This window comes from Bufo bufo, chromosome 5 (genome assembly GCF_905171765.1).
Source record: "Bufo bufo chromosome 5, aBufBuf1.1, whole genome shotgun sequence".
Lineage (NCBI taxonomy): Eukaryota > Metazoa > Chordata > Amphibia > Anura > Bufonidae > Bufo > Bufo bufo.
Genome location: NC_053393.1, coordinates 306,353,786 through 306,425,874, shown reverse-complemented (window position 1 = coordinate 306,425,874; position 72,089 = coordinate 306,353,786).

Sequence of the window (72,089 nt, the reverse complement as noted above, 5' to 3'; positions counted from 1 at the left end):
GCCAATATGTACCTCGCAAGGTTTGAGGATAGGTACATTTACTCCGTTATGAACCCGTATGTATCTAAATTGAAAGCGTATCTACGCTACGTAGATGACGTGTTCATAATTTGGGAGGGTACTAAGGGCGAGTGTGACGAGTTCGTGGATTTCCTTAACAGCAATGACATGGGCATGACCTTTACCCTCAATTTCGGTGGCTCTAGATTGGAGTTTCTGGATGTGGCTGTCCTGGTTGAGGGCGACGGGTTGGTCACGGAGGGCTTCCGTAAGCCCACGGCGACCAATTCCTTGCTCCGCCATGACAGCTTCCATCCATATAGCGTCAAGAGAGCCGTACCACACGGACAATTTGTTAGATTGAGACGTATAAATAGTAAGAATAGCAGTTTTTGCAGTCAGGCCCAAGACCTAAAAAAGCGTCTCAAAGAGAGGGGTTATCCAGAGGGACCACTGAATGAGGATATGAGAAAGGTTGAGAAGGATTGTTCCCAGGAGAGTCTACTTAAGAGGGGCACTGGGAAGAATAAACAGGGGAGTATAGATGCCACATTCACAAGGTTTGCATTCTCATTTAAATACAGTCCCATGGCAGAGCGCATTCGCTCTGTCATTTTTAAGAATTGGGACGTATTGAGGAGAGATGCAACCCTATATGAACTCACTGAGCGTAAACCATTGATTTCCTTCAGGAGGGCTCACACCGTAAAAGACCGAGTGGTCAGAAGCAGGTTCAAGCCCAGTAAGAGTGAGAATTGGCTGAAAAGCAATTTACCTAAAGGGAATTTCAGGTGTGGCAACTGTTCATTTTGTCACCATAACTCCCTCAAAAAATGGATTGAATTTGCGGGTGTCCAACACAAAGTGAGCACCTTTATTAACTGCAGGAGCACATACGTAGTTTATCTGCTGTTGTGCCCCTGCGGACGATTTTATATCGGCAAAACTATTAGGTGCCTTTTCGAGAGGTTCAGGGAGCATCTTAACTCGGTAAAAACAGGGAAGGGATGCCCCAGGTTCATCCAGCACGTTAGAGAAGTCCACAATGGGGATGTGAATTGCATTTCATTCTCCGGCCTAGAGATAGTACCCACCCCTCTGCAGGGAGGGGATAGACACCGCCTCCTCCTGCAGAGGGAAGCTAGGTGGATTCTCCGTACACAAGCACTAGGAGAACTTGGGCTAAATGATAGAAACGACCTCAGCCCGTTTCTCTAAATAAGTTTCTTTAAATTGTTTATTTTGGCTATTGTCTAGTCATAACACGTACTGTGTATCCATATTTGTCCCTGAGTATGTGCTTGTTCATTGTTTTGCATTTTGTTTGTATGTACCTCCCCCTATCCAGGTGCGGTCTGATTCGTCTCCTTCCATGACGGCAATCCGCATCAGGGGTTCAAAAGGAGCGCTGACACAAGCACGCATTTGACGCACAGCCTGATGAAGCGCAGATAGCGCGAAACGGCCGCCGCTGTTAGTTGCGTGCTTGGATTGTCTGCCCCCTGCCTTAGTTCGTCTATGAAATAAAAGCTGCTGACGCACACCGGTGAGTGCCGATGTTTCATTTCTTACTTACCATGGAGATTTTTCTTAGTCAGGTCAGTCAGGGGCTTAGCAATAGTGCTGTAGTCTGGGACAAAGCGTCTGTAATACCCTGCTGTCCCTAGGAAGGCTAACACCTGGGTCTTAGTGATAGGTGTGGGCCAGTTAGCTACTGCCTCTATCTTAGCCGGCTCCGGTCTCTGGCTCCCACACCCCACTCTGTGACCCAGGTATTGCACTTCAGCCATGCCTAGATGGCACTTCTCTGGCTTCAATGTCAGGCCAGCAGCCCGAATTTTGTCCAAAACTACCCCTACATGTACTAGGTGTTCCTCCCAGGACCCACTGTAGATCGCAATGTCATCCAGGTATGCACACGCAAATTCCTGGAATCCATCGAGAAGTCTATCCACCATACGCTGAAAGGTAGCCGGGGCATTCTTCATCCCAAATGGCATGACCTTAAATTGGTACAAGCCAAATGGGGTGACGAAGGCCGACTTGGGGATAGCATCCTCGGCCAGGGGAATCTGCCAATAGCCTTTACACAGGTCTATGGTGGTCAGATAGCGTCCCCTGGCAATACGATCTAATAATTTGTCTACCCGGGGCATCGGGTAGGCGTCAGTGGTGGTCCGCTCGTTGAGCCACCTGTAGTCTACACAGAACCGCGTGGTCCCATCTTTCTTAGGCACCAGGACTACAGACGAAGCCCAAGGACTATCGGAGTGTTCGATGACCCCAAGCTGGGTCATCTCCTGTATCTCCTTCCGCATTCCTTCTCGGACTGCTTCAGGGATACGGTAAGGGGGCTGTCGCAGGGGGTTCTGTCCAGGGGTCTCTACCTTATGTACAGTTAGGGTATTGTAGCCAGGCTCTTGGGAGAACGTCGCCTGCTTCTCCCACAGAAGCTGTCTTGCCTGTCCCTTCTCTGTGGGGCTTAATCTATCCCCTAGCTGTACAAGACTAGTAAGGTCAGTCTGGGAGTCCCTCTCTAACAAATCGGGTAAGGGTAAACTCTCTGTATCGTCTGCAGCAGGGGCACATACTGCAGCGACATCCTCCGGTCTCTCCTGATACTCCTTTAGCATGTTCACATGAAAGGATCGCTGGATCCTCTCATCTGAACAGCTGGCTATGAGGTAGGTAGTATCACACACCTGAGCTACCACCTTATACGGGCCCTGCCAAGATGCTTGCATCTTGTTCGCCTTCACAGGTTTGAGCACTAGCACTTTCTGCCCAACCTGGAAGACTCGCTGCCGGGCACCCCGATCGTACCATCTCTTCTGTCTCCCCTGGGCCACCTGGAGATTCTCTCTTACCATCAGGGACAGTTTCTCCATGCGGTCCCGGAGTTCCAGGACATACGGTACTATGGGGGTCCCTTCCTGCTCTGTCTCCCCCTCCCAGTGGCCTCTAATGAGATCTAGGGGTCCGCGGACCCTCCTCCCATAGAGCAACTCAAAGGGGGAGAACCCAGTAGATTCCTGGGGCACCTCTCTGTAAGAAAACAACAGATGAGGCAGGAATCGCTCCCAGTCTCTGCAAGTGTCAGAAAAGGTCCTCAACATCTGTTTGAGGGTGCCGTTAAATCGCTCGAAGAGGCCGTTAGTCTGTGGATGGTACGGGGAACTAAGTATCGGTTTAATGCCGCACACCCTCCACAGTTGCTGGGTGAGCACAGCGGTAAATTGGGTTCCCTGGTCAGAGAGAATCTCCTTAGGGAACCCGACCCTAGTAAAAATTCTAACCAGGGCATCAGCAACTGTCTCTGCCTCTATATTAGACAGCGCTACTGCCTCTGGATAGCGAGTGGCATAGTCCACCACGGTGAGAATATACTTCTTACCGGATGGACTAGCCCTGGCCAGTGGACCCACAATGTCAACGGCTATGCGGGCAAAGGGCTCCCCAATGATAAGCATGGACATAAGCCTAGCTCTTGGGTGGTCCCCCCGCTTTCCTACCCGTTGACAAGTGTCACACGTACTACAATATATCCGCACAGCCTGATTAAAATTTGGCCAAAAGAAGTTCTGCATGATCCTATAGGCTGTGCGGCGGGACCCTAGATGTCCGGCTAATGGAACATCATGCCCTATCCGCAGAATCTCCTGCCGATATTTTGCGGGCACCACCAGCTGTCGATTCGGCGGATGGGCAACACTTTTCTGGGACGGTTTAGGGATCCTATATAACCTGTCCCCCATCCATTCATACCGCTCCCCATCTACTCCTACCTCTCCAGTATCTGCTCTGTCTCTATACTTCTGGAGAGTCGGATCTGCCTGAGTTTCCCTCCCAAACTCCTCTGGAGAATCCCAGCTAGCAAAGGTCTGTCCTAGGGTATCAGTCGGGGAATCGGGTCTTACCTGGGTCTCAGCAGCAGGTGGGCTGGTTCCAGCAGCACGGGTCTGGGCCCGGGTAGTCACTGGGTTGACATCAGCAGGTCCCATTGGAGCATAAGCAGAAACCAAAGGGGCCAGGTCATTCCCGAGCAAGACATTAGCAGGCAAGTCTTTCATAACCCCCACATTCACATGTCCAGAGCCCACTCCCCAATCAAAATGAACCCGGGCAACAGGTAGACGGAACACGGCGCCTCCTGCTACCCTCACTGCCACAGTATTTCCAGTGTGTTGGTGTTCCGAAACAAGGTTCTTTTGGAGCAGGGTCATAGTGGCTCCGGTGTCTCTCAGACCAGTGACCACTTTGCCATTTAGTCTAACGGTCTGCCTGTGTTGCTGCCGGTTATCCTGCTGGGCTGCTTGTACTGGATCTGCCTCATGTAGTATACACCAAAATTCCTCCTGCTCAAGACAGTGAGCGGAAGACTGGGGTGGCTGCTGATGCCCGCCGGCTGGTTTTCTCCACGACTGCGCTTGGTTGTTATTGTTCAATGGGCACTCCGGTCTCTTGTGCCCCAACTGTTTGTACCCATAGCACCGGATAGGCTGAGAGTAATCCCGGGCGTTGAACCGAGCTGGCTGAACATAATTGTTCGCTGGTGGTATTGTGGGGGTGCGTTGCGCTGGGGGGTGATACACAGTAGTGGTTGGAGGTGCTGCCGGTTTGTACTCCACTCGGGTAGGGACCTTGGCTGCTGTCTGGTCTAGCCTTCGTGCATCTGTGTATTCATCGGCCAGACGAGCAGCTTCAGGTAAGGTAGCGGGTTTGCGGTCCCTAACCCACTCTCTGACTCCTGCAGGTAACCGATCAAAGCAGTGCTCCAACAAAAATACTTGCAGCACCTCTTCCCCAGTTACCGCTTGACACCCTGCCATCCAGTGGGCTGCAGTGCGGTGTACCCTGCATGCCCACTCTACATAAGAATCGCCAGCCTGCTTGTTAGTGTCCCGGAATCGCCGACGGTACGCCTCAGGGGTGACAGCGTATCTGGCCAAAAGGGCATCTTTTACTGCCCGGTAACTTGTAGGTTCCTCCTCTGGGATAGCCCGAAAAGCCTCACTGGCCCGGCCGGATAATTTCCCAGTTGCGGGCCTGCAGGTGAGCTGACCCTGTAAAATATTTTAGGTGCGGGCCTGCTGGTGAGCTGACCCTGTAAAACATTATATTTGCGAGTGCCTGCGGGTGAGCTGACCCTGTAAAACATTATATGCGAGGGCCTGCAGCTGAGCTGACCCTCTAAAAAATTCTATGCGAGGGCATGCATGAGCTGACCCTGTAAAATATTTGAGTTGCAGGCCTGCATGTGAGCTGACCCAGTAAAAGATTTGAGTTGCGGGCCTGCATGTTAGCTGACCAGGTAAAAGATTTGAGTTGCGGGCCGGCAGGTGAACTGACCTTGTAAAAGATTTTAGGTGCGGGCCTGCTGGTGAGCGGACCCTGTAAAAATTATATTTGAGGGCCTACTAGTGAGTGGACCCTCTAAAGAATTATATGTGAGGGCCTGCTGGTGAGCGGACCCTGTAAAAAAAAAGATGTGAGGGCCTGCTGGTGAGCGGACCCTCTAAAAAATTATATTCGAAGGCCATATATGCGAGGGCATTATATGTGACAAATAATCAATGCATGGTGATATGATGGAAGAGGAGGAGGAGGATTAGAAAAGGAAGATTCAACCATATACCCTTAACTACATTAAAAACAACACATGTAAAGTGCCTTTATGTTCATCAGCATTCCTCTGGAGGAGTTGAGAAGTCATGGTTAATCCAGGCCTTGTTCATTTTTATCTGAGTCACCCTGTCCGAATTTTCAGTTGACAGGCAGATACGCTTATCTGTTATAATGCCACCAGCATCACTAAATACAAGCTCAGACAAAACGCTGGCGGCAGGGCAGGCCAGCACCTCCAAAGCGTAGAGCACCAGTTCGTGCCACGTGTCCAGCTTGGACACCCAGTAGTTGTAAGGCACTGAGGGATCATTGAGGATGCTGACACGGTTTGCTATGTACTCCTTCGCCATTTTCCAAAATGTTTTTCTCATTGAAGCAGTAGACCTCACATCAGGGTGAGGGTGCTGGCAGGGTGTCATGAAACTGTCCCAGGCTTTGGAGAGTGTTGCCCGGCCTCTGTTGGAACTGATGTGCATTCCCCTTGTCTCCCCTCCTCATTTGGCAAAGGAAGTATGGACTCTGCCGCCAGCGTTGTCAGATGGAAAATTTTGGAGCAATTTTTCAACAAGGATCTTCTGGTATTGCACCATTTTGCTCGTCCTCTTCACCAGACGAATGAGAGATGGGAAGTTCTATTTATAGCAGGGGTCGAGAAGGGTGAACAACTAGTAATCCGTGTTGTTTAAAATGCGCATAACATGCGGGTCGCGGGAAAGGCACCCTAACATGAAGTCATCCATGTGTGCCAGACGAGACTTCGCTGTCGTCATCAGGAGGATCACTCCCAAACTTCTCATCCTCTTCCTCCTCTTCTGCCCACCCATGCTGAACAGATGGAATTAAACTTCCATGGGTACTACCCTCTGTAGTGAGGGGCAACCATCTCCTGTTCCTCCACCTCTTGTTCAGCCTCCAATTCGCACTGAGAAGAATAACTGAGGGTGGTCTGGCTATCATCAACCTGTGTAATGTCTTCCTAAATTGTGAGCAGCGAGCGTTTGAGAAGACACAGAAGTGGGATGGTAACGCTGATAATAGCGTTATCGCCGCTCACCATCTGTGTTGATTCCTCAAAGTTGCGTAAAACCACACAGAGGTCAGACGTTCATGCGCACTTCTCGCTTGTGAATAGCGGAAGCTGACTGTAAAGGCGACGACCATGTTGCAGCTGGTATTCCACAACTGCCCTCTGCTGCTCACAAAGCCTGGCCAACATGTGGAACGTGGAGTTCCAGTGCGTGCTCACATCGCACAAAAGCCGGTGAGCTGACAATTTCAAGCGCTGCTGCAGCGTTGACAGACCGGTTGGTGACTTGCGGAAATGTGCACACATGCGGCGCACCTTCACCAGTAGCTCAGGCAAATTGGGGTATGTTTTTAGAAACCGCCGAACAACAAGGTTGAATACGAGAACAAGGCATGGGATGTGTCTAAGGCTGCCCAGCTCCAAAGCCGCCACCAAGTTACGGCCATTATCAGACACAACCATTCCTGGTTCTAGGTTGAGTGGCGAGAGCCACAGCTCAGTCTGGTCTCTTATCCCCTGCCACAGCTCTGCGGCGGTGTGCTGTTTGACACCTAGGCAGATCAGCTTCATCACGGCCTGTTGCCGCTTCCCCACGGCAGTGCTACACTGCTTCCAGCTACCGACTGATGACTGACTGGTGCTGTAAGAGGATAATTCTGAGGTGGAAGTGGAGGAGGAGGCGGAGGAGGAGAAGTGAGGGTTGGAGCCACTAACGTAGGAAATGGCGAAAACCCTGATGGAATTGGGGCCTGCAATCAATGGCGTTGGTAGCACCTGTGCTATCTTAGGGTACGAGTCGCTTCAGGCCTCCACAACATTCACCCAGTGTGCCGTCAGGGAAATGTAGCGTCCCTGTCCGAAAGCACTTGTCCATGTGTCCGTGGTTAAGTGGACCTTCCCAGTAACTGCGTTGGTCAGGGCATGTGTGATGTTAAGGGACAAATGTTGGTGTAAGGCTGGTATGGCACACCTTGAAAAATAGTGGCGGCTGGGGACTGCGTAACGAGGGACGGCCGCCGACATCAGGCTGCGGAAGGCCTCAGTGTCCACAAGCCTAAATGGCATTATTTCCAGGGCCAGTAATTTGGAAAGCTGCACATGTAGTGCTATGGCATGTGTGTGTGTGTGGCTGGGTATTTGTGCTTGCTTTCAAATGCCTGGGGTAATGACATTTGGACGCTGCGCTGGGACAGGGAAGTGGATATGGTCGCTGATGGTGCTTGCGAAGGTCCAGGTGCAGGGCGGGAGGCATCCGGGCCTGCGTCTTAGACAGGGGATTGGCCAGCATGATACACAGGGGAAAAGGAGGCAGTGGTGTGACCCGCAGACACAGATTGTGGACCCAGGTTTTCGGCCCACCTATTAGGGTGCATTGATGACATGTGGCAGATCATGCTGGTGGTGGTGAGGTTGCTAGTGTTCACGCCCCGGCTCATTTTCGTGTGGCACAGGTTGCAAGCTACTATTATATTGTCGTCTGCACTTTCCTCAAAAAAGGGCCATACTGCCGAACACCTATCCCTTGGCAAGGAAGATTTACGAAAGGGGGTGCTCCGTGGAACAGTTGCGGGACTGTTCGGTGGTGCTTGCCTTCTACCTTTTGCCAACCCACTGCCTCTTCCAGCCTGTTGCAGTGCTGCAGATCCCTCCCCCTCTGTACTGCTGTCCTCACTCGGCTTGTTGCCACCTTCCCCGGTTGTGTCAGTCACCCTGTCGTTCAGCACCTCCTCTTCCACTTCCTCACCTCTTGATTTGTTGACCTAACCACAACCTCAGTGATTGACAACTGTGTGTCATCCTCTTCCTCAACCTCTTGAGACAGTAATTGCTTTTAAGTCATTGGCAACTGTGTCTCATCATCATCCACCTCATTAAACACTAATTGCCGTTCCCCAGCGTCATGTTCTTGTGACTCTGGATGCTCAAGAGGTTCGGAATCGGGGCACAAGATCTCAGGTCCCTCTTCAAGCGTGCTCGGCAAGAGGGCCAAAACAATTAATGGCGATGCAAAGAGGTCCTTAGAATATCCGAGTGTGGGATCACTTGTTTGGCCAACTGTAAATGGTGGGAGGAAGGAGGATCAGGGTGAGGTTTGTGTGGACCAGACTCCTGGCTACTGAGACTGGACATGGTGGAAGATAGGGTGGTGCTTAACTGACTGGAAGCACTATCTGCTGCAATCCCACCGACCACCTGCTCACACTGGGCTGCCATTAAGAGTTGTCTCCTGCGCTGCCCTGCAAACTGGGACAGGAAGCTAGGTATCTTGGATGATTGCTTTTCTTGTGCTCCGGCAGAAGGCAAAGTTTGAACGTGCCGAGGGCCAAGGCCTCTGCATGCACCATCAGCATCATGGACACTTCCCCATCCCTTAATGCTCGCCTTCCTCATATTAAATGTTATATGCATGCTTGACACACAAGATGTGCCACGGATGTCACAGTTCACAGCAAGCACAGTATATTTAAAAAGTACGTAAAAGTATGGAAAAAGGGAAAAAGATTTAATTTATATTTTAGCTATCTCTTGTCCTGACACACACACACGCTATTGCAGCGCAGATGTGACAATTCACTGCAGACACCATTTAAAGGCAAAGTGTGGATAAATTATGGAAAAGAAATATAATTGTTTTTCGCTAATATTTTTTCCAATATCTTGGCCTGACACACACACGCTATTGCAGAGCAGATGTGTCAATTCACTACAGGAAAATTATGTATAAATTATGGAAAAAAATATATTTGTTGTAACTAATATTTTTCCCAATATCTGGCCCTGACACACACACACACGCTATTGCAGCACATATGTGACAGTTCACTGTAGGAACTGTTTATAGGAAAATTATGGATAAATAATGGGAAAAATATTTTTGTTGTCGCTAATATTTTTCCCAATATCTGGGCCTGACACACACACGGTATTGCAGCACAGATATGACAATTCACTGCAGGGACCGTTTATAAGAAAAATTTGGATAAATTATGGAAAAAATATAGTTGTTTTCGCTAATATTTTTGCCAATATCTGGGCCTGACACACACACGCTATTGTAGCACAGATGTGACAATTCACTGCAGGGACCTTTTTTATAGGAAAATTATGGATAAATTATGGAAAAAATATATTTGTTGTTGCTAATATTTTTCCCAATATCTGGGCCTGACACACACACGCTATTGCAGCATAGATGTGACAATTCACTGCAGGGACCGATTTTATAGGAAAATTATGGAAAAAATATTTTTGTTGTCGCTAATATTTTTCTCAATATCTGGCCCTGACACACACACGCTATTGCTGCACAGATGTGACAATTCACTGCAGGGACCGTTTATAGGAAAAAATATGGATAAATTATGGAAAAAATATAATAGTTTTTGCTAATATTTTTCCCAATATCTGGCCCTGACACACACAGGCTATTGCAGCACAGATGTGACAATTCACTGCAGGGACCGTTTATAGGAAAAATTTGGATAAATTATGGAAAAAATATAATTGTTTTCAATAATATTCTTCCTATCTCTGCCCCTGACACACATTGCTGAACAGATGTCAGAAGTCACTGCAGACACCCTTTATAGAAAAAGAATCGCAAAGTATGGGAAAAAAAATCGAAGACTACTTTGCAAGATTAAATTGCTGCTACCACACACAATAGTCCTTAAAAGGACTTTTGGGTCTTTTAAACGTTTTAAAATTGAATAAATTGGGGTCACAAACTCCCTACACTATCTGTCCCTTCCTAAGTGCAGCTCTCCCTGACTCAACATGGCTACTGGCATTACAGTGATGGCAGTACTTACCTGCACATTTATTGGCTGCTTAGCAGCCACGAAACATGCGAGCAAGAGACTCGAGCATGACGCTCGAACACATACGGTACTCGACCGAGTACCACCATGTGCCGAGCATATCGATGCTGGAGCCTCACAGGTATTCGGCCGAGAATACTCGCTCAACACTAGTGGGTATATATTATTATATATATATTCTTGTATTACTGAAATACAGCCACTATACGCTTTCACCAGAAATAACTGCAACAGTGCAGTGGGTATATATTTCTCTTTTTTTACTGAAATACTGCCCTATACGTTTTCAACAGAAATAACTGCAACAGTGCAGTGGGTATATATTTTTCTTGTATTACTGAAATATGGCCTTGTACTCTTTCACCAGAAATTACTACATCAGTGCAGTGTGTATATATTTTTTTTGTATTACTGAAATACAGCCTTATACTCTTTCACCAGAAGTAACTGCAACAGTGCAGTGGGTATACATTTCTCCTTTTTAATGAAATACTGCCCTATATGCTTTCACCAGAAATTACTACAACAGTGCAGTGGGTATATATTTTTCTTGTATTACTGAAATAAGGCCACTATATGTTTTCACCAGTATTTAATGCAACAGTGCAGTGGGTATATATTTTTCTTGTATTACTGAAATACGGCCTTATATTTTTTCGCCAGAAATTACTGCAACAGTGCAGTGGGTATATATTTTTATTTTTTAACTGAAATATGTCTCTATACGCTTTCAACAGCAATTACTGCAATAGTGCAGAGGGTATATATTTTTTTGTATTACTGAATTAAGGCCACTATACGCTTTCACCGGAAATAGTTTATTCAGACCATGGTCTTGTTACCAGTGGGGTACCTCAGGGATCTGTTCTGGGACCCATATTGTTTAATATCTTTATCAGCAAAATTGCAGAAGGCCTCGATGGTAAGGTGTATCTTTTTGCTGATGACACAAAGATTTGTAACAGGGTTGATGTTCCTGGAGGGATACACCAAATGGAAAAGGATTTAGGAAAACTAGAGGAATGGTCAAAAATCTGGCAACTAAAATTTAATGTTGATAAGTGCAAGATAATGCACCTGGGGCGTAAAAACCCAAGAGCAGAACATAAAATCAGTGATACAGTTGTGAACCGAGAACAAGGCAGGTGGTTTGACTCCGCAACCAGAAAAGAGTGCGTACGCAGAAGTCAAGATTAATAAAATTGCATTTACTATAAATTAATAAAAGCAGGTTAACAATGCAGTTACAAAGGTAAAGACAAGCAGAATATTCAAAACAGTATAAACAATACAAGTTAAACACTGCAACAATTTTCACCTTCGCTGTGTCCGTATTTGCAGTGCGGACACTAAGAAAGAATAGTCCCAAAAACTGTCCCTAACTGACCCTAACTTTCAAGCGGGTGCGCACCCCCCTTATCCCAGTGGTCCAAGTGGACCGCTTACAGTTTGTGGAAGTGCACGGTGGGGCCCAATGTCGTCCTTTTCTTTAATCAGCGCAGGATCTGCAACAAAGAAGTCCTCCTTAGCAGGCCGGAAAACCAGTTGAATATAATCCAGGGTTATTACAGTTACTGTCAGGTACCTCGACAGCACTTTGAGTCTCTTTACTGTTTGGGGCAATCCACACAGCCCAATGTCGGCTCCACAGGTTAGTTGCTGCACACAGTCCTTTTAACTTGGCTTCACTAAATGCACGGTTTCTTTATACTCCATCCGTCTCTAGACCGAAGTTCACACAGCTTGGCTGTACAGGAATGTCCTTTAGTATCTCCACACACGTCTTACACAACACAGAACTTGTTTTCTATCTTGCCAATATGGCAGCTGCAGTTCAAGTCCTCTCTTCCTCCTTCTTTCTGCTCACACTGAGGCAGGGTGACATCATAAGGGGCGTGTCACTTCAACACTTAGCTGCTGCCTTAAAGAACCAGTGTCACTAATACACTTTCTCTATGGTAAACTCCAATGCAAATTGGTCCTATGCTGCCATCTACTGACCAAACAAATACTGCAGGCATTTTACATTAAATTTTAACACAGTTTACCAGGATAATGAAACTTAGAGACATTACATGACTTGTTCTTACATATTCCCCCCCACTTTAAGATTGGCAGTCCCTGCCAATGACTGAATATCCAGAGGGCTCTACTCTTATATGTAGAGTGGTAATGTACCATTGTATGGCAGGCCAAATAAACTCATCTTGCGCATACCGAACAGGGGGAGTGTCAGCATTTGGTCTAGTGGTGCGTCTGAGAACCACTGGTATACTCTGGGGTGCTGTAGCCATAGGCTGAGAAGGACCAGCAGACTCCGCACCAGAGGGGGCACAGGCTGGGGGCACAGTAGTCACAGGTGGAACATCCTCAGGAGTAGGGATTGGCCAACAATCATCCTCATCATCGTAAGCCCATTCCACACCACCAGTCTCTGACTGTGGGACCTTGTTGACATTATCAGTTCCATCACAATTTGCTTCTTCAGATTGACACAGGCGCAACATATTTCTGTGAAGTACTCGGACACAATCAGTTCCTTCCTTCTGGACTTCGTACACTGGCCCATTTGCATACTTGCGGGCAACTACATGATATGGCACAGCCTCCCACCTGCTTTCCAATTTTCCTTGAGGCTTCTTGACACGTACCAGCACCAGGTCACCTGGCTGCAATGGTTCCCTTTGCACCGGGGTCTTATCAGGATGAGAATTTTCTTGCAGACGCTGCCGCACCAATCAATGAACTGTCTCAAGTCTCTGCCGGTGTGCCCGCACCCAGGAAGCTGGATCTCTTGGAGGGAACCCATCCACATCATTTAACTGTAACTATCCGACACTTCGCCCAGACCGTCCAAAGAGGAGAGTATAAGGAGAATACCTTGTTGTAGAATGGACCTGATTGTTATAGGCCCACACCATCTCAGACAAGAACTGAGGCCACTGTAACTTTTTGTCCTCCTCCAAAGTCCGCACCATCTGTAGCAGAGTTCTATTGAATCGTTCACAGGCTCCGTTTCCTTGGTGATGGTACGGAGTCGTGTGCGACTTCTTTATCCCTTAGATACGTTGAACTTCTTTCATTACATGTCCCTCAAAGCAAGCCCCTTGGTCAGAGTGGATGCGTTGTGGACACCTATACATTCGGATGAAATCTTGGCATAGGGCTCGAGCTGCCGACTCAGCGGTCTGGTCCTTGGTGGCGGTCACCACCGCAAATTTGGTGAAGTGGTCCACCATTACGAGGCAGTACTGGTGCCCACTGTTGGATGGGCCCACCATTCGGTAGTCTATCATGACGATCTCCAAAGGTTCCTGGGTCACTATGGTTTGCAGGGGAGCTCTTTGTTCTATCGCCTTATGGATCTCACAAGTTCGACATCTATGACATACTTCTTCGACCATTTGACGGAGGCACGGGCAGTAAATCAGTCGCTGTAGCCAACGAAAGGTCTTCTCATGACCAAAATGTCCATTCTTATTATGAGCCTCAAGAGCCAATGATTGAGCCAGTTCACTAGGCACTACGATTTGGTAACGAATGTCAATTTCAGAAGGTAGATATACCTTTCGGCATAGCACTCCATTTTTCATCTCTAACTTTTCCCACTGACTCAGGACTGATAGCATTTCACGTGTCAGTCGTTCTCTTTCCTCTTTACAGGGCTTCTTGCCTTTCTCAACACACTGGATCATTTTCGCCAGCCCCTCATGGGCCTGCTGTATTTGCACCCATTCCTGTCGTGAGGGGCCAAAGAAAGGAGCCGTTTCGGTCCCTTCCACTGCACACTGCATAGCAACGACCAAGGCTTGTGAAAATATGCTGAAGTCAGGCACCTCCACATGCTCTAACTCATGATCCATGTCTCCGCTGGGGGCCTGGGTAGTTACCCTAGAAAGTCCATCGGCATTTTGGTTCTCTGTCTTGGACCGATACTTAATGCGGTAATTGAACTTAGACATTCGGGCTATCCACCTCTGCTCCAAAGCCCCGAGCTTGGCATTTTCCAGGTGGGCTAATGGGTTGTTGTCAGTCAGTACTAAGACTTCAGCTCCGGTCAAATACTCTGAGAATTTCTCAGTCATGGCCCATACCAGTGCCAACAGTTCTAACTTAAATGAACTATAATTGTCAGGGTTTCTTTCAGAATCTCGCAAAGATCGGCTGGCATACGCTATGACACGCTCTTGGCCATCCTAGAACTGAGAGAGCACTGCTCTGATACTATACAGGCTTGCATCCGTATATAGCTGGAAGGGCAAGTGGTAATCAGCATACGCCAGAATTGGGGCCGTTGTAAGAGCATCCTTCAATGCCTGGAAGGCGTGTTCCTGTTCAGGGCCCCATTTCACAGATCGGTTCTTCGGACCCCCGGAGGTGCCTCGTAGGAGAGCATTAAGTGGTGCTGCTACCCTAGCAAAGTCTTTAATAAACCGTCGATAGTAGCCGGCTACTCCCAGGAACGCTCTCACCTCTCGCAGGGTAGTCGGTGTCGGCCAATCTTGAACAGCCGCTATCTTGTCCCTCGACGGCTTTACCCCTTCTCCTGATACACGATGACCCAAGTAATCAATTTCAGATTGGAACAACCGACATTTACTGGGTTTCAATTTGAGCCCATGTTCCTGCAATCGTTGAAACACTTGTCCCAACTGGTGGAGATGGTCCTCAAAGGTTGCAGAGTACACTATAATGTCATCCAAGTAGATGAGAGTGAACTCAAAGTTGAAGTCACCAAGACATTTCTCCATCAATCGTTGAAACGTTCCAGGTGCATTTGTCAACCCAAAGGGCATCCGGTTAAATTCGTATAGTCCCATGGGCAAGATAAAGGCTGTCTTTTCCTTATCTTTCTCGGCCATTGGCACCTGCCAATACCCACTAGCCAGATCTAGCGAAGAGAAGTACTGGGCTCTTCCTAGTGCCGAAAGGGACTCCTCAATCCGAGGTAAGGGGTAGGAATCTCGTACGGTGCAGGTGTTCAACTTTCGATAGTCTACGCAAAACCGAATGGACCCATCTTTCTTCCTTACTAGTACCACTGGAGCTGCCCAGGGACTTTGGCTTTCTTGAATGATCCCACTCTGCAGCATCTGGGTCAACAGTTCTTTCACCTACTGATACATCTGTGGAGGAATTTGTCGGTAGCGCTCTCTGATTGGAGGGGTGTCTCCTGTGGGAATCTCATGGTAGATCCCTGTTGTACATCCAAAATCTTCAGCATGACATGGAAAGGTTGTGCGGTTTTCCCATAACAGTTCATCTACCTTCCGGATCTGTTCCAGAGAACACGAAGAAGTCTCTATCTTCATCTGTTCTCGAATTGCACCGCCATTCCATTTAGGGGTGGGGTTCTCGCCTTTCCCCATAGACAGGGTTACGGTCCATTCACCTCGTTCAGCCGGCCTCAACTGCATCGGGGTCGCTCTCCTCACTTCCTCCGGAGTCACATAGAGGTTAGCCAGCAGCCTTCCTGGGGCTAGGTCTACACTCTGATCCTGGGTGTTCACACATCGGAGGGGTACTCTCCCATTGCGGACTACTGCCAAGGAACGGGCTACTAGCGGATCAACACTTCTTCCGGCTGTCGGCAGTGGTTCTATCAACACAGCTATGCCCTCTAGTTTCCTACAGGTGCCTACAAGCATAGACACCATCATCTCGCGTCTGGGTGGCAACGTAACTTTTGTATGCAGAGGGACCGAAATTCGGGCAAGAGGACACTGTGCATCTGAACTTTTCTGTAAGCCACATGTTCGGTACAGCCGCTGGAAGGCCGTTTGAGTAGGCCGATGGGTAGTGGTGACCGTGACCTTTCTTTTCAAAGAGAATCTGATCCAATTCTTTTAACACATTCATCCCCAAGATGACAGGGACCTTTACTTCATGTGACTCCTGTACCACCACAATGCCTTTCTGGCCTAGATCTTGGCCACATTATCTGACATTCATCCAGGTCACTCCCACCACCGGTACTGGTAACTGATTAGCTGCAACCACTCGTATGAATGTATGGGGATCATATTTCACATGTTGGTAATATAGATGAGGGGCACTCCGTATAAGGGAACAGGAGGCGGTGGTGAAGAATTAAAATTTAATTAAAAATAGCACACTAATACATCAAATGGTCATAAATACAAACGTATTATCATATCACAATAAAATAAAATAAATCAATGAGAGCAGGGCCCTAGAATAACCAGATAATGCTAAAAGTTCAAGGGTTAAGGGGACACTGCCCACAATGTAAGTCAGTCCCAGCAGGTTAAATCAAACTAGATGAGGCTCCAAAAGCGCATAGCTCAGACGGAGGGTATGAATATCCAACACTGTCCAACTTCACACCTCCACAGTAGGAGTATAGACAATTGTGTCAAGTCCAGAAAGGTATAATTATTCGGATGTTGTAGCGAATAAGTGGCAAAACGTCTCTTACCCTGTGTCTTCACTCGGCTTACTGCGGTGAATCCAGGAAACTGGTTACGTTACTACAGCTCCAACCGATGAGTCACGTGAGACGTCACGTTTAGACTCTACATCACGTGGGACGCCGCGTTTGATCGGCTGTTTCCTGGATTCACCACAGTAAGCCGAGTGAAGACACAGGGTAAGAGACGTTTTGCCACTTATTCGCTACAACATCCGAATAATTATACCTTTCTGGACTTGACACAATTGTCTATACTCCTACTGTGGAGGTGTGAAGTTGGACAGTGTTGGATAGTCATACCCTCCGTCTGAGCTATGCGCTTTTGGAGCCTCATCTAGTTTGATTTAACCTGCTGGGACTGACTTACATTGTGGGGAGTGTCCCATTAACCCTTGAACTTTTATCATTATCTGGTTATTCTAGGGCCCTGCTCTGATTGATTTATTTTATTTTATTGTGATATGATAATACGTTTGTATTTATGACCATTTGATGTATTAGTGTGCTATTTTTAATTAAATTTTAATCCTTCACCACCGCCTCCTGTTCCCTTATACGGAGTGCCCCTCATCTCTATTACCATTTTTTGTCTACCGTGCGGTCTGGGTGGACCGAGAGGTGAGCACCCACTTCCGTTCGGCCTATAGGTTGAGACGCTGGTTTGTATTACTTTATATTTCACATGTTGCTGAAAGTACCGTTCGTAACAGTCTCTACTCAAGGTCGTTACTTGGGAACCCGTGTCAATCATCCCGGTAACCGGAATACCTTCCAATTCCATCTGTATGATGGGACTTGCAGCGATCAAGTCCTCTTCAGGGCATTCACCCCTCATAGTCTCCTTCTCAGTTTCCCCTACTGTCCGCCCTACTGCAGCAGGGGATTTCAGTTTAACGGCGGTCTCTCATAAGCTTGTCGCTGCTCTGGACATCTAGCAGCAATGTGGCCCACGCGTCCACACTCCCAGCAGCGTATTTCCTGTCGCTCTGGCCATCGGTTTGGGCCCCTTCGGTAAGCCTCATCGGTCTCTCCTGAGAATTGTACTACATTATTGGGACCCCTTCGGTAGGTCCTATGCTCATCCCTCTATCGGGGTTGTGGGTGATTCTGACCTTCTTGGTGTGAACGGCCCACCCCTTCGTCTCTAGTTGTCTGGAGGCCTGCAATTCTCATAGAATTCTCATTACAACTGGTTTTTAGGTGTTCCATTTGCTCTTGCAACTTCTGCATTACTGTAAGTATCTCTTTAACTGTCCCTTTTTCCACTGTTTCTGGGCCAGAGCTAGCCCCCTGCGACAATGTAACTCCAACTGCGGTCTGAGGCTTCTGAACCATACTATTGGCACGTGAGATGGCCTCTACCTGTACGTCATGAAATTAAGCATCAGTCTCCCGTCGTATAAAGTCCTGCATAGCAACAGTCAAACTGCCATCACGGATCCCCAGAATAAACTAGTCACGGAGTGTCCGATCAGGGTTATAGAAGGCTGGCGAGCCCCCTCTTTCCTTCCCTTGAATATCTCAGAGCAGTTCTTGTAGGGCATTTGCATACTGAGGGAGACTTTCATTCTCCTTTTGTACCCTCTGGAAGAACCGTGCCTGCAGGGACACCAGCAATGCGGTTTCTCCATAAATAGTTTCTAGAATCTGGACAACTTGCTCAAATGTCTGTCTTTGTTCAAATGGCCGCAATATCACTGTAGTCTTAGCATCTCCTTGTAACGTCAATATGGCTAGCTCTACTAGTACTTCTGGTGCGGTCTGGTACATGCTCTGTACCATTCGTATCTGCTCTGCCCACACACTCACAGACATATTATTGCCATCAAACTTTGCTAACTGACTCATTACAGCCCCTGCTGGCATTCTTCCTCCAGCACCATCCCTCCTAACGGGTGCGTCACCGTCCATTCTGGTAGGCGGATCCTGCCGACTACGCCAATTTGTGAACCGAGAGCAAGGCAGGTGGTTTGACTCTGCAACCAGAAAAGAGTGCGTACGCAGAAGTAAAGATTAATAAAATTGCATTTACTATAAATTAATAAAAGCAGGTTTACAATGCAGTTACAAAGGTAAAGACAAGCAGAATATTCAAAACAGTATAAACAATACAAGTTAAACACTGCAACAATTTTCACCTTCACTGTGTCCGTATTTGCAGTGCGGACACTAAGAAAGAATAGTCCCAAAAACTGTCCCTAACTGACCCTAACTTTCAAGCGGGTGCACACGGTGGGGCCCGATGTCGTCCTTTTCTTTAATCAGTGCAGGATCTGCAACAAAGAAGTCCTCCTCAGCAGGCCGGAAAACCAGTTGAATATAATCCAGGGTTATTACAGTTACTGTCCGGTACCTCGACAGCACTGTGAGTCTCTTTACTGTTTGGGGCAATCCACACAGCCCAATGTCGGCTCCACAGGTTAGTTGCTGCACACAGTCCTTTTAACTTGGCTTCACTAAATGCACGGTTTCTTTATACTCCATCCGTCTCTAGACCGAAGTTCACACAGCTTGGCTGTACAGGGAAGTCCTTTAGTATCTCCACACACGTCTTACACAACACAGAACTTGTTTTCTATCTTGCCAATATGGCAGCTGCAGTTCAAGTCCTCTCTTCCTCCTTCTTTCTGCTCACACTGAGACAGGGTGACATCATAAGGGGCGTGTCACTTCAACACTTAGCTGCTGCCTTAAAGAACCAGCGTCACTAATACACTTTCTCTATGGTAAACTCCAATGCAAATTGGTCCTATGCTGCCATCTACTGACCAAACAAATACTGCAGGCATTTTACATTAAATCTTAACACAGTTTACCAGGATAATGAAACTTAGAGACATTACATGACTGTTTCTTACACAGTCCTAACCTCAGTTTCTGAGGAAAGGGATTTAGGGATCATTATTTCAGAAGACTTAAAGGTAGGCAGACAATGTCATAGAGCAGCAGGAAATGCTAGCAGAATGCTTGGGTGTATAGGGAGAGGCATTACCAGTAGAAAGTGGGAGGTGCTCATGCTGCTCTACAGAGCACTAGTGAGATCTAATTTGGAGTATTGTGCGCAGTACTGGAGACCATATCTTCAGAAGGATATTGATACTTTGGAGAAAGTTCAGAGAAGAGCTACTAAACTGGTACATGGATTGCAGGATAAAACTTACCAGGAAAGATTAAAGGACCTTAACATGTATAGCTTGGAAGAAAGACGAGACAGAGGGGATATGATAGAAACTTTTAAATACATAAATGGAATCAACAAGGTAAAAGAGGAGAGAATATTTAAAAGAAGAAAAACTGCTACAAGAGGACATGGTTTTAAATTAGAGGGGCAAAGGTTCAAAAGTAATATCAGGAAGTATTACTTTACTGAGAGAGTAGTGGATGCATGGAATAGCCTTCCTGCAGAAGTGGCAGCTGCAAATACAGTGAAGGAGTTTAAGAAAGCATGGGATAGGCATGAGGCCATCCTTCATATAAGGCCAGGGGCTATTCATAGTATTCAGTATATTGGGCAGACTAGATGGGCCAAATCTGCCAACACATTCTATGTTTCTATGTTTCTTGTATTACTGAAATAAGGCCACTATACGCTTTCTCCAGAAATAACTGCAAAAGTGACCTGAGAAAATATATTTCTTGTTGGACTGAAATAGGCCACTATATGCTTTCACCAGAAATAACTGCAGCAGTGCAGTGCTTATCTATTTTTCTTTGATTACTGAAATACTTCCCTATACGCTTTCAACAGAAATAACTGCAGAAGTGACCTGAAAATGTATTTTTCGTGTTGGACTGAAATAGGCCTCTATACGCTTTCACCAACAGTACGTATATATTTTTATTTTTATTTTTTTAATGAAATAAGCCCTTATATTATTTTACCAGAAATGAAAGCAACCGTGCAGTGCGTTTAAATGCTTTGTGTATTACTGAAATAACGCCCTATACTCTTTCACCAGAAATGACTGCAAATGATTTTAGCGTAAATAACAACAAAAGTGACCTGCGTATATATTTCTTGCATTGTATAATAGGCCACTAAATTATATCAGCACAGTTAACAGCAAAAGTGACCTGCATATATATTTATCTTTTTCCACAGATAAAAGCCACTAAAGGCTTTTCAACATAGTACTTGCACCCCAATAACTAATTGCTGGAATAACAGAGAGGTATTATGAGACTATCTGGATCCCCATGTAATGTTTTCTGTAAATTGATTGCTTTCACAATGAGGAATTTACTATAACTCTCCCTAGCATCTCTCCCTGACTGTGAAATGATTCTTCTCACTGTCCTTTCCCTGCACTTGTAAATCGCTGGTTTTCACAATGAGGAAATTCCTATGACTCTCCCTACTATCATCTGCACACGTCTCTCCCTGACTATGAAATGATTCCTCTCACTATCCTTTCACTGCACTAGTAAATCGCTTCTTTCCTCTTTTTTTTTAACAATTAGTTTTTCTTTCACTCTCCCTAGCGCCTGCATACATGTCTGTCCCTGACCAATGTACAAGGGTGAATGGCAGCATCTAAGATGGCTGCCGTATTTATAGGTGACATTACTGGGCTGGCTGGCTGCTGATTGGCTGCTCTTGTCTAATCAACTGCATCACCAATTCCCCAAAGCAGATCTGGCTCTGACAGTTTTTTGGGAGATTTCTGTCTGTATGTTGCCTCTACTCTTTAGTGCTGCCGCTGTTGCTACAATCCTCGTCCTCTGATTTCACCTCCTACTCAGCACCCCAATTGGGCTCAAAGGTCCTGTCCAAAACACAGTTATTATTATAGTCCTCATCCTCCCCGTCACTTTTATGAGACTGATTTGTCATTGTGGGTCTTTGCCCACCCTCCTGATTCCCTTCTCTGTTTTGTCCCATATGCCACTGTCACAACCACTGTCCCTACCCCACCATTGTGGCTGCAAGTGCCGCTACCACGAACACAGCTAAGCCAGCACACTGGTATTGACAATTTACTTTGGGAATAAGCATTTTTTGTGGTTAAATGTCTTTCAACTACACTTTTAATATCACTAAGTCTACAATAAAAAAAAAATTAAGTAAAATTTCTTTGAAACACACAGTATGATACATCCACTGCAATATCACTTGTTCAACTATGAAATTATTGGACTAAATTGTAGGAAAACTGTCTGATGCTGTAATGCATCTAGTAACACGGATGGAAAAATGCAGTGTTTGCTGTGAACTAGGTGTTCAATAACACAGATATAAAAATGACGCTATTGCCATAACATGTTTTTGCTTTAATGCAACATGTTTAATAACATGGATATAATGCACTAAAAAATAAATATAAATAGCTCAGTTCAGGGTTTGCACCAGAATGCTATTGGGGTGCTGTGTTGGCAATAAGCCTATGTAGAAACATGAGGTTTTGAAAAAAAAAATGAAGCAATCTCTCTGTTTATATTAAAACAGATATTAAAGAAAAACACTTTTTTCTTGTAGGTAGTTTGTTTTGTAACTTAGAACTTCTAGAATGAGTTGCTACAGCAGCAGCTATATTAAGCAATGTGCCCAGCCCCTAAACCTCCTCCAAGTTACACTTACTTCTAACCCTTCCATCCTGAAACTACATATGAAGAGTACCTCATGACATAGCAGGTGACTAGCAGTTGGATCCAACAAACTGGTAAAAAAGGAGAAAAAAACGGTCATGGAGCATTTCCGGAGTAACAGAAGAAGTCCCCCAGCTCCCCAAGTTGTAAAACAACTTCTCCAACCGCAATTGCTCGCCTGCCCTATAAGTAAAAGACCCTTCTTCTGCCATATGCTTTTCCTCCTTTTCTACATCATCAAAACAGATGATATGTCAACAGGAAAATCCAGCTCCTCCTCTCTGCATCTTGCTGACTTTTCTCGGACATGGAGTAAAGTCAAGCAAGTAAATCCAGCAAAACATGAGGATGGTCATTATTGAGACCTGGCCCCCTTCCATAGTCAACTACATGGAAAGGGAGGGACTTTAATACCAGCAACTTGGCCTTCTGCTGACGTTGCCGAGCCCTGACTGATGTACAGGGGTTACGGGCCAGTGGGAGATGCAGCTGTTGCTGCATCTGTGTTCCTTACAGGTAGTCCCCCAAGTAGCAAATGGTGTACCCCTCCCTTGTTTGGATCCAGATCTCCCACTTCTTCCACCCTGCTGTATCTCTGGCATGCTTCCACCCTGCTATCTTATAGGAATGCTTCCACCTTGCTGTCTCTCTGGTATGCTTCCACCCTGCTGTCTCAAGGGCATGCTGCCATCCTCAACCCCCGATGATGAAGAAGACCCCTTTTCACCCAGATCCCATGTGTGATTTGCAACATCATCATCTACATATGTTTGCCAGTTACTTGTGCCACCTTCTCCTGTCTCTTGCGCATGTCCTTGACCTCTCACAATGTGTGCTCCAACATATTCTCCCATTATCAGTATTTGCATGCCTAAAAGGAGTCCACAGCGGACCACTCCCCCAAGTCTGTAATGGCCTATACCCGATGACTGTTCCCACAAAGGTCATCGTCGCTGAAATGTGGAGCAGAGACAGCGGCAAACATTACTTGGCTAACAGACTAATAGTAAAGGCAAGAGGAAGGTTTAGGACAGGTTGAGTGCATAGAGGCATAGAGATCACACTTCAGTTATTTGGTCAGTTATTTCATTCAGTTACTGTGAGCCAAAACCAGGTGCGGGTCAAAAACACAGAAGATCTGCAAATCAAATCATTACACCTGATCTCTGACTAGACTTTGCTACTGGTTTGGGCTCACAATAACTGATGGAAATAACTGACCAAATAACTGAAGTGTGAAGTGTGAGCCTAAATGTGGTGTCAGAGGAACCCACCGATTGCCGGCTGTGTGTATCAGTTGTAACCTGAGATGATTGCAAAGAGCGAGTCAAAAATTCCAGTTCAGCTGGATTGTTGGTCAAAACACGACCGCTAGATGACAGTGGCACATCTGGTCCATTGCTGCGGCTACTGCTACCACCACACCTTCTTCTGCTGCTACTTGTACTGACTCTACAACATAATTTTTGCCACTGCCCGTTCCTTTGGAGGGCCCAGCCCAGGCAACTGTCTGTTAGTCGTAATGTACAACTACTGTATATCTAACCGAAGGCATTTGCTATGATAAATTTCACTCCACTTCACACATGTGCAGGGCAAAAAATTGAATTGTCGCCTAATACTGGCGCTATGTACTGCAAAAGCTAACAGAAGGAATTCACTATAATCAATTTAGTTCCACTACACACATGTACAGGGTGAAGTATTTAACCTTGGCCTAATACTGACACTGTGTAATGCAACAGCTAATGGAAGGCATTCGCGATAATCAATTTTGCTCCACTGCACACATGTACAGGATGAAATATTTAACGGTGATGTCATACTGATGCTATGTAATGCAACAGCTAACAGAAGGCATTGACTGTGATACATTTCATTACACTGCACATGTGCAGAGCAAAATATTACACCATCCTGAAATGCGGACACAATGTAACTGTATAACTTTGTTTAAAACTTGAATAGGGGGTCACTCAGTATCAGGCAAACACACGATAGATTGGTATCCACATTAAACTTTATAGGCATAGAATATAGAAAGCTACAATATTGCATGCAGATTAAAACATCTCATAAAAACACAATTGCAAACAACACTAAAAATATATATGCTAGAAAATATGTATATATACCGCACTCTAATGCCACACTTGACACAAAGTCCCAATATCAATAATCGTAATGGCCGCAATGTGGGGGAATAAAAAGATGGCCCAAATAACAAGTCCGTCTAGTTTAGGTCAAGCTGTTATCAAACGGAGCTATAAAAAGTCATCAATTCATCCATATAGCGTATATAGCAAAAGAGATGGGTACAGTTGTATTAATTGGTTGGTTGTACGTTACCACATCTTTATCCAGTAATCACTGGGTCTTTTGCCTGGCGTGATGTTCGTATCAGTCCACCGTATAGGTGAGATCTCCCGCTCCTCTGCACAGAACACAGTGATGTTACAGGATTCTCTGCTGTGACCTTCTAGGACCTACGTGGCGTCCCACGTGGTTCACTGCTTGGTCATGTGCCGCTGACGTCTTCTGAGCGGGGATTCAAATCACCTGTATTCGATGTTTGATGAATTCAGACGTGATCGATGTTCCAAATGTTGAACAATACACGTCGAAATTAATAATATGGAGCGCTCCTATTTCGATGATTCCTCACTGTTGTTACCAAACGTGTTTCGGGGTAAGGGAACCCCTTCAGGGTGTGTGCACTACAACGTAATGCACACGGCGATTACACCTGCCTTAAATACTCAGGTACACTAACTGTATCACTAAAATAAGAGATTAACCCTGAATGTGGGTGCATTAGAATATGACACACACGGCAATTACACTCAACCTGCAGTCTCCATGCTGTCTCCCTACGCTCTCCCTATAGTCTGAAAAAAACTCTCCCTACGATCTCCTTGCACTTTCTGTCTCCAATATTCCTTTTCAAAATAGTTTTCAGCAACACTGCCCCTAACTTATGAGGGCTTGCCACTTTAACTGGGATCAAAGATATAACGTGTATACATCTCCCCCCCCCAAAAAAAAAATCTATTATTTAACTAGCTAGAAGAGAATGCTAAAACAAAACAAAAACCCTTTCTTTAATTCACTCATTTGGGACCTCTACTCCTGAAAAATAACTCAGGCAGTGAGGGAGATCCCAGTGGAGTAGAGGGTTTCCTTTTATATTCTGTACACCCGGTAAAAATCCCATGCACGATGACGTCATCTCGGCCGCATGAGATTTTGTGCCAGACCTTCAAGCAAGATGGCGGTCGCCGGCCTGTCGCAAGCAAATGCATCAGGTATGTACTTTTTTATTTTACACTCTGCTTAATATCAGATGCTGTAAGCATGTATAATTGTGGAATTTGAGGGGTACAATGACAGGGAGGGGGTCAATCACCGCTCCCTGTCATTGAATCCACTACTTACAAAGAAATCCGCTTTGTGACAAATTACTTAATATTTTTTTGTAAAATTCGGAGAAGGAGCCAAATTAAATTTATGAATACTCCGCTCATCACAAATCCTAATCTATACGCCATAAGTGGAGGACAGATTCTCAGCATTTATCTTATTTCTTTGTTTATTACTTCCTGGATCTTACTATTATACATGCCTTTTATGATAGTCTGTACACATATAATCTATGTGACACTGTGTTTGCCAATGTTTAGAGTGCCTAATGTTTAAAATAAGACTGGGCAATCAGAAATGATGTATGGTGCTTTGGTTAAAGGTTATGTAAGAGTACAGATACTATTCAAGGAAGATATTGCTGACCCTTTGGAAACCTCAGAATGACCATTTATTAAAACCAAGTGATGGATTACGTCAATACTATAGCTCTAAAAATTGAGCTAAATATCTTGTTTGTTCCAAGATGCATCATGCAGAGTAGGAATTGTTGTGAGCTTCTCATTCTTGTTAAAATATAAATCATATTCTATTATATAAAAAAAAGAAATAGGTTACCAAAATTCCTTGTTTAAATTACATTTACTTTATGAAAAAAATGCAATGCCTTGGAAAAATTAATACATTAGGGAAATTTATTAAGCAAAATGAGTCATGATTCTGTTAAAAATTATGCCAACATTAAAGAGCACATAGCTTGTGCCAAATTAATTAGTTTTTTAGACACTTTGATTTTCTTCACAGCTTCACATTTAGCTTAGTTTTGTACATTTATCATTACTACAATGAGTACATATGTATCATTATTCATAGTGGGAATTAATGTGTTAAAAACTGTTTAGTATTTAGGCTATGATTTGCATGTAGATTTTATGTAAAATATACCACGGTGAAGCTGTAATAATTTTGACAGAAAAATCACCTTATTATCTATGTAAACAGTGTAAAAAATGGGACAATTTAGTTTAACTGATTAAGTGAATGAGTTTCTGAAAAAAAGTTGAAGATTGAAAATTTTAAGTTCTGTTCTTTTATTGTTAACAGTAAAATGTATAGTTTTAATCATACCTAAAATATCATTGCTTTATATTCATAACTAGTGATGAGCGAAGTTATCAAAAATTCTATTTGATTGCTTTGCCAAATTTTACAAAAGAATTTGATTAGTTACAAATCACTATGATTGACCTAGATGAAAGTCACCCTAAATGCAGCCCTGCCTGGTTCTCCTAGTCATATGTACTGTATCTATGTATCTGACTTATGCTATATCAAATATTTAAAAATGAGAATTAAAGGGGTTCTCTGAGATTTTTATAAAAACTGTCCATTCTTCTAACCTATGGAAGAGCAATCATTTGGTTACTACTTACCTATTCCTCTATGTAGCTGAACAGGAAAATAAGAACACACATCTGGTCAGGATGCAGGTGGAAGAGCCCACAGCCCATAAGACTGCAGCAGGGATGGGGGATGGCAGGATCGTCAGAACGAGGAACAGGTAAGTATTATCCAAATAATTGTCCTTCCACAGTTCCGTTTTTATCAAAAGCCCAGAGAACATCCTTAAACTGCCTTAGGGCTGTTTCACATGAGCGGATGCCGTGCGTGACATCCGCTCCGTGAATGACAGCCAAGACCCGATGCGGACAGCAGAAGCACGGAGCATTAACATGACTGATAATGCTCCGTGCCTCTCTGTGATCTCTTTACTACGAAATCACAGTGACAACTTTATCTCACTGTGATTTCGTAGTAAAGAGATCACAGAGAGGCACGGAGCATTATCAATCATGTTAATGCTCCGTGCTTCTGCAGTCTGCATCGGGTCTTGGCTGTCATTCACGGAGCGGATGTCACGCACGGCATCTGCTCGTGTGAAACTGCCCTTATTTATCTAATAATAAGCTCTAATGACTCATTAGAGTCATTAGAGCTCCTGCACCCGCCCGATCAGAGAGCCATAGCTGTACGGCGCTGGGATTTCTGTCCCAGTTTCCAGGGCTGTACATGTACGGCGCTGGTATCCTACGGGTTAATTGTCATCTATCAACATCATCTAAAACTTCAGCTCAGCCATTGCTAGGAAACAAACGTTCATTATTGGAATATAAGAAAATATATAAAATGATAAATGTATAAGAATCATATTATAAAAATAATGTAATCATTTACAACATTTAAGCAATATCTAAAATACCTGTCTGTTGCCCATAGCAAATACTCATAGCACAAATTTCATTCTTGTAATGCCCTTGAAAAATATAAGTAATGGTATGATTGGTTGCTAAGGGCACCAAAGAGAGATTTTCTTTCAGACTGCTTTCATAAATCCGAGGTATATACTGTAGTTAACAAGAAAAAAGTTAATTTTTCAATAAAGGGATGGCGTATAGGACTACTAGCCCTCTGTGCCCATTCTCAGCTCTCAGCTCAGTGCCAATTCAGCCTTGAGCTAAAGAGAAATATAAGACAGACTTACTGTCTGGCAACACCATTTAAGATGCTATGGCTGCAAGGCTATGTACGAGAAGCAGCCAGTCTATTTTAGTTGACTCAGATGTTCAGCACAGAAATGGACTGGCACTGTGCTGACAACCTGGAAGGGTAAAATAGTATGACAGCAGTCACACTATGCCATTTCCCATAACAGCCAGAGATATTAATCAGATTTTTAAACATATCTTCAGTAAGAGAGCCTCGATAAAAGTTGCTTGCTTTCTGCTCAGATTTTTTTTTTTCAGCTTGTGAATCTCAAAACCACATTGATGATGCAATTTGAGATGTGATGTTGGAGGCAGAGTACTGTATTAAGATTCAATCTGATGGACTGCCTATGCATGATGAACAAGAGGATGCCTGTAAAGGAGACACATCTTAGCTAAAACTGCAGGTAGCAAGGTGAATGTAGCCTGTTTTATAAGAGATTTACTTTCTCTATTGTCTATTTAGATATGGATATATTTAAAAAATATAACATAGCGACATAATTTGTGAGGCTGAAAAAAGTCTTAAGTCCATCCAGTTCCAACTATGAATGTGAAAATAGCAAGTTTCCTCATCTTAGGGGAAAAAAATCATTCTCAACTCCAAATATGGAGTCCCTGGATAATTGACCCAAATAATGAGGATGCAGGCAGCATTCCAAGTGAAAATCCTTTATTGACCCATGCAACATTTCAATTCTTGTCTTGTGAGGTACGAGTACGATCAAGTTATTACTCCTGTGATGCTGACCTCTATTAGATTTCTACTGTGGAACAAAGACCCATCGTCCATAATCTACTAACTGTAACTTGTAATATTTCAGAAGTAAAAGAAAAACAAGTATAAATAGTATGTTTAAGCAGTATCAACTACAAACTAAGAATGAACAGTCTGGTAAATTCAGTAATCAGAAACATAAGACTGTTGTGAGAAACAAGAGACACTTACATCAGAAATTGCTTTTGTTTCACTCAATATTAATAGAAAACATATTTATTGAATTTTTGCTGTTTTATTTTTCATTTTGCCAGTAGTATGCCATTGGAAATAAAATACACAGTATTGTCCTATAGTTAGGTTATCCATTGTCAGTTTACTGCTGCTGTGAAGGGATAATCCTCCTAGAAGGTGTAGAACTGGGACAACATTATGATAGCTCTATTGTTCTATTTATAGGCTGAGATATATTTGCCTATTGAACAAATGGATTGAATAGCATATGTGTGATGCTCTAATTTAGTCACAATGGGAGATGGGGGGGGGGGGGGGCTCTTCTTTTACAGCAGTGATGGCCTGACTGACAAAGTTAAGCAAGACTGTTTTCCATGCTACAAAATCCAATAAGGAGGTTAAAGAGTCAGGACAAGAAGTAGGATACATGGAAATTATGTAGAATATTTATGTAAAGGCTGTTAATATGTGATTAAAAAAATTGATGGCAGTCTCCTTTTAATCGGATTGCATCATAGATTGTGGTAAAATAATGTCAACAAACTGCTACAGTGGAGCAGCCTCTAATAGCCAGGGTCAGAAAAACAACATCATTACAAGAGCTTCTTTTGGTTCAAAATAAAAAAACTAATTTGAGCTTAATGTTTGCAAGGTGATATTGGGACAGATTTCCTAAGCCTACAGATGGTGTAAACTTAGACAGGCTGTCTAGACATGCAATAAATTTATCACAGTGGCTCATGTTGAATGATATATTTGGTGACTGGCTAGACACTTTGACACAGAATTTGATGCCACAATTGTGGCATATTTTAGGAGCAAACAATTGCATCTTAGGCCATGCCCCTTTTTTATGAAGCCATACCCTTTTTCCGACTAGACACAGAAATTTTCCTGAAACCTAGATGCACTAAACTGTGCTAAATTATTGCAGTTTTTGTCTCAATTTGCACCAAAATCTAGCTATGCTCACATTAGTAAGTGTGAGTCATTGTGCTAAAACATACTTGTTTTCAGTATGTTTTTTGTTTTATAGATTTGCTGCTTTATTTTCTGTGCATTATTATGGGGTAGTCATGTTGTCTGAACTGTGGGAATGTAAAAAAGTTCTACACCTGAAAACTGGTATAAAGAAGTTGCAAATTTCATCTGAAGTAGAGTTTTGTGTCAAAGCTTGCGACTCTTTTGTCATTTTACACCCCTCAAGCCATTTTTAAAAAATGTTTGGAAATGTGGGTGTAGTTCGTAATGTTAATTAGCTCCACAGCTCAAGGCAAAACTGACTTCAAAAAGTCAGAAATCACAGTGACAGATTGAATAATCCTCTAAACAGTGTATATACATTCATGAAATGTGTCACAGTTGCTCAGGATAGATATTTAATTGAGTCATGGCTAGACAGTTTTTCTAAATGTGTACCAACTATTTGTTAGTTTTACTATTTTATACTAGAATTAAGCCACAATTTTAGAAAAAAAATAATTTTATAAAACTAGATGTGTCAAATTGCGCCAAAAATATGCCAAACTGTACGGAGGTTTGGTGCAATTTGGTGCAAGTTTTAGGTGTACACACATTAGTAAATGTGGGCAATTGTATTTGCTTAAATTAGTGTGGTAAGCATACCTCTGTGATATTTGCAGAGGCCACTGTCCATCAAGCTGAGCTGTGTCCATTACCTATTTTAATGGTGTCGTCTTGTGCAATATTTATTCAACTTCATAAAAGTGTTATTTTTCATTGTAATTTTGTCTATTATAAAAGCTCACTGGCCATTGGCCATAATAAAATATTTCAGGTGAAAAAAAAAATTATAATAATTTGCTATTTTTTTCTAATGAAAAATTGCTTTTATGCATGTGTACAATACACCAGTCAGGATTTCAGAAAAGACCATGAACATGATTATTTCTGCTATGACACCCAAATTATAAAGAATCACATATGGTGGGATTCAATTGTGAACATAGTAAATCATGAAATTCTTTCTGTAAAGGTCACTGGCTTCTGTATATTTATGAGTGGAAGGACAACATATTATTTTAGTGAGAACCTAACGTTTAAATAAATAGGGTGATCATTTTCCCACACAAAAAAATTAAAAACAATTAAACATTGCAACTCATATTTCTGAGGAAAGAGTATCTAATATCTCTTGTATCTAATATCTCTGTGGGAATGAAGAGCATGTGTGTCAAAGTTAAGAGAATAAATGTTGTCAGTTTTCCCAGCTACAAGTAATTCCCCATTTATTAACAACAGTCTTTTCTGATGTCCTGCTCATGCCTTTCTTTATTTCATTGCTAATGAATTAAACCAAGATACAGTCAACAAAGACAGAACTGTATTCTCTAACATTTGTATAATAAAAATACAGCCCTAGCAATCCCACATACTGAATTTTTACCAAGTTTGAAATTATGGCATTTCTGTAGTTCACATTATCTGTCTGTCTCAATCTAACTGCTATTTGGTTTATGCACATTGAATATTGTTCAGCATTACACTTATTGCTACATTCTAATCTTGACTTCATTGCCTGTAAAGTAAATATGTGAATGTCTCCATGTCTCTGTGTATTTTATCCCTCAATTTCTGCACTGTAGTTAGTGTTTAAGAAACTAATCTTCCTTAATGCAAAATAAATATCAAGGAGTTCATATCCTCTTTCCAATGACCTTTTCTCAATTTGTTATAGTTGATTTAAGTACCTTAATAAGTATTGATTGAATCATTTATTTACAATAAAATTCTAGACTATTTTAAAAGGCTTAGAAAGGAAGGGAAAATATTATTGAGACGGAAAGCAAAGCTTATTGTTTCTGACCTCCACCTTGATTTTAAAAAGTTGACTGCTATATGCTAGTGTAATTACATAGGTTTCCCAAGGAAGTAAAAAATGTATTAAAATGGTGATACAATGGCAATAACAAGATAACCAGGCAGCGCAGCAATCTCACATTTGTCACTTACCTAAATTGCTATAGCTCTAATTCATCTTAGTGAGTTAGGCTACACATCATAGCTAAACATTAAACAAAGATGACAGAAAAGAGACAAGCAGCACACAATTTGGCATTTCATCATGAAATTAACAAAAAAATAAACGTACCCTGAACCACTGTTATATATCTATAGAATTTGCAAAAAATGTATAAGGTCTACCCAAATAACAAACCAGCCTGGGAATGTTATTTAATAGATAAGGGAGATGCTATCTGAATTTTTCAACTTTGTGATCATAAAATATCTTGAAGTTTTTTCAGATATGCACTGTCCCTAGTGTTCATTTGAACAAAAGTATATTTGTTAAACATATACCGATCTACGATATCATATTAGCCAACTGAAAAAGTCATTAGGGAATACAGCTGCAATAAGGTACTTGATTAGTAACAATGTATAGATACTGTAGGTGGTAGGAGTCAAAGTAACACCACATGAAAGTCAGGACCCAAGATTTTCCAGCAAAACATTTCCCAGGTCATCACACAACCTCTGCCAGCTTGCCGTCTACCCATAGTATATCCTGTTGCCATTTATTCTCTACTAAGTGATTCACACATACCCCTTCCATCTATATAATATAAAAGAAAATATGATTCATCAGACCGGACCATTTATGACATGGTCCTCCAATTGTAGACACTTGGGTAGTGAATAGTGATTAATATGTGTACCCTGACTGGTCTGTGGCTTTGCAAGCCCATACCCAACAAGCTGCAATGTTCTGACACCTTTCCATCATAGCCAGTAGTAACTCATTATGGGTTATACTTTGCGCCCAATGTGCATCAATGAGTTTTGTGTGCCCATGACCCTGTGACCGTTTGACCTTCTGGAGTTGAAGGGATCAGCAACCTCCAGCACTCCAGCTGTTCAGAAACTACAACTCCCAAAATGCTTCCCTGTTCTAGGGACTATTTTTTTGGGAAAGAACAGCCCTCAAGATCTGCCATTTTGGATACAGAGCTCTACTTAATCTCCATAGCTGCTAAGCTATAAAAATATATTAGGAAATTAATCAACACAGATAGACATTTAGAGTTATTGCCTCATAATATTGGATAACAATTGAGTAACAGCTCAATTCTTCTACATGAGCTGTGAATGGGAGTGAGCTGTAATATGAAACAAAGCCCTAGTTTTTGCAAAGTAAAGCAGAGCCTTTCAGATCCTGCATATCCTCTTAAAGGGAATGCATCTCTAAAATTTCTGCTAGTTAAAACCAGATAGCAAAAGACATATTTTTTCTAATCAGTTTAAATTTTTCTAATTACTTGAAAAAAGGGTCAGGAGGATCACTTGAGGCGCTGCCGAGGTTCAGACGAATAATACATCAGAGGTGAAGAAGTTACCACGGCTGCAGCCCAGGATAACCGCCCACCGGTTGGGATTGCAAATAACTGATAAAGCGATCTACAGTAGTTGTGACTTTTCACAACATTGTCTGGTTAGCACAATTGTGTGTTTCTAAAAACTCACTAGTTAACTACTGATACTGTAAATGTGGCGCCCCATTCTTCTCATTTGTATCTTTGCATATTATATAATTACAGATTGTTTTATTCTATTTCCTGAACATGATTATGGGGCTGCCATCTTGCTTGAGCTGTTCTTAACAGCATTTAGAAAGCATCAGGAGCTGACATCATTGACTTCCATGGGAGTTTTTTAGGCATGCTCTGTGACCTATGCAGAGGTCATTTTACAAGCAAGGAGTAGAAAAGCATTAATAGTCACCTATTGTGAATGGAGAATCCTGTGTTATCTATACACAAAAGTGATATATGCCATTCTAAAAATGCCTGTAATCATAAGGAGAAAATTGTAGTAACATAGTAACATAGTTTATAAGGCCGAAAATAGACATCTGTCCATCCAGTTCAACCTATTATCCTGCAAGATGATCCAGAGGAAGGCAAATTTAACCTTAAAGGGTTTCTGTCACCCCATTAAACCGTTTTTTTTTTTTTTTCTTTACTAATAATCCCTATAGTGCGATCTCATGATACATAAGCAAATTAATCATTTTGGTTCAGTAGAATTTGCTAAAAATCGATTTTTGAAATATGCTAATTACCTTGCTACCAGCAAGTAGGCCGATTGAAGACAGGTACGGCGCAGGCGCGAGATTTCAAATTCTAACAGCGCCAGCAGAGAACGATTCCCTTCCCTGGCCCTGTCAATCAGCATGCCGAGGGGGCGTCATTACCATTGGAGGATGCAGCTGCTACCAGTAAGTAGCCGTCCTACTTGCTGGTAGCAAGGTAATTAGCATATTTTAAAAATCGATTTTTAGCAAATTCTACTGAACCAAAATGATTAATTTGCTTATGTATCAGGAGATCGCACTATAGGGATTATTAGTAAAGAAAAAAAAAACAACGGTTTAATGGGGTGACAGAAACCCTTTAACCACTTCAGCCCCCAGTGCTTAAACACCCTGAAAGACCAGGCCACTTTTTACACTTCTGACCTACACTACTTTCACCGTTTATTGCTCAGTCATGCAACTTACCACCCAAATGAATTTTACCTCCTTTTCTTCTCACTAATAGAGCTTTCATTTGGTGGTATTTCTTTGCTGCTGACATTTTTACTTTTTTTGTTATTAATCGAAATTTAACGATTTTTTTGCAAAAAAATGACATTTTTCACTTTCAGTTGTCAAATTTTGCAAAAAAAACTACATCCATATATAAATTTTGCTCTAAATTTATTGTTCTACATGTCTTTGATAAAAAAAAAAATGTTTGGGTAAAAAAAAAAATGGTTTGGGTAAAAGTTATAGCGTTTACAAACTATGGTACAAAAATGTGAATTTCCGCTTTTTGAAGCAGCTCTGACTTTCTGAGCACCTGTCCTGTTTCCTGAGGTTCTACAATGCCCAGACAGTACAAACACCCCACAAATGACCCCATTTCGGTAAGTACACACCCTAAGGTATTCGCTGATGGGCATAGTGAGTTCATAGAACTTTTTATTTTTTGTCACAAGTTAGCGGAAAATGATGATTTTCTTTTTTTTTTTTTTTTCTTACAAAGTCTCATATTCCACTAACTTGTGACAAAAAATAAAAAGTTCTATGAACTCACTATGCCCATCAGCGAATACCTTGGGGTCTCTTCTTTCCAAAATGGGGTCACTTGTGGGGTAGTTATACTGCCCTGGCATTCTAGGGGCCCAAATGTGTGGTAAGGAGTTTGAAATCAAATTCTGTAAAAAATGACCTGTGAAATCCGAAAGGTGCTCTTTGGAATATGGGCCCCTTTGCCCACCTAGGCTGCAAAAAAGTGTCACACATCTGGTATTGCCGTACTCAGGAGAAGGTGGGGAATGTGTTTTGGGGTGTCATTTTACATATACCCATGCTGGGTGAGAGAAATATCTTGGCAAAAGACAACTTTTCCCATTTTTTTATACAAAGTTGGCATTTGACCAAGATATTTATCTCACCCAGCATGGGTATATGTAAAAAGACACCCCAAAACACATTCCCCACCTTCTCCTGAGTACGGAGATACCAGATGTGTGACACTTTTTCTGCAGCCTAGGTGGGCAAAGGGGCCCATATTCCAAAGAGCACCTTTCGGATTTCACAGGTCATTTTTTACAGAATTTGATTTCAAACTCCTTACCACACATTTGGGCCCCTAGAATGCCAGGGCAGTATAACTACCCCACAAGTGACCCCATTTTGGAAAGAAGAGACCCCAAGGTATTCGATGATGGGCATAGTGAGTTCATGGAAGTTTTTATTTTTTGTCACAAGTTAGTGGAATATGAGACTTTGTATGAAAAAAAAAAAAAAAAAAAAATCAGCATTTTCCACTAACTTGTGACAAAAAATAAAAAATTCTAGGAACTCGCCATGCCCCTCACGGAATACCTTGGGGTGTCTTCTTTCCAAAATGGGGTCACTTGTGGGGTAGTTATACTGCCCTGGCATTTTCCAGGGGCCCTAATGTGTGGTAAGTAGGTATATGACCTGTGAAATCCTAAAGGTGCTCTTTGGAATATGGGCCCCTTTGCCCACCTATGCTGCAAAAAAGTGTCACACATGTGGTATCGCCGTATTCAGGAGAAGTTGGGGAATGTGTTTTGGGGTGTCATTTTACATATACCCTTGCTGGGTGAGAGAAATATCTTGGCAAAAGACAACTTTTCCCATTTTTTTATACAAAGTTGGCATTTGACCAAGATATTTATCTCACCCAGCATGGGTATATGTAAAATGACACCCCAAAACACATTCCCCAACTTCTCCTGAGTACGGCAATACCAGATGTGTGACACTTTTTTGCAGCCTAGATGCGCAAAGGTGCCCAAATTCCTTTTAGGAGGGCATTTTTAGATATTTGGATACCAGACTTCTTCTCACGCTTTGGGGCCCCTAGAATGCCAGGGCAGTATAAATACCCCACATGTGACCCCATTTTGGAAAGAAGACACCCCAAGGTATTCAATGAGGGGCATGGCGAGTTCATAGAATTTTTTTTTTTTTGGCACAAGTTAGCGGAAATTGATATTTTTAATTTTTTTCTCACAAAGTCTCCCGTTCCGCTAACTTGGGACAAAAATTTCAATCTTTCATGGACTCAATATGCCCCTCACGGAATACCTGGGGGTGTCTTCTTTCCGAAATGGGGTCACATGTGGGGTATTTATACTGCCCTGGCATTCTAGGGGCCCTAAAGCGTGAGAAGAAGTCTGGAATATAAATGTCTAAAAAATTTTACGCATTTGGTTTCCGTGAGGGGTATGGTGAGTTCATGTGAGATTTTATTTTTTGACACAAGTTAGTGGAATATGAGACTTTGTAAGAAAAAAAAATAATAATTCCGCTAACTTGGGCCAAAAAAATGTCTGAATGGAGCCTTACAGGGGGGTGATCAATGACAGGGGGGTGATCAATGACAGGGGGGGTGATCAATGACAGGGGGTTGATCAATGACAGGGGGGTGATCAGGGAGTCTATATGGGGTGATCACCACAGTCATTGATCACGCCCCTGTAAGGCTTCATTCAGACGTCCGGATGCGTTTTGCGGATCCGATCCATCTATCAGTGGATCCGTAAAAATCATGCGGACGTCTGAATGGAGCTTTACAGGGGGGTAATCAATGACAGGGGGGTAATCAATGACAGGGGGGTGATCAGGGAGTCTATATGGGGTGATCACCACAGTCATTGATCACGCCCCTGTAAGGCTTCATTCAGACGTCCGGATGCGTTTTGCGGATCGGATCCATCTATCAGTGCATCCGTAAAAATCATGCGGACATCTGAATGGAGCTTTACAGGGGGGTGATCAGGGAGTCTATATGGGGTGATCACCACAGTCATTGATCATGCCCCTGTAAGGCTTCATTCAGACGTCCGGATGCGTTTTGCGGATCGGATCCATCTATCAGTGCATCCGTAAAAATCATGCGGACATCTGAATGGAGCTTTACAGGGGGGTGATCAGGGAGTCTATATGGGGTGTTCACCACAGTCATTGATCATGCCCCTGTAAGGCTTCATTCAGACGTCCGGATGCGTTTTGCGGATCGGATCCATCTATCAGTGCATCCGTAAAAATCATGCGGACATCTGAATGGAGCTTTACAGGGGGGTGATCAGGGAGTCTATATGGGGTGATCACCACAGTCATTGATCACGCCCCTGTAAGGCTTCATTCAGACGTCCGGATGCGTTTTGCGGATCCGATCCATCTATCAGTGGATCCGTAAAAATCATGCGGACGTCTGAATGGAGCTTTACAGGGGGTTGATCAATGACAGGGGTGTAATCAATGACAGGGGGGGTGATCAGGGAGTCTATATGGGGTGATAACCACAGTCATTGATCACGCCCCTGTAAGGCTTCATTCAGACGTCCGGATGCGTTTTGCGGATCCGATCCATCTATCAGTGGATCCGTAAAAATCATGCGGACATCTGAATGGAGCTTTACAGGGGGGTAATCAATGACAGGGGGGTGATCAATGACAGGGGGGTGATCAGGGAGTCTATATGGGGTGATCAGGGGTGATCAGGGGCTAATAAGGGGTTAATAAGTGACGGGGGGGGGTGTAGTGTAGTGTAGTGGTGCTTGGTGGGACTTTACTGAGCTACCTGTGTCCTCTGGTGGTCGATCCAAACAAATGGGACCACCAGAGGACCAGGTAGCAGGTATATTAGACAATGTTATCAAAACAGCGTCTAATATACCTGTTAGGGGTTAAAAAAAACACATCTCCAGCCTGCCAGCGAACGATCGCCGCTGGCAGGCTGGAAATCAACTCTCTTACCTTCCGTTCCTGTGAGCGCGCGCGCCTGTGTGCGCGCGTTCACAGGAAATCTCGGCCATCGCGAGATGACGCATATATGCGTGACTCTGCGCAGGGCTGCCACCTCCGGAACGCGATCCTGCGTTAGGCGGTCCGGAGGTGGTTAAGGACCATGCCATTTTTTGCAAATCTGACATATGTCACTTTATGTGGTGATAACTTTAAAATGCTTTTACTTATCCAGGCCTATCTGAGACAGTTTTCTCCTCACATATTGTACTTCATGACAGTGGTAAAATTTAGTAAAAAATATATATTTTTATTAATAAAAAATACCAAATTTACCCAAAAAATAGAAAAATTTGCAAATTAGAAAAATTCCAATTTCTCTACTTTTATAATAGATAGTAATACCTCCAAAAATAGTTATTACTTTACATTCGCCATATGTCTACTACATGTTTGGATCATTTTGTGAATGCCATTTTATTTTTTGGGGACGTTAGAAAGCTTAGAAGTTTAGAAGCAAATCTTGAAATTTTTCAGAAAATTTTCCAAACCCACTTTTTAAGGACCAGTTCAAGTCTGAAGTCACTTTGTGAGACTTACATAATAGAAACCACCCAAAAATTACCCAATTTTAGAAACTACACCCCTCGAATTATTCAATATGATTTTACAAACTTTGTTAACCCTTTAGGTGTTCGACAAGAATTAATGGAAAATTAAGATGAAATTCCAGAATTTCCCTTTTTTGGCAGATTTTACATTTTAATCATTTTTTTTCCCACTAGCAAAGCAAGGGTTAACAGCCAAACAAACTCAATATTTATTTCCCTGATTCTGTAGTTTATAGAAACACCTTATATGTGGACATAAACTGCTGTAGAGGCACACGGCATTGCGCAGAAGGAAAGGAACGCCACATGGTTTTTGGAAAGCAGATTTCACTGGGATAATTTTAAACTGCATTTCACATTTGATGCACCCCTAGAGTAGAAACTCCAAATAAGTGACCACATTTTAGAAACTACACCCCTCAAGGTATACAAAACTGATTTTACAAACTTTGTTAACCCTTTAGGTGTTCCACAAGAATTAATGGAAAATAGAGAAGAAATTTCAGAATTTAACTTTTTTGGCAGATTTTCCATTTTAATCCATATTTCCAGTTACAAAGCAAGGGTTAACAGCGAAACAAAACTTAATATTTATAGCCCTGATTCTGTAGTTTACAGAAACACCCTATATATGGTCGAAAACTGCTGTACGGGCACACGGCATTGCGCAGAAGGAAAGAACGCCATATGGTTTTTGGAAGGCAGATATTGCTGGACACCATGTCACATTCAAAGCCCCCCTGATGCACCCCTAGAGTAGTAACTCCAAAACGTGACCCCATTTTGGAAACAATGGGATATGGTGGCAGTTTTGTTTGCACTATTTTAGGGTACATATGATTTTTGGTTGCTCAATATTACACTTTTTGTGAGGCAAGGTAACAAAAAATAGCTGTTTTGGCACAGTTTTTATTTTTTGTTATTTCATCTGACAGGTTAGATCATGTGGTATTTTTATAGAGCAGGTTGTTATGAATGCGACAATACCAAATATGACTACTTTTTTGGCTGTTTGTTTCAGTTTTAAATAACAAAGCATTTTCTTAAAAAAATAAAAATAATAGTATCTCCACATTCTGAAAGCCGTAGTAATTTGAAGGTGTCGGCCCTTTAAAGAGTAATAAGGGGGGAGTCGCAGAGAGCGACGAGGAGAAAGCAAAGCTGTTAAATATTTCTTTTTCTCCAATGTATTCACTGAGGAAAATATACTGTTATATAAAATGCTGAATGTAAAAATAAATTCCCCATTAAAAGTGTCCTGTCTGACCGTGGAAGAAGTACAGGGTGGGTCATTTATATGGATACACCTTAATAAAATGGGAATGGTTGGTGATATTAACTTCCTGTTTGTGGCCATTTTGAAGTCGGACATTTTGAATCCAACTTTTGTTTTTTCAATAGGAAGAGAGTCATGTGACACATCAAACTTATTGGGAATTTCACACGAAAAACAATGGTGTGCTTGGTTTTAATGTAACTTTATTCTTTCATGAGTTATTTACAAGTTTCTCTTTGTTTACAACCATTGACATGTCGCCAAGGTTAACACATGAGGAGCGGATAGAAATTGTGTTGATGTCTGGTGAACGCAGTAACCGGGTCATTGCAGCAGATTTCAATGCAAGACACCCTACGAGACCACCCATCTCCCATGCTACAGTTAGCAAACTGCTTGCTAAGTTTCGTGAAAATGGTTCAGGGTTGGATTTGCCAAAATGTGGACGCATGAAATCTGTCTCCAATGAAGAAACATCAGTGGCTGTCCTAGCTTCATTCAGCAAGAGCCCACAGCGTAGCACGTGCCGCATGTCACTGGAGAGTGGCATTAGTCGAACATCCCTTTGGCGGATATTAGCTACTCACAAATGGCACCCTTACAAACTCCAGCTACTGCAGCATCTCAACGAGGATGACCCAGATCGGCGCACTGAATTTGCAGAATTGGAACAGGACCCCCAGTTTACGCAGAAGATTTTGTTCAGTGATGAGGCAAACTTTTATGTGAATGGTGAAGTTAACAAACAAAACCACCGCTATTGGTCTGACACTAACCCACATTGGATAGATCCCTCCAAGACTGTTGGAACAAAAAAAATTATGGTATGGTGTGGTATATGGGGTACAAAGATAGTGGGGCCATTATTCATCAATGGAAACCTCAAGGCCATTGGATATGCGAAATTGCTACATGATGATGTGTTTCCCTCTTTATGCACTGAAGCTGGCACGTTCCCTGAGTTTTTCCAGCAAGATGGTGCACCACCACATTATGGGTGTCAGGTCCAAGCATTCCTAGATGAACAGTTTCCTGGAAAGTGGATTGGTCGTTGAGTGGCCCCCAAGGTCTCCTGATCTGACCCCCTTAGACTTTTATCTTTGGGGTCTTCTGAAGGCAATTTTCTATGCTGTGAAGATACGAGATGTGCAGCCCTGGAAACTACGGATACTGGAAGCCTGTGCTAGCATTTCTCCTGTGGTGTTGCTATCAGTGTGTGAAGAGTGGGAGAAGAGGGTTGCATTGACAATCCAACACAATGGGCAGCACATTGATCACATTTTATAAGTGGTCAGAAACTTGTAAATAACTAATGAAAGAATAAAGTTACGTTAAAACCAAGCACACCATTGTTTTTCTTGTGAAATTCCCAATAAGTTTGGTGTGTCACATGACCCTCTTCCTATTGAAAAAACAAAAGTTGGATTCAAAATGGCCAACTTCAAAATGGCCGCCATGGTCACCACCCATCTTGAAAAGTTTCCCCCTCACATAAACTAATGTGCTACAAACAGGAATTTAATATCACCAACCATTCCCATTTTATTAAGGTGTATCCATATAAATGGCCCACCCTGTACAACAGGGACTTAAGATTAAAATAGACAAATCGCCAGGACCGGATGGCATACACCCCCGTATCCTAAGGGAATTAGGTAATGTCATAGCCAGACCCATATTTCTGATATTTGCGGACTCTATACTGACAGGGAATGTCCCACAGGATTGGCATATAGCAAATGTAGTGCCAATATTCAAAAAGGGTCCAAAAACACAGCCAGGAAACTATAGGCCAGTAAGTTTAACATCTGTTGTGGGTAAACTGTTCGAAGGTTTTCTAAGAGATGCATCTCAACGGAAATAAGCATCTCAACGGAAATAAGCAAATAAGGCCATATCAGCATGGCTTCATGAGGGATCGGTCATGCCAAACTAATTTAATCAGTTTCTATGAGGAGGTAAGTTCTAGACTTGACAGCAACGAATCAATGGTTGTCGTATATCTGGACTTCTCCAAAGCATTTGACACTGTACCACATAAAAGGTTAGTATATAAAATGAGAATGCTCGGACTGGGAGAAAATGTCTGTATGTGGGTAAGCAACTGGCTGAGTGATAGAAAACAGAGGGTGGTTATTAACGGTACACACTCAGATTGGGTCACTGTCACTAGTGGGGTACCTCAGGGTCAGTATTGGGCCCTATTCTCTTCAATATATTTATTAATGATCTTGTAGAAGGCTTGCATAGTAAAATATAAATTTTCGCAGATGACACTAAACTGTGTAAAGTAATTAACATTGAAGAGGACAGTATAGTACTACAGAGGGATCTGGATAGATTGGAAGCTTGGGCAGATAAGTGGCAGATGAGTCCATTTACCATACTTTCTGCAGAAGATCAATCTGTCCCTGATGGTTTTTTTTGGAGAGAAGTGGCTTCTTTGCTGCCCTTCTTGACACCAGGCCACCTCTTTCCTTGAAGTTCTTGATGATCCTATAAATTGTTGATTGAGGTGCAATCTTAGTAGCCACAATATCCTTGCCTGTGAAGCCATTTTTATGCAACGCAATGATGGCTGCACGCGTTTCTTTGCAGGTCACCATGGTTAACAATGGAAGAACAGTGATTTCAAGCATCACCCTCCTTTTAACATGTCAAGTCTGCCATTTTACCCAATCAGCCTGACATAATGATCTCTAGCCTTGTGCTCGTCAACATTCTCACCTGAGTTAACAAGACGATTACTGAAATGATCTCAGCAGGTCCTTTAATGACAGCAATGAAATGCAGTGGAAAGGTTTTTTTGGGATTAAGTTAATTTTCATGGCAAAGAAGGACTATGCAATTCATCTGATCACTTTTCATAACATTCTGTAGTATATGCAAATTGCTATTATAAAAACTTAAGCAGCAACTTTTCCAATTTCCAATATAATACTCAAAACTTTTGGCCACGACTGTACAGTACCCTGAAAGATTATCAAAATTAGGGTTATTCGCTTTAGAAAAAAGACGACTGAGGGGAGATCTAATTACTATGTATAAATATATCAGGGGTCAGTACAGAGATCTATCCCATCATCTATTTATCCTCAGGACTGTGATGAGGGGACATGCTCTGCTTCTGGAGGAAAGAAGGTTTGTACACAAACATAGAAGAGGATTATTTACGGTAAAAGTAGTGAGACTATGGAACTCTCTGTCTGAGGCGGTGGTGATGCTGAGTACAATAAAGGAATTCAAGAGGAGCCTGGATGTATTTCTGGATCTAGGGAGTTATTCAGATTGCCTGATCGGAGTCGGGAAGGAATTTTTTATTCCCCTAAAGTGGGGAAAATTGGCTTCTACCTCACAGTTTTTTTTTTTTTGCCTTACTCTGGATCAACTTGCAGGATGACAGGACGAACTGGATGGACAAATGTCTTTTTTTGGCCTTATGTACTATGTTACTATGTTACGATGTTACTATGTTACTAATCTTTTATGCGGTACAGTGTCAAAGGCTTTGGAGAAGTCCAGATATACGACATCCATTGATTCGCCGCTGTCAAGTCTAGAACTTACCTCCTCATAGAAACTGATTAAATTAGTTTGACGTGATCAATCCCTCATGAAACCATGCTGATATGGTGTTATTTGCTTATTTTCATTGAGGTACTCCAAGATAGCATCTCTTAGAAAACCTTCAAACAGTTTACCCCAATAGATGTTAAATTACTGACCTATAGTTTCCTGGCTCTGTTTTTGGACCTTTTTTGAGTATTGGCACCACATCCTATGTAACACTCCCTGTCAGTATAGAGTCCTTAAATATCAGAAATAAGGGTCTGGCTATGACATTACTTAATTCTCTTAGGATACGGGGGGTGTATGCCATCCGGTCCTGGCGATTTGTCAATTTTAATCTTTTTAACACACCGCTGTACTTCTTCTAGGGTCAGACAGTGCACTTTTAATGTGGAATTTACCTTTACATTCTGCATATTATTTGATATAGCTTTGCTTTCTCCTAATCGCTCTCTGCAACTCCCCTTCCTTACACTGTAAAGGGTCGACACTTTCAGATTTATACTTTTTACCATTTATATAATTGGAGAACATTTTAGGGTTAGTTTTGCTCTCTTTGGCAATTAATCTCTCGGTCTCTAGTTTGGCTGCTTTTATTAGTTTTTTACATTTTTTTTCCCCTTATATATATTTTTCTGTGCTTCCTTGCTACCATCCTGTTTTAGTGATGCTTTCTTTGTGTCATTCATTGCTTTCTTTACATTTCTATTTATCCACATTGTTTTTTTCTTGTTTCTTAATCTTTTAATCTCATAATCACAATTAGATTTTAGGATGCTTTTAAAAATATCCCATTTTGTGGCTGTATTTTTATTTTTGAAGACTTTGTCCCAGTTAGCTAGGCCTATGGGCTCTCTTAGTTGACAACATTTAGCTTTTTTGAAGTTTGGTACTTTTAAATGACAATTGGAAGGTTATTACTTTATGGTCACTATTTCCCAGGTGTCCCCCAACCTGCACATCTGTTGTTATGTCAGGTCTATTGTTCAGTCCAGTATGGCCATCCTTCTAGTCGGGTCCTGAACCAGTTGCGAAAGGTAATTGTCTTTGGTTATTGCCAAGAACCTGTTTTCTTTATGAGATGTACAGGTTTCAGTTTCCCAGTCTATTTCTGGGTAGTTGAAGTCCCCCATAATAACAACCTCATTATGATTTTGCCTTCCTATAATTCTACCCTCAATTGCTCCACCTGTTCATGTCCTTCCCTTATATCTACTCGGACTGTGGGCTTTAGACAGGACTTTACATAAAGGCAGACCCCTCCCCCTCTCCGGTTTTGGCGATCCTTTCTAAACAGACTGTAGCCCTGTACATTAACTGCCCAGTCATAGCTATCATCCAGCCATGTCTCAGTTATTCCCACTATGTCATATTCCTCCTCACACATCACTAATTCTAGTTCCCCAGTTTTATTAGTCAGGCTTCTGGCATTAGTATACATGCAATTAAGAGGTTTATGTATATTTTTTACCCTACACCTTTCCTTCTGAACTGTTCTAGTGCCTCCTTTTATTCTTCCCCCAGTTCCATTACCTCGCCCCGAGTCTCTATCTGCACTATCTTCCCCTCCTGTAACGTAATTACCCTTACCCCAGTCCTTAGTTTAAACACTCCTCCAACCTTCTAGCCATCTTCTCCCCCAACACTGCTGCCCCTTCCCCATTGAGGTGCAGCCCATCCCTACGATAGAGCCTGTACAGAGATCTGTACAGACAGTGGTGCCGATTATTAGGCTTAATGGCCAGTGAGAAAACTGTAAGATTCTATGGTTTTTGTCTAAATATAAATAATGACATCAAAAATTAAAAAAAATAACTTCATCAAAATTTTTTTACAATATATGTGTAACATAAAAATGCAATTTAATCATTAGATCATTTTCTGATGACAAATTCCCTTTAATTTTACCTCTCTAATATAAATTTGCTTACTTTTATTGATTTATGTCAGGTCAACAATACACAGAAGTTGACAAGAACGGGAAAAAAATACACATGTCAATTATTGCTCTTTGCAATGATTTAGTTTTGCTCTTTCAGTACTAAGGAGGAGTAAGGAGGAGTCTAAGTTTTTTCAACTATTACTTACAAATCTAGTAAAAAAAGATACATGCATTAAACCATTGAACCCACTGATCATTATTTAATTATAGCAATGTAGCAATATAACAGAATATATATATATATATATATATATATATACCCTTTTAATACATACAAGTTGGACAACTAACACAAGCAAGTCAAGGCAGTTCCTTTGAATGCATGTAGCTGACCTGCATGTGATTGGCCCCTGATTCCTTGGGTTACTTTTTCCCTTTTGTTCTGACTCCCACTGTCGCTGGCCCTCTTATCAATGAGAAGCATTAAAGATTTTGAAAATCTCCCATGAGGTGGCCATTTTAATAAACTACTCACAGCAGTCACCTGTCACTGACTTGTCTGTTAGAGAGCATGAGGGAAAATTTATCTCGGCTGGACAATATGTAACATCAGTTTCACAAGGGCCTGGACTAATTTAACACTGCAGTTTACTGAATTAACAAGGCTGGTCTTCAAACCTTTTGACATAAGAGCATATTGTTCTTGTATTTTATGTCTTTTTTTCCATCCTCTTAGACTACACTGTGAAATCCTTCTGATGGCTGCAGAACCAAGACTATTTGCTTACTCCGAGTCAGGGACATAGCTTTAATTTCTCATATCGTGGAATGTATTTGATGCCTCCTCTCTTGCAAATCATTTCTACTTTCAGAGATCAGTCCTGTTTTAAGGGCAGAGATAAATATATGATATAGTTGATTACCATAAATGCCTGTTATTAAAAAATCATCTGCTTCTGTGTGAAAGACTAATAAATATTTGTCACTAAGGTCTCCAGAAATGATTGGAGATGAGATGGTAGAAAACAGTGGTGTTCTGTTCATCTTCCTGTTTAATTCAAAGTTATCTAGTGTATAGAATATTATATTAATCAACTGTTTCCTTAAGGCAAGGAAGTACAAAAATACATCAAAATTTAATAAGTGACACAAAGCTTAAGCTTGCCTCATTCTCATATATTACTAATACATTGTTTATATTCCTCTTATCTTTGCCTGAATGTAATCTCTCTCTCTCTCTCTCTCTTTCTCTATTTAACTACTTATTATGCGTTCTTTAACATGAAAGCATATGTATTCCATTAGTGACTGACAATTGGATAAAAATTAAGTTGTAATATGATATTGCTATATACACACAAGGTGCAAATAACCAAGTTTGAATAATCACAGCCGGTGTCCTGTTAAATTATTTTCCACTCCCTATAACAGACCCTTTGATGTGATAATATTAATTCCCTTGGTGATGGGGGATAGAGAGAGAGGAAAAAAAACAGGAAAAACGGAAATTAAATGAGTAATGCAATGTCAGTCAATCTTTTAAAACCAAGACCTTATTAACCGCTAATCATATTGTCATTTTGTCACTCAAGGTAATGAATTTGAAAAAAGTGAGAAGGTACATTTTATGGCAGGGATTTATTAGGAGGTTTAAATGAGAAGAGTTGTGCAAATATCAGATTAATGATCTTTCTAGTGCAGCATTTAAGTAGCTAAGGAGAACATGTCAGTTCTCTTATTGTGCACAATTTTATATTTCTATTTTGATTGTATGGCTGATAAATTTTATACAAACAATAAAAAATTAGAGAAACTTCAGGTCACAATTTAAGAGATTATATATATATATATATATATATATATATATATATATATATATATATAATGTATAATATACCCTCTTACTGGGTCTGATTCTTTAAGTTGTGTGTAATAAATGAGACACAAGCGTCAGATTATAAAAAAATAGGTATATTGTAGAGTGTGGAAATGCTGATTCTTACAATTTGTATTATTGATGAGTTTATATATGGAGACGTAGTTAAACAACAAAGAGACTTTTACACAATAATAACAATATAAAGTTACTCCCAAGACCATTTGGTAACTAAACAACAAATTACCCTACCTCTACAGTATATATTAGTTACCATATATAGGTCTGTTTAGGTCTCTTAACCAGTCCTTTATCTGGCCCTTCCAGTTTCCAGCTTCTATGTCACTTCTTATTTTTCTTTGTCTCTTCGATTCCTTTCATTCTTCTCTCTTCCTCGTCTCTCTTCCTCCTTCCTTCCTTCCATCCTATCTCAAATCCCAGCCTTTTATATGCTTAAAAGCCAGTTCTAGCATCTTCAAGAACATGGTTTGGAGACATCCGATTGGTTGTTCCTTTTATTTTTCCAACAAATTATTGTTAACACTTGAAGATTGATAGAAGCAGCTGGAATATTGGCATTTGCCAGCATTTTCTTGACCCACTAGCTATTGTACCACCTACTGGACAAATGTCACACATTATTTAGATAGTTGACAACAGTTTTCTGCCCTTGATATGTTAATTTATCTATGTCCAGATACACAGTACCTGCTTATACTGGCTTTGAGAACACAAGTATAGACACTAATTAACAGAAAGTCGCTGAAAACCTTACATACATACAGGATACAAATACAAAATATGGCTTAAATTATTTTCCTATAAATTCTAAATAATTTTGTATTTCTTACAATTGTTATTGTATTCTCTAGTGACTTCAGTAACTCACCTAAGGAAGCTAAGCAATTAGCAGTTATTTATTGAAGTCCCCAGAGTATGGCCACACATGGGGGCCTGCTTAAGATTTTCCACAGTGGAAAAGTCACAGCAGATATACTGTTTTTCAGCAGCAAAATCTACATCTAATGCTTCAGCTTTGACTATAGGTTTGCCACAGATTTCAAACTGTATATTGCCAAGTGTCAACTCCATGTCTGATTTCTGTAACATAAATTTGCGTGGTAAGGATTTAAATTCACATGGCATGTCAAGTAATGTGCAGACAATGTATCTATGACCCCTTTCTGATCACAGACTTTTAACCCCTCAGATGCTGTGGTCAATTGTGACCACAACATCAGAGTTGGAGCACTTAACTCTCAGCTTCCCTTTTCGGTTGCTATGGCAGCCTCAGACTTTCTAGAGGCTTCAAGGTCTGCCCTATCAAGCTCTGCCTTTGATCCTTCCATAGCAATGGTAAATCATAATAGTCTATGGGACAATGATATGATGTCCCCTAGGGAGACTAAAAATAAGTGGAAAAAAGTGGGGGGGAAATTTTCATTTTGCCATTATGAAAAAAATAAAATAAAATACAGATCATTAGAATTTATTCTGTATGGTAAATGGTGTATTGGAAAAAAAAATCTAAATGTCCAGTTCGCCTTTTTTTTTCTTTACTTTGCCTCCCCAAAAATAGAATAAAAAGTGATTAAAAGTCATACACTCCCTAAAATGGTATCGATGAAAGATACAGATCATCTCACAAAAAAATCAGCCCTCATACAGCTACGTAGATATAAATGTAAGAACGTTATGGGAGTCAGAATATGGCGATGCAAAGAAAGCTTTTTAAGTATTAAAACTCCGGAAAAACTATTAAAATTATTGTTGAGCGCGTATATTCGAAAAGCAAATTTTTACGCGAATATTGGCACTTCAAGAATTTGCGAATATTTAGAATATAGTGCTATATATTCGTAATGACGAATATTCATATTTTTTTTGTTTTATTTTAACACAGTACACATCAGGTGATCATCCCTCCCTTCTTCTAGCTTGTGGGGCAATGAGAAGGCTTTGTCACAGCTTAGCAACATCCCTAGCAACCAATAGAAAAGTTGCCTACCCCTTACTATATAAGAACCTCCCCAGCAGGTATTTTCTAAAGTTTATTGCAGTTATTAAAGAGACAGCAGTATCATTGCTGTGCTTTGTTGTATTTCATTAGACAGTTAACACATATATATATTTATATATATATATATATATATATATATATATATAAGACGGAAGAAGCCAGCAGCACACCATTAAGATAAAAAAACACGTGCGGTTTATTCACCCAGTGTCATGTAGCAGTGACGTTTCAACCGCTTGTTGCGGTTTTTCTCAAGCTATGTGCACATGTGTTACAACCACAATATATATAGGTGTATCAATTCATAATACAAAAAATCCAATTAACTATAAAAGTGTATAATGTCCAGCAGTATTGATCCCTTTAAAACATAACTTTTACTATGCAATTTATAAAATAATACCACCGTAGTGGTTCACCAGTGAATAGTGATAGAACAAACAACAATAATCAAAGATAGACAATGTTCCTGGGAGCTGGTCGTGGATATACCTATAAAGGGGTGAGTGAACACAAGGCAGCTGAGGGGAGCAGTTGGCAAATCTATACTCTCCCTATGTTCTCCCTGGCTAAAACCTCAGCCCAGGGACGTCCCCTAGTGGTGGAGACTCCCTGTCCTCGTTCCTGGGCTGACTGCCCTGCGTTTACCCTCCTCTCCAAAAATAACAAAAATGTGCTCCCCAGGAAGCTGACGGGTGTAATAATGCGTCCCTGGTAGATGGATACTAACAGGGATGTTCATAGATAAAGACCAGTTCAATGTATAGGTGAATTAGATAAATATCACCTCTAGACAAAAGGAACCAAACACAGGGGCATCAGAAGGGTGCGTTCCCAGGTTGGTTCCACAGAAGCCCCTACGCGTTTCCCCTATTACTAGGTTCATCAGGGGGCATGCATGATCAAAGATACAACCATCAATCAAATGATAAATCAAAGATACTTAAAATATAGTTGAGGGAACAGGACCAGAGACGCAGATGATAACAAGCATAGGACCAAGGGACCCGTTTGATATGTCCCACCTGTAAGAGATAAACATATTCTAAGTTCAGATGTTGGATATAGTATACATATCCCCTATATCTCCTTCTCAATCGGCACTTACTTAATATCCTGTGCAGTCAGGAGGCTAAAGTGCCCACAAGATAAGGGCCAGTACTTCACCCAGGAAGCTGTGAGCAGAAAACCATATATAATGTGAAACCCACTACATACTAAGATAGTATCAACTCCCTGTAGATGGTCCTTACTTACATATTAAGCTGCGTCCTGGTGGCGTCCTGTTCCTCCTCTCAATCACACTCACTCTTTCTCATTCCCCTAAATACCCACTTACCCGCTGTAGAGCATTAGCGCTAATTGGCATGCAAAGTCAGCTTATGCCAAACAGTGAGGCACCACAGCCGGCCTCGCTTCCAGCCTGAGAGCCGCATGTGTGTGTAGTAATTCATCCCTCCCAAGGCCAGGTGCATACCTCCCATCATCAAGAGCCGGCCGGACCAGGTGGAACGCACTCTGCGACAACATCCGGTCGCGTGGAACGCACAGTCGCGTCACTTCCGGTCTGTGCAATACCTATCACAGGTGGAACGCACAAAGCGGCCACATCCTGTTCTGTGAAACGCAAGGTAGCGTCACATCCGGTCTATGGGCCGCATCGTTTTAGCCATACATAGAAATCAAATACGGTGGTATTATTTTATAAATTGCATAGTAAAAGTTATGTTTTAAAGGGATCAATACTGCTGGACATTATATTTTGACTTTATGACCCTTCTTTATTGATTTATATTGATTAAGCTGGACAACTATTTTTGTATACATTATGGCCAATTTTTTATCTGGCACATTATTTACCGATGCTTTAATGAAAGAGGCGCATGATATCTTTTCTGACAGAGAGATTTCGGGACTCAGTACATCGGCCTCCTGTAAACAGGTTTTTTGGGACTTATATAACAGGTACAAAGATAATATTAAATCTTGGTGGGAGATACGCTGTCTTGAGAGCTACTTGGAACATAAGATAGTCCCTAAAGGACTTCGTCTCCAAGTAAGACCGGCAGAGCGTATTGCGTCACCATCCCTCACAATTAGGTGGGAGGAACAACTGACACGCAGCTCACTGAACCTTATGCAAATCCTCCTTGATGAGGAGAAATTGATGTTCGACAAAACATCTGGTAGCCTTCAAGAACAAATTGAAATTGCCCTCACCTATAAAGACGATCCTGACTTTTCTAGACGGGAGGCTTCCCTCCAAGTGTCCGTTGAGAGATTTCAAACTGTCATTAAAGAAAGAAAGCACAGACAGTTTCTGCGTGACCTCTCTGAGTTTAGAGAGAACAGGGCCTATCAACAACAACCTACCAGTTCCGTATCCTTGGTGTCTGAGGTGTCCACATCTGAGGTGGACTCCTCCGACACTGAATTATCGACTGGGAACTATAAGGGCAGAGGCACGACACAAAGTGGGAGGAGGGGTAGACGACGATGGCAGAAGGGAGGTACCGGCGGGAGGGGTCGTCCGGGAAGGGCAAATTACCCCACTGGCCCAGCATCTTATTCCTCTGGTCCATCATCTCAATCAGCTGTTGTTTCATCCAACAATTTTCCGTCGTCACATCCCCCTGTACCCTCACCTGCGTCTTTTTTAGAGAAAAGCCAGGTCCCCTACCATCTGCGGGAGAGGAGCAAGACCGACAGAGCTTGAAGGGAGGATTACAGGTTATTAATCTAACATCACGGACACTAAGCGCACTTGAACTTGGTGTACTGAGCAAAGGTTTATCCTTTGTACCGACTACCAATTTCTGTTTATTTACGTGGATCAAGGATTTGAGTCTGTTCACCAGACGCCTTAAGTGGCATAAATTTTTTAGGGAGAATGACAGACAAACATGTACCAGACTTGGTTTGAGTGAATGTGACCTGACCTCACTACAGTCTCTTTGTGAACTGGGAGAGGAAGGTAGCCGGGGTCCAGGACAGGGACCATTTACAAATTTGAAACCAACAAGCAGGAAGATGCCCCCACCCATGAATTATGAGTGTGTGGACATCTTCATGCAGATGGTGACGAGTGAGCTGGAGAGTTTAGAGGGAATGTCTCCCCGCCACTTCAATCTGTCTCGAAGGGAGATGTCGGCACTTACTGCCCTGGAGAAAGATAAATCCATCATCATTAAATCATCAGATAAGGGTGGTAATGTGGTCATCCTTGACCATGTAGCTTACCAGACTATGTGTCTGGACCTCCTAAAGGACAGGGAGGGGTATAGGGTGTTAGATACGAACCCCCTGGTCCCTTTTTATGAGGATCTTAAGATCATTTTGACTGATGCCCTAACAGACAGATTGATTTTGGCGGCTGAGTACGACTTTCTTCTCCCGGCTCACTCCACCATCGCTACCTTCTATGGATTACCCAAAATCCATAAGGGTGTGACACCCCTTAAGGGACGCCCCATCGTCTCTGGGGTTAACTCCCTAACCCAGAACTGTGGCATCTACATTGATCGCGTGCTGAGGGAGTTCGTCGTGTCCTTACCCTCCTATACGAGGGACACGATGGACTTCCTCAGCAAGATTGACGCGATCGATGTGGACAAGGACTGCATACTGGCCAGTATAGATGTCGAGTCCTTGTATAGCTCAATCCCACACACCAAAGGGATATTTGCCACAGAGTATTACCTGAGGACGAGGGATATCCACTGCAGAGCACATAACAGCTTTGTTCTCAGACTCCTGGAGTTCTCTCTGACCCACAATTTTTTCCTTTTCAATTCACGGTTCTACCACCAGCTCAGGGGGACGGCAATGGGGAGCCCTTGTGCCCCCACATATGCCAACCTCTTCCTGGGCTGGTGGGAGGACACCTGCGTGTTTCCAGATGCAGTGACCTGGTGGTCTGACAAGATCACCTTCTGGACACGTTATATAGATGACATTTTCGTGATTTGGAAGGGTGGGTCAGAGGAACTCCGGGAGTTTGTGGGGTCCCTTAACTGCAACGACGTTGGACTGCGGTTCACCTTTGAGTTCGATTATCATTCTATTTCTTTCCTCGATGTACGTATAACCAGGGAGGGAGAAAAACTCACTGCTAACATGTTCAGGAAGGATACCGCGACCAACTCGTTGCTGCATTGGGAGAGCCATCACCCGCCACCGCTCAAACGCGGTATACCAAGGGGCCAGTATCTGCGGACCCGCAGAAACTGCTCTGAGGGTGAGGCCTTCCATACTGAGGCTAAGAAGCTACAAATGAGATTCAGGGAGAGGGGTTATCCTCAAACGGTCCTTGGGGGGGCGTTTCAGTACGCCGCAAGCAAGGAACGTGTTGAACTCCTTGTTCCCAAACCAAAGGTACAGAGTGGACAACAACCAATACGCCTGATATCTGTATTTGACTGCGCAAACGTGGAAGTAATGTCGGTCCTAAAAAGGTACTGGCCAATTCTTCACATGGACCCTGACCTGAAGGATGTGCTGACGAAGCAACCGAGTGTCACCTACAGGCGGGGGAGGAGTATAAGAGACCGTCTAGTCCAAAGCCATTACACCACACCAATTGGAGTGGGGACTTGGCTGGACCGGAAACCTTGCGGGATGTTTAAATGTGGCTCCTGTAAAGCATGTGCCTTTATTTCCACTGAAAAGTCTATTGTTTGCTCGGTCACTGGTCATGCCTATGTAATCAGGGATTTCTATAACTGTAGGAGCAAGGGTGCGGTATATATATGCCAGTGCCCTTGCCCCATGGATTACATAGGCAAGACCATTCGAGAGGTCAGGCGTCGTATCTGTGAGCATGTGAACGACGTGGTGAAGAAAAAGATCACACCCGTCGCGTCGCATGTAATTGATGTTCATGGCGGTGATCCCAGATGTCTGCGATTTTCGGTCCTGGAAACCATCCCATTGTCACCAAGGGGTGGAGACTGGGACCGTAAAATCCTCCAGAAAGAGTGCGTCTGGATCCACCGTTTTAGATCCCAGGCACCACTAGGGATCAATGAGAGACTCACATTTTCTTGCTACCTGTGATCTTTTCGGGGGGGGGGGGGGGGGGGGGGGGGGGGGGGTTTCTATATATATATATGTACGTCTCTCCTCTCTCTCTGTCTAACAAATTACGCCACGTCGGTAATCGTACTGATGGCCAAGATGAAAGAACTTGGATACATTTTGTATCCAGACTGCACATTAGCCATCTAATGTGCCACAGGTGTCACCTTTATCATAGGGTATACACCATAGTGAAAAGTATGATAGTGAACTACTAGTACCCCTCAAACTCCATTTTTCGTCCCCCACTACTGATATGCCATAACATACACTATCATGCCAGATGAGGCTGGTCGGATCTATGTATAGTTTTTTAGCGTCGCCTTGCCTACCGTGCTGCCTCCTTTGACATTTGATTTCTATGTATGGCTAAAACGATGCGGCCCATAGACCGGATGTGACGCTACCTTGCGTTTCACAGAACAGGATGTGGCCGCTTTGTGCGTTCCACCTGTGATAGGTATTGCACAGACCGGAAGTGACGCGACTGTGCGTTCCACGCGACCGGATGTTGTCGCAGAGTGCGTTCCACCTGGTCCGGCCGGCTCTTGATGATGGGAGGTATGCACCTGGCCTTGGGAGGGATGAATTACTACACACACATGCGGCTCTCAGGCTGGAAGCGAGGCCGGCTGTGGTGCCTCACTGTTTGGCATAAGCTGACTTTGCATGCCAATTAGCGCTAATGCTCTACAGCGGGTAAGTGGGTATTTAGGGGAATGAGAAAGAGTGAGTGTGATTGAGAGGAGGAACAGGACGCCACCAGGACGCAGCTTAATATGTAAGTAAGGACCATCTACAGGGAGTTGATACTATCTTAGTATGTAGTGGGTTTCACATTATATATGGTTTTCTGCTCACAGCTTCCTGGGTGAAGTACTGGCCCTTATCTTGTGGGCACTTTAGCCTCCTGACTGCACAGGATATTAAGTAACTAACTATAAAAGTGAACAGAATTCATAATACATCACATTTAAAAAATATACAAATTCATCCACATCAATGTGAAAAATACATAATTGGAATAAAGTGACAGTGCCTTGTAAATAATACATAATATACAGTGACAATGCATGATAAGGTATAATTGATGATTAAAAAATACAGGTGTACCCATTACATAATGTGTATTAAAAACTCACACAATCATCTGATAGACTGCGCACGCCGAGCATAGCGGTCTCGGTGGCGTCCACATTCGGTTACTGCGCATGACCGGGAGCAATGAATGTCACAATATCTCAGGCGCAAGGGAACTCAATGAAGACCTCATCAAAGATGGCCTAATCCGACGGTGCCCACATGTGTGCATGCTTACGCAATAGAGGCCACCCACTCTAGAGTCAAGTGATCCTTGTCACATGATCCAAATAGAGCCAGATAAACAAAACCATGAGGATGTAAAGGATCCAAGCGGTAGACTACGGGTCAGGATCGCGCAAGCGGCCCATGGTTCCCCAATGATCGGCGGTGAAACCGCTGCCATTGAAACCCAAGGTCAGGCGTCCTACCAACCTTCCCACCGCTATATAGACCCATTCATAAAATACACAACGTGGGGAAAGGAAGTGTCTCACAGTCAGGACCAACCGGGTCAGCAGTAAAGTCATCACTGTAGTAGGGCGGCAGTGACGTTGACACGGGTCACCGTGTCAAACCGCCCCTGCATCCTATGAGACACTGTACAAATCCACACGTGTGTCCTACATAGATAGAACCAAAGCTGGCGTGCCCCTTTGGCAAAAAAGGGGGCAACACCTTTTCAGGTATAACATGTTGCAAAACCATTCAATGTGTAAGTGGACCTAAAATTGCAATATGCAACGCGTCACATGTGTGGCACAATGCAGATGCGGCCATCATAAAGGTTAATAGCAGAATATATAGAACAGAATGTGGATAGCTAATAGGGACCGAGATGCTCTTGTCTTCATGCAGAGTATCAGCCGTGATCGTGATTAGTAGCCGAATCTACAAATAATACAAAAAAAGAAAATATTAAAAACTATTTATATTTCAGCTTGGTTGTATTATACACATGTTCACTATATCCATACCAGGGAATACGGACAACACGGTACAAGGGGAGAGACACCACTAATCCACCCTGAAGTCAACATTTAAACCATTTGGCCTTAGGGTCTTCAAGGTAAAAATCCAAAATAGCTCTCGCTTTTTGAGGAGAGCCTTCCTGTCTCCACCACGTCTGCCCATCTGTATCTGTTCTAATATACAGAACCTCAAATCTTTTTCCGAGTGACCCGCCTCCTTAAAATGCTTGGAGACTGGCAAATCCATATTTTTCTTTTCAAAAGGAGTATCTACGCTGATTTAGGCGTGTCTTAACGTCCCACGTGGTCTCACCAACATACCACTTCTCACAAGGGCATGATAATAGGTAGACCACGTAGGACGAATCACACGTCAAATACTGAGTGATTTTGATCATTTTATTTGTCGCAGGATTATGAAACAAATCCCCCTTAAGCACATAGCAGCAATTCACACAGTGATGACATGGGTAGCAACCAGTCCGCGTGGAGCCACATAGTGACCTCACACTGGTCCTGCCGCTACCCACATCAGACTTAACCAACCTGTCACCTAGGTTCCACCCTCTACGGTAAGAAAAAAGTGGGGGTGTGCGAAACTCTTCAATCTGAGGAAAACTATTCCCTATCATCTTCCAATGTTTTCTGATGACAGTCGCAATTTGTGGGCTATCAGCAGAAAATTGTGAGATAAAAGGAATCTGCAGGACCCTTGTAGTATCATTGCATATATATATTTTAGATAGTTAGGGGGAGATAGTCAGTGTAGGTTAGATTGATCTACAGTGGATATAAGAAGTCTACTCTAAATCAATTCAGAACTTTTTCCACCTTTAATGTGACCTATAAACTGTACAACTCAACTGAAAAACAAACTGAAATCTTTTAGGTAGAGGGAAGAAAAAAAATATAAAAATAAAATAATATGGTTGCATAAGTGTGCACACCCTTAAACTAATACTTTGTTGAAGCACCTTTTGATTTTATTACAGCACTCAGTCTTTTTGGGTATGAGTCTATCAGCATGGCAGATTTTGACTTGGCAAGATTTGCCCGCTCTTCTTTGCAAAAACACTGAAAATCTGTCAGATTGCGAGGGCATCAGCCCTTTTCAGATCACCCCACAGATTTTCAATCAGATTCAGGTCTGGGCTCTGACTGGGCCATTCCAAAACGAATCTTCTTTTGGTGAAGCCATTCTATTGTTGATTTGGATGTATGCTTTGGGTCGTTGTCATGCTGAAAGATGAAGTTCCTCTTCATGTTCAGCTTTCTAGCAGAAGCCTGAAGGTTTTGTTCATAATTTCCTCTAGCTTAACTAAGGCCCCAGTTCCAGCTGAAGAAAAACAGCCCCAAAGCATGATGCTGACACCACCATGCTTCACTTTGGGTATGGTGTTCTTTTGGTGGTGTGCAGTGTTGTTTTTGCCCCAAACATTTCTTTTGGAGTTATGGCCAAAAAGTTCAACCTTGGTTTCATCAGACCATAACACCTTTTCCCACATGCTTTTGGGAGACTTCAGATGTGTTTTTGCAAAATGTAGCCTGGCTTGGATGTTTTTCTTTGTAAGAAAAGGCTTTCATCTTGCCACGCTACCCCATAGCCCAGACACATGAAGAATACAGGAGATTGTTGTCACATGTACCACACAGCCAGTACTTGCCAGATATTCCTGCAGCTCTTTTAATGTTGCTGTAGGCCTCTTGGTAGCCCCCCAGACCAGTTTTCTTCTCGTCTTTTCATAAATTTTGGAGGGATGTCCAGTTTTTGGTAATGTCACTGTTGTGCCATATTTTCTCCACTTGATGATGTCTGTCTTCACTGTGTTCCATGGTATATCTAATGCCTTGGAAATTATTTTGTACCCTTCTCCTGACTGATACCTTTTAACAATGAGATCCCTCTGATGTTTTGGAAGCTCTCTGTGGACAATGGCTTTTGCTGTGGGATGTGACTAAGAAAATCTCAGGAAAGACCTACTAGAGCAGCTGAACTTTATTTGGGGTTAATCAGAGGCACTTTAAATGATGGCAGGTGTATGCTGACTCTAATTTAACATGATTTTGAATGTGATTGCTTAATTCTGAACACAGCTACAGTTATAAGAGGGTGTGCACACTTATGCAACCACATTATTTTATTTTTTATTTTTTTGTTTTCTTCCCTCTACCTAAAAGATTTCAGTTTGTTTTTCAATTGAGTAATACATTTTATAGGTCACAATAAAGGTGGAAAAAATTCGGAAATGATTTATCTTTGTGTAAGTTTTTTACATCACAGAAACCTGACATTTTAACAGGGGTGTGTATACTTTTTATATCCACTGTAGCTAGTCCCCCCTTTCATAGCTCAAACAGCTTCCACTCTTCTGGGAAGGCTTTCTGCAAGATTTTGGATGGGTCTGTTATAATTTTTGCTCATTCATCTATAAGAGCATTTTTGAGGTCAGACATTGATATTGGCTCAGAAGTTTCACTTTAATTCATTCCAAAGGTTTTGAATTGGATTTAGGTCAGAGTTCAGTTCTGTTTATGGACCTTGCTTTGTAAACAGTCCTGAAGGAAACAGTCTTGAAGCATACAATTGTCCAAAAAATATTGAGATGCTAAAGCATTAATATTTCCCTTTCACGGAAACTCAGAGTCCTAGTCCAATCCTTGAAAAACAACCACATAGCATTATCCTTCCTCCAACAAAGTTTACATTTGGCACAATTCAAACAGGCAGTTAAAATTCTTCTGGCACTCGCCAAAACCAAACTCATCCATCAGACTACCAGATAGAGAAGGGTAATTTGTCACTCTGAAGAAAATGTTTCCACTACTCAAGAGTACTTTAGATCACTCCATCTGACACTTGGCATTTTGCTTTGTACTGTAAGTTGCATGCAACTGCTTGACCATGGAAACTCATGGCATGAACCTCGCAGTGTAGATTTTTTGTGCTGATGTTAATGCCATAGCAGATTTGAAGCTCTGCAGTTATTGAGTCAGCAGAGTGTTAATTATTTTTATGCACTATGCACCTAAGCAATTGGCAACCCTGATTTGCAACTTTATGTGGTCTGCCACTTCATGGCTGAGTTGCTGTGGTTTCTAAATGCTTCCACTTTGTAATAATACCACCCAGAGTTGATTGTGGAATATATAGGATAAGAAATTTCAAGAACTGATAACAGTGGCATCTTATAGTACCATGCTGATCTTAATTGACCAATTCTTTCACAAATGTTCTGACAGGGAGACTGCATGGATAGCCGCTGGATTGTTTACACTTATGTAAAAAAAAAAAAAAAAAGACCATCAATTCATTATTTATGTATATCTTGAATGCTTGACATTAATGCTAGTGGCTAGCAAACATGCAGAGCATGCAGATGCAATAGCAGAGGCACTTAAATGTTAAGAAGCAAGAGAGGGTGAAATATGCATGGCAGTAATACGAGTATTGTAGAGGTTGCAATCGTATCCAGGTCTTGGAACCTGAGGGAGAAAAAAAGGTATTGGTCTGTTTGAATATACTTATGTAGATATGTGATCTGCACTCCAATTTGGTGGTTTGGGTGCTCGTGAAAGAAGCGTATTTTGAGAGTAGGAATATCCACGGCACTCCAATTAAGGTATATGCAATTCTTTTTAATAATCAAAAAAAGTGATCACATCGCTTATTGTTCCATACAGTGTTGTTTATATCCAGGAGTAGAAAAAAAGTATAAGCCACCTAATATTCCCCAGATGGTTCGGTCTGAATTAGACCTTTATCAGCGGGATCTGTAAACAATATATTGTATCTTAAATATTGATCTGGTATATACTGTATAGAAAAATAAAGTATTAAAGACAAGGAATAAAGGTGGTGGTCCAGAAGAAAGGAATAAAATTGGTGGGTGTAAAATAGAAAGAGGTTGTTTTCCCAGGTGCATATTGTAAGGGGCATTGGATTAAAACATGAATGGCAATTGAGTAATTGATAATTAATAGTAGGTATATGAATTATAAGGAGCCGGTAATATAAGCACAGTGTCACTATAATTAAATAGTTAAATGTAGCTAGTAGGTTTAACTCATTGGTGGCAGGAGGGAAGACGCTATCCTGGATAATGCTCGTTGGTCTAGGGAGTGTTTTAAATGGCCCCGGGTAAGCAGGGTTGGCAGGTGACGTCATGGTAGGAGACGTCACCCCGCCGAGATTGAGAGGGTGTGCACCTGCGCATTGTCAAAGGAGCGATCCTTGCAGTGCTATAATGGATATGGGGAGCGCACATGACAAGTAGGGAGGTGGTGTGTAGTACTGGCAATGTGGGCAAGACAGGGACAGGATGTTTATGCACATGTGAGAAAGAAATGCGTGTGGGGGGAATTCTCACCCATGTTTGCCTAATCCCAATCAACGTATCTGGAATAGAGACAACAAAAAGTCATTATAATTATAATAAAAATAAGAAGTCACATTCCCTGTTTAGTCCTCTAGGTGCTATAGTGTCCAATAAATGGATCCAAAAGGATTCTCGCTGTTGTAATCGTAAGATCTGATTTCCTCCTCACCGTGAAGGTGGTACTTGTTCGATAACTTGGAACTGTAGCTGCGAGATTTGGTGTTTGTGTTAATGGAAATGTGATGGTATTGGTAGGAGTAGTTGTTTTGTTCTAATGGTAGATTTATGTTCATATGTTTGGCGATCTGATAGCTGTGTCATGACTTCTTTCAGATACATGGATTTATCCATGACCACAATGGCCCCTCCTTTAGCGGCTGGTTTATAGATGAGATCTTTGTCTGTTTGTAAAGATTTGATGGCTGTATATTCTTCTGGGGATAAATTGTTTGAGTGTCTGTAATAGCCCTATTTGTATTGTTCAAGGGTGTTTTGAATAGCACTCTTAGTGAAAGAAATCTAAGTCTTAGCCGGGTGGTATGTTTTGGGTGGCATATAGGTACTTTTGATCCTGAGTCCCAATGATTGTAATGTCAAGGGGCCTGGGGTAACCATGTTGGTGTTGCCGGTATGTTTTGTAGAAGTTTCAAAGTGTGCTTTAAATCTTATGGATCGATAGAATCACTGCATCTCTTGTTCTATTAAGAATGTTCCCAAAGGGCTAGATGGACAAAATGAGAGTCCTTTCTGAAGTGTAGAGATCTGAGCTGGGGATAGTGTGATGGAGGAGATGTTTATCACGAGGTTCTCAACTTTACCTGAGAACGAGTCTGTATTTGTGTGTCTCCGTCTGCTCCCCTTGCCGCGATATGTCCTCCTCTGTTGTATCAGTGGCGGTTCCGTCTTCTGCCTAAAAAATGTGATGGATGAAATGATCTCTCGCTATCAGATCCAGAGGAGCTAGGTCCTGTTGATTGGTAGCAGTTTTGGGTATCCCAGGATGCATTGTAGTTGGGATCGTGCCACCTGTAGACACGATTAAGTCGATAATCCTCAGCGTCTCTGATGAACTTAGTTCTTTTAGTTCTTGGTCTGTTTGAAGATAGCTGTCCGATATTGGCACATGATAGGTGGGCAACCACGTTACATTGATTACATTTGAGTAAAGAGCTTCAAGTTAAAACTCTAGCTATGTCATAAACATAAATCAGTGTTAGGGCTCATGCACATGAACGTTTTTTCATTCCGCTTCCGTTTTTTTACAGACCGTATGCGGTCTGCAAAAACAACGGAAGCTACTCCGTGTGCATTCCATTTCCGTATTACCGTTCCGCAAAAAAGTAGTGCATGTCCTATTATTATCTGCAAATCACGGTCCGAGGCCCCATTCAAATCAATGGGTCTGCAAAAAATACAGAACGCACACGGAACACATCCGTATGTCATCTGTATTTCATCCGTATTTTGCAGATCCATACTATAGAAATGCTATGCTCAGCCCATATTGCTCATATGTTTGGTGATTAATAAGTTACTGTTTCCATTTCCGATCTGCAAAAAAACGGATCGCATACGGAAACCATACGGATATGTTTTGTGGAATAACGGAACAGAATCAGAGAAAAAAAAAACTCAGCTACGGAACAACGGATCTGTGAAAAACAGACCGCAAAACAACATCGGTCGTGTGCATGAGCCCTTAAAGGGTGGTAAAACAAACTCTTAAAGTATTAGTTATGATACTATCTGGATCTCGACAAAACCCTGGTGAAGGGCTTTGTGATCTCTCTGGACACCTTGGATATCATGTCAAGAGGTTTTCCTAGTAACAGAGAACTGCAGTTTATTGCATCTAGAGAACACATTATAGTAGATATTTTAACCCATTTAGTACTGAGCCACTTTTCACCTTAAAGAGGACCTTTCACCTTGAAAAACATTGTGAACTAAGTATGCTGCCATGGAGAGCGGCGCCCAGGGATCTCTCTGCACTTACTATTACCCCTGGGCGCAGCTCCGTTCTCCCGTTATGCCCTCTGGTATTTTCTCTTACTAAGTTATAGTAGGCGGTGTCTGCCCTTGTCCTGTGGGTGTCTCCTTCTCTTAGGCTGCAGCGCACAGCTCACTGCCTGGGAGTTTTTTTTCTCCCAGGCTGTGAGCTGTGAGCTGTGCGCTGCGATTGGCCAGCGCTACAGCCTAGGAGAAGGAGACGCCCACAGGACAAGGGCAGACACCGCCTACTATACCGGAGGACATAACAGGAGAACGGAGCGGCTCCCAGGGGTAATAGTAAGTGCAGTGAGATCCATGGGCGCCGCTCTCCATGGCAGCATACTTAGCTCACAATGTTTTTCAAGGTGAAAGGTCCTCTTTAAATCCCAAGCCGATTTTTGCTTGTCAATATATGTGTTAATAACGTTGTAACGCTTTTACTTATCCAAGCCATTCTGAGAATGTTTTCTCATGATACATTGTACTTCATGACAGTGGTAAATTTGAGTCGATATATTTCACCTTTATTTACAAAATAATCCACAATGTACCAAAAATTTGGGGAAAAAAAACAATTTTCTAAATTTGAATTTCTTTACTTTTAAGATGGAAATTAATACCTCATAAAATAGTTATCAATCGAGATTCCCCATATGTCTTCTTTATGTTGGCATAATTTTTTAAATGTCATTTTATTTTGAAGTATTCGAAGTTTAAAATTTTTAACAAAATTTCCAAAACCATTTTTTAAGCACCAATTCAGTTATAAAGTGAATTCAAAACTAATGTTAAAAACTTAGTTTACCCTTGAGCTGTTCCACAAGAATTAAAGGAAAATGGAGGGGAAATTTCAAAATTTCACTATTTTGGTAGATTTTTTATGTTAATAATTTTTTTCTTGCAACACAGCAAGGGTTAACAGCAAAATAAACCTTAATATACTGTATATTACTCTGATTCTGCAGTTTACAGAAATACCCCATATGTGGCAGTAAACTGCTATATGGGCACATGGCAGTGGTCAGAAGGAAAGGAGCGCCATATGGATTTTGGAGGCAAATTTGACTACAATGGGTTTTAGGCACCATTTTGTATTCAAAGAGACCCTGACAGACCCTTACAGTGGAAACCCTCAAAAAGTGACCCCATTTTGGAAACTACCCCCCTTAAAGAATATATTAAGGTGGGTACTGAGCACTTTGACCCCCTAAGCATTTTACAGAATTTGGAAACACTTGGCTATAATAATGAAAAGTTTTGTTTCTTCCAATAAAATGTTGCTTTAGCCCCAAATTTTTCATTTTCACAAGGGTAACAGGAGAAAAAGCACACCATATTTTGTTAAATATTTTCTTCTGAATACGGCACCGGCCCATATATGGTGGTAAACTGCTTTGGGGGCACATGGCAGAACTCCGAAAGGAAGGAGCGCCATATGGCTTTTTTAGCGCTGATTTTGATGGATAGGTTTATGGGTGCCATTGTTTTTTATTTTTAAGTGATTGTCTTATCTGGAGGCTCATTTTTTTGTGGGATGAGGTGACAGTTTGATTGATACCATTTTGGGGTACATAAGACTTTTTGATCGCTTGCTATTAAACTTTTTCTGATCAAAGTGAAAAAAAAATTGCATAGTTTTTTCTAATTTTTTTACACAGTGAAACCATTTTTGAACAGTATAAAATCTTGTTTTTGTGTTGCCATTTTCTGAGAGCCCTATTTTTTTATTTTTTGGGCGATTGTCTTAGGTAGTGGTTTATTTTTTGCGGGATTAGATCACGGCTTGATTGGTACCATTTTGAGGTACATAAAACTTTTTGATCGCTTGGTATTACACTTTTTGTGATGTAAAGTGACAAAAATTGCTTTTTTGGCACAGTTTTTATTTTATTTAGAGGGGTAGGTCATGTGATAGTTTTACACAATATTATTATTTTTGAAGCAAAAAAAAATCATGTTTTAGTGTCTCCATAGTCTGAGAGCCATAGTTTTTTTTGGGGGGGTGATTGTCTTAGGTAAGGCATCATTTTTAGAGAATGAGATGAAGGATTGATTAGAACTAATTTGGGGTGCATATTAGTTTTTGATCACTTGCTATTACACGTTTTGTGATGTAAGGTGACAAAAATTGCTTTTTTGACACAGTTTTTTTTTTTTACGGTGTTCACCTGAGGGGATAGGTCATTTTTTTAGAGTAGGTTGTTATGGACGTGGCAATACCTAATATGTCTACTTTTTTATTTTTTTTACATTTAATACAATAATATCATTTTTGAAACAAAAAAAATAAATCATGTTTTAGTGTCTCCATAGTATGTGAGCCATAGTTGTTGTTTTTTGGGGCGATTGTCTTAGGTAGGGGCTAATTTTTTTGCGGGATGAAGTGACAGCTAGATTGGTACTATTTTGGGGGGCATACGCCTTTTTGATCGCTTGGTGTTGCACTTTTAGTGATGTAAGGTGACAAAAAATGTTTTTTTTAGCACAGTTTTTATTGATATTTTTTGACAGTGTTCACATGATTGGTTAAGTCATGTGATATTGTTATAGAGCCGGTCGATACAGACACGGCGATACCTAATATGTCTACTTTTCTTTTTTCCCTTATTTTTTACATATGCTTTTTAACTTTATATTGGGAAAAGGACATTTTAATTTTTTTTACTTGAAACTTTTTTTGTAAAAACTATTTTTTTTTACTTCTTTTTTCACTTTATTTTTTATCCCACTCTGGGACTTCAACTTTTGGGGGTCTGTATTGTAATACATTGGCTGTAAGTGTATTACACAGTGAAATAAACTTACAGCTTCCTGGCTGTGAGATCCAGGGGGTTGGATCTTACAGGCTGTCACGGAAGGCAGCCACGATGCCTAAGGAAGGCATCAGACTGCCTTCCCTGCCATCGGGTCCCCATCAAAGCAGCACGATGACCTGATGGCCACCCGCACTCGGCAGGATCCCGCACGTGCCACGGTCAGCGCTGACCACGGCAGTACAAGAGTTAGTGCGCAAATAGCAGGAGTCCAACTATCAGTGACTGCCGGACTCCTGCAGCAGATCAGAGCGCCTTAACTGTACAGCGCTGGTATTTCAGACCTGGATATCAGCACCATAAATGTACAGCCTGTATCCTACGGGTTAATGTGTAATCAAAACTTTTATCCAGTTGAAAACAATTGGAATATGGGAAAAATCACCAAGGAGCAGGATTTTACTTAACTTTATTTGGAGAACCACTTTTTCCCTGCCTAGAATTCTGAAATTTCATAATTACATGTTATGTATACAATTCACTGTTATAAATTATGACATCCAGAAACTTTGAATTTTAGTTTCTTCACCAAGTGCTATGCTTTTCTTTTGGCTTCTCTATCAGGAAACATTATTTGAGCCTTACTCTAGTGGGTAAAGAGATATACTGCTCCCCGTAGCAATGGGACTACCAGATTACACTAAAGCTAAGCACTGAGCAGGTGGTCACTGTGCTGCCATTTCAGCTATAGGATCTAGCCATTATTCTCTAATAAAATTTTACAATGCAAAAATGCAACACTTTAAGGAAATGGTGAAGTATAATATATAGAAGGAGAATATCTAAAGTGTTTTTTCTGATACTGTAGTATATATTATGCAACATAAGTCAATTAGAATGTTATTCTGTCTCAATAACATTTGCCTCTCTTGAAAAGGGCTCTTACACATTAAGGTCTTTGTGCTGTGAGCTGCACTAATCATCTTTTAAAAGGTGAATCAAATACAAGATTTGTCTTTGCTGAATACTAGTATTTAATGGATGAGTGATTTTTAGCTTGGCCTATAGATTCTTATTTATGTCTTGAGACCTAATCACATCCTGGGCTTCTTGTAAAGGTTGAAATGTTGTTTTCCTACCTATCGAAATCTCACATTTAAATCCATAAACCCATGATGACTTTGTGTCCTCTCTGCATAGCAATGTAAGGAGCATTAGATCTTATGGACTGCTTTGCATTAATAAAGTCAGTGAATGAGACATCTTAAAGTACATTTGCATTAATCATCGTTTCTGTTGTGTGTGCGTCCTCTGCGTGTCACAGCACTTCATTAACTTCTAACTTCATTACAGGCTAGGTTAGAGAAAAGATATACCACAAATGTACAGCCAGCTTTCAAATGTTTTGACCTTCATGGTTTATGATTTATTAGTGTAATATTGCATGGAATAATATTATATGAAAATAACATATTTATCAAAAGTGTCTCCTCAGTAAAACTTGTGTTAAGCCTAAAATGTTTTTTTTTGCCATCAAATAAGGCTCATAACATTGTCTGTTTGAGGTAATTTCCTCATATTCACAGGATTTTTTTTTAAATGCACAACCTTTTTATTATATCACCAATAAAACTGCTGGAATGACCAGGTTTAATGCTCGGTCAATGTGTAATGAAACATTGCATTGTAATGTTTTACTGTGGATAGTGTATGTGCTACAATGGCTATTTTCTGAAATGCTCATGTTTAGTTATATGTGCTCTTTATGAAATACTCATAATAAAACCTTATTGCACTATAGAACATATATGCTAATTGCCTTGATAATCTGTAAATTGATCTTCTAAAATTACTTTGTGGTACTTCGATTAGTAATGCTAGGAGTTGGGTTCCCACCCCATTCACAGTAGAAAAGATACTCCAGCAATGTATTTGCAAAGTCATAAGTATTTATTGAAGGTGCGGCTGTATACAACATGATGTTTCGGCCTCACTTGGCCTTTATCAATCTACAGCAAAAAATAACATAAAATAAATAACATTAAATAGATACAACAGGTCTAATAGTTATTCACAAATGTCAAGAATTAATGGTAAAAATAATAGAAAAAAAATAATAGTCAATTTAATCTCAGTTTTTAAAGTCTGGTTCCCCATTGATACTGAAAGTCAGGTAAAGTTGAGTTCAATTGTGGAATCCATAGGTTGAATCCGTAGATTGAATCCGTAGTGAAGAGAATAATAAGGAAAAATAGTCTAAGCTCATGATGTTGATACTCTACATATTGATACTCTATATACATGTTGATATTTATCATAATTCGCTTATAGAAAAAAAAAAATGTGAGAGAGTGTAAGACCCACATAAAAAAAAAACAGATAACAAGATTACATGCAGTAATATCAGCAAATGCAATACTTAGCAAAGGGTCCCTGCTTAAAGTTACCTGGTGCCACTGTAGGTAAAGGTTTCAGGAAGCGTGTGCTATATAGGAATGCACAACAGCACTATAGAAGATGCGATACCTGCTTTTGAATGTGTGCACCGGCTGTGGAAAGATGCTTCACGCGTGCACTAGCGGGAAGAGCGTGTCAAGCCTCATTTTGAAAGAAGCCGGAGCGTGTCAAACCTTGTTCCAGAGACGAGCCAGAGCCGGAGCGCTCCTATTGAAATTGATTCTATGTATACCGCTGTGAAAGTGTGAAAGTGTATGGCAGAACGGGCAACAATATTCTATATGATAATATGAAAATTATAAAGATAAATATGGCGTAAGGTCTATATGGCATTAAAGTTACCTTAGGTTGCAGTTGTCATTGAGGTAAGGAGACAGGTGGGAGAAAGAATTATTAAGAAAGATAGCAGGAAGCTAGAATAAAATAGTAGAAATAATACAATAAAAATAGAAAAATAAACAAATAAACAAATTTTTGTATAAACCAGGAAGGCAATAGAAGGCTATAAAGGATACTTAGGCGACACCAGGATTCCATACTAGTAGGTCTGGAAAAAATTTGATCAAAGTGTGTCTAGACATATTTACATATAGAAAACTCCATATATTTAAGTATAGAAAGCTCTACACATTATACCTATTGGTTGAGAGATCCTTGGTACTGTATATGTTGTATATAGTCAGATTAAATTCTGAATTTCATACTCCCTATTAAACCCTTTTGACTCCCGATTGTCAAGTTTATGTATCCAGTAAGCTTCTCTAATTTTTAATTGCTTGACTATGTCGCCGCCTCTCCTAAGTGGTGTGGCATGTTCGATGACTTGATATTTAAGTTGAGAAAGATTATGGTCTGCCGAGTCAAAATGTGCCGATACTGGTAATAATAGGTTTTTACGCCTAATACTGGATTTTTGTTGGCATACTCAGTTCCGAATTTTCTTTGTTGTCTCTCCCATATATACTTTGCCGCAAGGACATTTGAGTAGATATACTACAAAATTGGATACACACGTAAAAAAACCTTGAATGGGAAAGCTTTTCCCTGATTGTGGATGGTAAAAGTGGAGCCTTTTTAGACATTTGAACGTTGAAGGCAGTGTACACATGGAAATGTACCCGTCTTCTGTGTGCCAAGGAACATCTGTCTGAGGCTGTTTTAGAAGGTTTGATGTCGGCCTTCACTGGTAGATCTCGTAGATTTTTGGGGCGACTTGTACAGAAAAGGATTGGATTCTTAAATTCATCTACCTTGGGTAGGCCTTTTGTAAGAGGGACCAGTGATTCTTGATGCTGTTGAGTATTTTATTATTACTTGGGTGGAAGGTATAAACAAAATGAATCCATGTAGTATTTTGCCTAGGTTTAGGAGTTTTGGGTGCGTCTGGAGAAAATGTTGTGGGTAGCCTCTTTAAAAAGCGTTGTTTCATTTCTGATATTCTCAATTCGCGTAGGGAGTCTGTTCTCACTATACGCCATACCCATTCAAATTGGGAGCATGAAAGTGATTTTTTGGTATTTTGAGGATGGAAGCTAGAAAAGTGCAGAAGGTTATTTCAATCAGTTGGTTCTCTATATAGCTCCGTGTTGAGGGTATCCGATGATATCTTAGTTACCATAGTGTCTAGGAAACTAATGGAAGTTAGGTGATAGTGTATAGTGAACTGCAGTTCAGGGTAGATAGAGTTGTGAAATGTGTGGAACTGCAACAAAGAGTCCAATGAGCCCTCCCATACGCAATGAATGTCATCAATATACCGTTTCCACACTAAAGCTTGTGGTGTGAAATGAGTATCTGGATAAATAAAGGTATCCTCAAAGTCTGCCATTAAACAATTTGCATCAGGAGGCGCTACATTGGACCCCATCGCAGTACCCTGTTGCTGAAGGAAAAATTTGTCTTGGAACAAAAATAAATTATTGGTAAGAACCAATTCTAGCAGTCCCATGGAGAAGCATGTAGTATTTGGTTCTATGTTAGTGCAAAGAAGTCATTTACGGATGGGAGTTAGGCCTTTCTGATTTTGAATGGACGTGTATAGACTCGCCACGTCCCAGGTGACCAATAATGTGTCGGGCAACAGTGGAGGTAAATTACTTATTGTGTTGAAGAATGAGGACTAGTGTTGATCGAGCACCAAAGTGCTCGGGTGCTCTGGCCGAACACATCGGTATGCTCGTGTGCTCTACCGAGCACCGGAGCACAATATAAGTCAATGGGAGAACCCCAGGCACGCTCTGCTCAGAAGAGAAGAGGGTGTCTGGTTCACAAAAAAAAGGTTAAAAATTGATGGAAAACCCATCAAAATGGTTTGGAAACAGCATTAAGAGGATAGCTGGATGCATCTTGGACTCCTATTATCTACGACATACAATAGACAACCACACAAAGGCTTTCTGCCAAAAGCCAGGTATGTGCAAGCCATCAATATATCCATGAGACAGATAACAGGCTGTCAGCATACCTAACAATGACAGTCTTGTGCACTATGAGATATTACAAACCAGTTCTCATCTGACTGAGAGCCAGTAAGCCTTAAATTTGCTTCACATCTGTTGGATGGCTTGGGTGGACCTGTGCACCTAGATCAATATCATTAGGGCATCCAGCCATCCCCTTAATGCTGGTTCCAAACCATTTTGATTGGGTTTCCATTAATTTCTAACCAGACAACCTCTCTTCTTCAGAGCAGGGGTTTGATGCTCGGGTCTCCCATTGACTTTCATTGTATTAAATTGTACTCGAGCCCCCGCAGTATTCGGCCGAGCACTCCGATGTGCCTAGCATAGCGATGCTCGAGCCGAACAGCAGTTCGGCCAAGCATGCTAGCTCAACACTAATGAGGAGTTATTTAATAGAAAAGATTTTGCCTCTTTAATGATAGCAGTCAGGATTTTCTCTAAAAGAATAGCCAGTGGGGAAAGGACAGAATTGGTCGATGCCACTATCGGCCGGCCTGGAGTATTATAGATATCCTTATGTATTTTAGGCAATGTGTAAAACACAGGTGTGATTGGATTGATATTGGATAGTGTTGATCACGAATATTCGAATTTCGAATTTCTATCGCGAATATAGGTACTTTGAAAATTCGCGAATATTTCGAATATAGTGATATATATTCGTAATTTCGAATATTCGATTATTTATTATTTTATTTTTTTTATATTCGATTTTTTTTTTTTTATCAGTACACATGATCCCTCCCTGCTTCTAGCTTGTGGGCCAATAAGAAGGCTGCAATATACTTGACTTTAGTAGTGTTGTTTGCAAATTTTGCTCTATAATCATTTTTTTTTCGAATATTCGCTACATTGCTATATATTCTTGTTTTAGCAATATAGCGAATATTCGAAAAAAAACGAATATAGAGCAATTTAGCTAATATAGTGCTATAATCTTTTTTTTTTTTATAGTTGTAATTTTTTTCCAATCTGAACTTCAGATGAGAAAAAAATTACAACTATTAGACAAAGAAGATTGTAGCACTATATTAGATAAATTGCTCTATAT